The sequence below is a fragment of the Cucumis melo genome, chromosome 7 (assembly GCF_025177605.1).
Source record: "Cucumis melo cultivar AY chromosome 7, USDA_Cmelo_AY_1.0, whole genome shotgun sequence".
Classification (NCBI taxonomy): domain Eukaryota; kingdom Viridiplantae; phylum Streptophyta; class Magnoliopsida; order Cucurbitales; family Cucurbitaceae; genus Cucumis; species Cucumis melo.
In genome coordinates, this window is record NC_066863.1 from 25,810,110 (window position 1) to 25,880,118 (window position 70,009).

The 70,009-nt window shown below is 30.9% G+C and overlaps 8 protein-coding genes across 24 annotated transcripts in view; 4 read left to right on the top strand and 4 right to left on the bottom strand.

Moving 5' to 3' along the window:
- The first annotated feature begins 301 nt into the window (after positions 1-301).
- Positions 302-4,705, top strand: LOC103494393 (somatic embryogenesis receptor kinase 2-like). The gene is made up of 11 exons (XM_008455527.2): positions 302-724; positions 1,308-1,440; positions 1,536-1,607; positions 1,731-1,874; positions 2,083-2,154; positions 2,248-2,319; positions 2,404-2,516; positions 3,023-3,154; positions 3,229-3,570; positions 3,728-4,122; positions 4,228-4,705. Exons 1-11 carry the CDS (start codon positions 637-639, stop codon positions 4,540-4,542), a joined length of 1,878 nt encoding a protein of 625 aa, XP_008453749.1. The 5' UTR covers positions 302-636; the 3' UTR covers positions 4,543-4,705.
- An 847-nt stretch (positions 4,706-5,552) lies between these two features.
- LOC103494394 (transcription termination factor MTERF5, chloroplastic) lies at positions 5,553-8,315 on the top strand. 8 transcript variants are annotated; one of them, XM_051087199.1, is made up of 2 exons: positions 5,553-6,964; positions 7,963-8,315. In XM_051087199.1, exon 1 carries the CDS (start codon positions 5,696-5,698, stop codon positions 6,887-6,889), a length of 1,194 nt encoding a protein of 397 aa, XP_050943156.1. In that variant the 5' UTR covers positions 5,553-5,695; the 3' UTR covers positions 6,890-6,964; positions 7,963-8,315. The 8 variants fall into 8 exon arrangements, with proteins under 8 accessions (XP_050943156.1, XP_050943155.1, XP_050943154.1 ...); XM_051087198.1 differs by having other exon boundaries at positions 5,568-7,075; positions 7,956-8,315; XM_051087197.1 differs by having other exon boundaries at positions 5,572-6,964; positions 7,912-8,315.
- A 2,726-nt stretch (positions 8,316-11,041) lies between these two features.
- LOC103494397 (alanine--glyoxylate aminotransferase 2 homolog 1, mitochondrial) lies at positions 11,042-15,003 on the top strand. The gene is made up of 9 exons (XM_008455537.3): positions 11,042-11,414; positions 12,426-12,656; positions 12,924-13,094; positions 13,390-13,533; positions 13,624-13,803; positions 13,944-14,169; positions 14,345-14,458; positions 14,552-14,638; positions 14,777-15,003. Exons 1-9 carry the CDS (start codon positions 11,145-11,147, stop codon positions 14,818-14,820), a joined length of 1,467 nt encoding a protein of 488 aa, XP_008453759.1. The 5' UTR covers positions 11,042-11,144; the 3' UTR covers positions 14,821-15,003.
- Positions 15,004-16,744: 1,741 nt separating this feature from the next.
- Positions 16,745-22,951, bottom strand: LOC103494398 (transcription factor TGA1). 4 transcript variants are annotated; one of them, XM_008455539.3, is made up of 9 exons: positions 22,420-22,951; positions 21,051-21,233; positions 20,826-20,900; positions 19,914-19,973; positions 19,718-19,795; positions 19,525-19,588; positions 18,182-18,453; positions 17,461-17,688; positions 16,745-17,177 (listed from the first exon to the last, which is right to left on the bottom strand). In XM_008455539.3, the coding sequence occupies exons 2-9, from the start codon at positions 21,207-21,209 to the stop codon at positions 17,025-17,027; spliced, it is 1,089 nt and encodes a 362-aa protein (XP_008453761.1). In that variant the 5' UTR covers positions 21,210-21,233; positions 22,420-22,951; the 3' UTR covers positions 16,745-17,024. The 4 variants fall into 4 exon arrangements, with proteins under 4 accessions (XP_008453761.1, XP_050943158.1, XP_050943157.1 ...); XM_051087201.1 differs by having other exon boundaries at positions 16,745-17,159; positions 22,420-22,778; XM_051087200.1 differs by having other exon boundaries at positions 16,745-17,144; positions 22,420-22,777.
- Positions 22,952-35,810: 12,859 nt separating this feature from the next.
- On the bottom strand, positions 35,811-42,976 carry LOC103494399 (RNA-binding protein P-like). 3 transcript variants are annotated; one of them, XM_008455546.3, is made up of 2 exons: positions 41,629-42,928; positions 35,811-36,047 (listed from the first exon to the last, which is right to left on the bottom strand). In XM_008455546.3, exons 1-2 carry the CDS (start codon positions 42,840-42,842, stop codon positions 35,975-35,977), a joined length of 1,287 nt encoding a protein of 428 aa, XP_008453768.2. In that variant the 5' UTR covers positions 42,843-42,928; the 3' UTR covers positions 35,811-35,974. The 3 variants fall into 3 exon arrangements, with proteins under 3 accessions (XP_008453768.2, XP_008453765.2, XP_008453766.2); XM_008455543.3 differs by lacking the exon at positions 35,811-36,047 and adding an exon at positions 37,722-38,070 and having other exon boundaries at positions 41,629-42,976; XM_008455544.3 differs by lacking the exon at positions 35,811-36,047 and adding an exon at positions 37,722-38,033 and having other exon boundaries at positions 41,629-42,947.
- A 2,566-nt stretch (positions 42,977-45,542) lies between these two features.
- On the top strand, positions 45,543-48,576 carry LOC103494400 (beta-glucosidase 44-like). 3 transcript variants are annotated; one of them, XM_008455547.3, is made up of 11 exons: positions 45,543-45,870; positions 46,048-46,106; positions 46,230-46,305; positions 46,447-46,518; positions 46,769-46,856; positions 46,967-47,219; positions 47,331-47,446; positions 47,550-47,767; positions 47,858-47,889; positions 47,969-48,071; positions 48,230-48,576. In XM_008455547.3, exons 1-11 carry the CDS (start codon positions 45,639-45,641, stop codon positions 48,499-48,501), a joined length of 1,521 nt encoding a protein of 506 aa, XP_008453769.2. In that variant the 5' UTR covers positions 45,543-45,638; the 3' UTR covers positions 48,502-48,576. The 3 variants fall into 3 exon arrangements, with proteins under 3 accessions (XP_008453769.2, XP_050943159.1, XP_050943160.1); XM_051087202.1 differs by having other exon boundaries at positions 45,856-45,870; positions 46,234-46,305; XM_051087203.1 differs by lacking the exons at positions 45,543-45,870; positions 46,048-46,106; positions 46,769-46,856 and having other exon boundaries at positions 46,243-46,305.
- Positions 48,577-59,261: 10,685 nt separating this feature from the next.
- LOC103494401 (uncharacterized) lies at positions 59,262-63,791 on the bottom strand. 3 transcript variants are annotated; one of them, XR_538642.3, is made up of 9 exons: positions 63,219-63,791; positions 62,549-62,796; positions 62,062-62,217; positions 61,724-61,880; positions 61,421-61,563; positions 61,269-61,304; positions 60,257-61,034; positions 59,834-59,932; positions 59,262-59,656 (listed from the first exon to the last, which is right to left on the bottom strand). XR_538642.3 is itself a non-coding variant. In XM_008455548.3 (8 exons), the coding sequence occupies exons 1-7, from the start codon at positions 63,292-63,294 to the stop codon at positions 60,273-60,275; spliced, it is 1,578 nt and encodes a 525-aa protein (XP_008453770.2). In that variant the 5' UTR covers positions 63,295-63,791; the 3' UTR covers positions 59,712-59,932; positions 60,257-60,272. The 3 variants fall into 3 exon arrangements, 1 of the variants encoding a protein (XP_008453770.2); XR_538643.3 differs by having other exon boundaries at positions 59,262-59,706; XM_008455548.3 differs by lacking the exon at positions 59,262-59,656 and having other exon boundaries at positions 59,712-59,932.
- A 2,424-nt stretch (positions 63,792-66,215) lies between these two features.
- The window catches only part of LOC103494402 (uncharacterized), a 5,934-nt gene continuing 2,140 nt past the window's right edge, over positions 66,216-70,009 (bottom strand). The window contains exons 3-5 of the mRNA XM_008455549.3: positions 67,543-67,740; positions 67,213-67,364; positions 66,216-67,078 (exon numbers count right to left, since the gene is read on the bottom strand). Coding sequence (XP_008453771.2) covers positions 66,599-67,078; positions 67,213-67,364; positions 67,543-67,740 — 830 coding nt within the window. The 3' untranslated portion in view covers positions 66,216-66,598. The remainder of the gene's footprint in view (positions 67,079-67,212; positions 67,365-67,542; positions 67,741-70,009) is intronic.

Genomic DNA, 70,009 nt, shown 5'->3' on the forward strand with positions numbered 1-70,009 from the left:
TCATACATTTTAAAAATTGGTTAATTTTAATCTCTATTTAGAATCGATTTTGATTGAATTTAATTTTGAGAGTTTTATAGAAAAAGAAAAAAAAGTATTGGCCTTATATAGAAGTTTTTAACGGAATCCGAGGTGGCAAAGTGGGCTCCACTTGGCGTTCTCTCACCGTTGACTAAGAAACAAAAGTTTTGGTTATGTTTTGCTTTGAGGGTGTGTGGCCTTGGCCACGTGGGTCCCACTAACCTAAATCAAAACCCACACCTGCTAAAAGCAATTCCCTTTTCCACTCCTCACTCTCACTCACTCTTTCACTTTGAACTTCTCAAAAAAGCAGTTCACAAAGAACCGAAAATCATATGAAAAAGAATGGAAGAACAAACAACACCAACCCATTTCCTTTCTGGGTTCTTCTAAATTTACTTCCATCTCAATCACAAAGCCTCAAAACCCCACCTTCTTTCTTCTTCTTCAATGGTGGTCTAATGCTTCGTCTCTGTTTCTCTTTCATCTTCTCTTGACGGTTTCTTTCCATCGCCGGGGACTGGGTCAGATTTGGTACTCTTTTTGTAATGTGGGTGTGGCGGCTCGGCGTCGTGAAGTTTCGTGAAATCGCCTCACGTTTTGGAGGGAGGAGATATGAAGAAACGGCTATATGGGGCTTTGGTTTTGCTCTGGTTCATCTTTGTCGGACAATTTTGTACCAATGTATCTGCAACTGTAGAAGGTGATTCCCATTTCCTTTTCCTACTGATGTTGCTTGTTGTACTTGTCTAGATGAAAAGGGTGTATCAAAGATCATCAATGTTTTGGAACTGAGACCATGGGTTGGCCTCACGGTAAACAAATCATATGAGTTTGATAATGGGGAATTATTATCTTAGGCGTTTTTTTGACGTAGAAATATTGCAGGGTGAAGTGGTTTGTCCTATGAGATCAGTTGAGGTGCCTATAAATTCACCCAACACTCACAGACTACAAACAAAAATGTTTTGGAACAGAATTCTTTTTCATTTAAGTGGTGGTTTTGAGAGCTTAATGGGTTGCCATAGTTTAAAATAGTTTGAGACTTGAAGCATACTTTAAGGTAACACTTTGATATCTTTAGAAATTCAGTGATTGAGCCTTGTGTTCTAACTTTCAAAATACAACTGTCATTTTCATTTTGTATGCTTGAATTTTATTGTTGAATTCGGTGATATTCTGTCTCATTATTGTAATATAGAATTCTAAAAAGCTGTGGATGTGATCTCTTTTCTCTTATTCAGTTTCTGTTGAATTTGACAATGTGTTCTTTCTATTCTAAACAGCTACTGTTCTGCATATATTTCGATTGAATTTGGAAGATCCAAACAATGTTCTGCAGAGTTGGGACCCTACACTTGTTAATCCCTGCACTTGGTTTCATGTCACTTGCAACAATGAAAATAACATTATAAGAGTGTAAGGCACATCATTTATTCATTCATTTGTTCTTGGGCTATGTAAACTTTGGTCAATGTCATACAAAATTTTACAACTTCCGGCACTCTTTACAGTGACCTTGGAAATGCTGGATTGTCTGGTAAATTAGTACCACAGCTTGGTCAACTTAAAAGTCTTCAATACTTGTAAGTCATTGTTTGCTGTAAACTTGTTTGGACTTGAATTCCTATAGCATAAGCAGTTGTATTGGTGACTTTTACATGCATGTATTGTTCTTCTCTAAGTTAAATGATTTTAATTGATTACAGGGAGCTTTATGGTAACAACATAAGTGGAGAGATTCCAGATGATCTCGGGAACCTAGAAAATTTGGTGAGCCTAGACCTTTACTTGAACGGTTTAACTGGCCCAATTCCAGACACGTTTGGCAAGCTCACACAATTGCGTTTCCTGTATGAACATTATTCATCCTTTGTTTTCTCTTCTTTGTGATACGTTAGTTGACATCTTTTGTGCTTTTACTTTTATTGAATGAGAACATGCTTCCCTAGAGGCTTGACTTCATTCATTGTGTGTTTGTGCATTATCTTTGAACCATCCACATTCTTCCCTTTATGTAACTTATGGGTGTTTTCTCTTGGTATATCTTTGAATGGATAGTCGGCTAAACGACAACAAACTATCTGGCTTGATACCGATTTCCTTGACAAATATTTCCACCCTGCAAGTCTTGTAAGTACTTACACTGTATTTTTTGTTGGAAGTGAAAGTGAGAATAGAAGTTGAAATAGAGTGGCTATAACGTAGTTTAAACATCATTCACAGGGATCTATCAAACAACCTTCTATCTGGAAAAGTTCCAAATAATGGCTCATTTTCACTATTTACTCCCATAAGGTATTTTGCTTATAAATACACATGAAGTTTCTTCAGGATTGATGTTAGCCGATCTGGTACTAACTGCTATCATACTGTTTGTAGTTTTGCAAATAACTTGGATCTATGTGGTTTGGTAACTGGGAAGCCCTGTCCTGGGGATCCTCCCTTTTCTCCGCCGCCACCATTTGTTCCACAGTCAACAGTTTCTTCCCATGGTATTATCTGGTTAGAAAGATTATTGAAATAGGCAATTGTTCTAGTACTCTACTGCAACAATTTGTTTTAATGGAATACTTCATCTCACAATTTGGTGCATATCATTGACATAAGTAACTTCACTTGGGTTTAAATATATATTGTGTTTGTTGAACCTAACAAGTGATGTTAATTCATATTTTAGAAATGAGTTTCTATAGTTTGGTTAAACCATTCAAAGGTCTCTGCTACTAATAATTAACAGATCCTTTTAAGTAGAATTTATTTTAGAATAGCAGAGAGATGCATTAAGTTAGCATCTGTGAGAAATTAGCAACATTCAATAACTAAAGAAACATTTTGGAAGATTTAACAAAACTAAAGGAACTAAAGTAAAACTTTTAAGACTAAAACAAACACTCAACCTTTTCATGTTTTCAGTTGAAAAATGAAACTTCTCCATTGTGGCATTAACGTATCTTTGACTTTGAGAAAGCTTAAAAAAATATGTTTGGTTTCTCTCCAGAATTAAACAATCCCAATGGAGCAATTGTTGGAGGAGTTGCTGCAGGTGCTGCTTTACTTTTTGCTACACCGGCTATCATATTTGTCTATTGGCATCGGAGGAGATCACGAGATATATTCTTCGATGTGCCTGGTTTGTGTCTGTTGCAAAAGATTCACTTTTACCTTTTTTTAGCTTGCAAGTCACCATGGCTATTGTTTATGCAGCGGAAGAAGATTCAGAGATCAACTTGGGGCAGCTGAAACGGTTTTCTCTGAGAGACTTACAAGTTGCAACAGATAACTTCTGCAACAAAAATATTCTTGGTCGAGGTGGATTCGGTAAAGTCTATAGGGGACGTTTGGCTGATGGCTCGTTAGTAGCAGTAAAAAGGCTCAAAGAAGAGCGTACGCCAGGTGGAGAGTTACAGTTCCAAACAGAAGTAGAGATGATTAGCATGGCAGTGCATCGAAATCTTCTTCGACTACATGGATTTTGTACAACGTCGAGTGAACGACTCCTTGTTTATCCTTATATGGCCAACGGAAGTGTTGCATCATGTTTAAGAGGTACATTTTCTTGTTTTTCCTTGAAAATGTTAAAAGTTTCAAGCTCAAGTGTTTTCTATAACTTCTCAAGATCAAAACTATTTCTATCCATATCTTTGTTAATGGGCAAAGCCCCTTTTATTACAAACTCATAATGTAGCCAGAATATTTTTCATAGAACGTCCACAATCCGAAGCTCCTCTTGACTGGCCAACTCGAAAGAAAGTTGCATTAGGCTCTGCGAGGGGCCTTTCTTATTTACATGATGGATGTGATCCAAAAATCATCCATCGTGATGTGAAGGCTGCAAATATTCTACTAGATGAGGAATTCGAGGCTGTTGTGGGTGATTTTGGTCTTGCAAAGTTAATGGACTACAAGGATACTCATGTTACAACAGCAGTAAGAGGTACAATTGGGCATATAGCTCCAGAGTATCTCTCAACTGGGAAATCATCTGAAAAGACTGATGTCTTTGGTTATGGCATTATGCTTTTGGAGCTAATAACCGGACAAAGGGCTTTCGATCTTGCTCGACTGGCAAACGATGAAGATGTCATGCTGCTTGATTGGGTATAAACTCAGGATTTTTCTTTTTGCAAAGTCTACTAACTTTAGCTCTCAACAGTTTTTCCCTAACAACTCTCCTTTTGATTACAAACTTGGGGAACTTTTCAGGTCAAAGGCCTTTTGAAAGAGAAAAAGTTGGAGATGTTGGTTGATCCTGATTTGAAGGACAACTATGATGAGATTGAAGTTGAGCAAATAATCCAAGTAGCACTTCTCTGCACACAGAGCTTGCCTATGGAACGACCCAAAATGTCTGATGTGGTCAGAATGCTTGAAGGAGATGGCTTGGCTGAGCGATGGGAGGAATGGCAGCGAGTCGAGGTAGTTTACCATGAAACCGAATTGACATCTTCTCAAACTTCTGAATGGATGGTTGATTCAACTGAAAACGTTCGTGCTTTTGAATTATCTGGTCCTAGATAACTTACAGTTTGATAGAAAGTTTTGAATTATCTGGTCCTAGATGTCATCATTCCTTTTTTCTTCTTCTTCTTTTATTTAGAGTGCTCACTTTTTGCTTCACAAAACCTGTGTATATGAACACCTTGTTAGAGCAATATATGTATACATAGCTGCATTTTCATAATTGTTCTTTCTTATTCACTTTCATTACAGTTATTTATAGGTATTCACTAAGTCTTGAAAGTTTTGAAGCATTAAAAAAAATGATGATTTGTATCAAACTATAGACACAAAATTAAAACTAAGAAACTTACAAAGACATTTTCAAATTTTAGAAGCATATTCAACGCTCATGAATAAAATATATCTAACTTCAGAAACCTTGAATTATTTTGGAGGGTTTTATCTACACATAAAAGATTATTTTTTAAAATTTCACCATAGTAAAAGCTAAATTCTAACTTCTTTTAAGAATTAAATTTATAATTTAATTTTCTTAAATGTTGGTTAAGTTACAAAATTATAATTACAAGATAATGACTGAGTTTTAAGAAAAAAATGGAGTTTGGTTATTTTGATCTTTGCCCTTAGGATTCCGTTATCTCTTAAACAAAATGATGAGGTGAATTATGTATTTGAATGACTGATGATATAGCTTTGATATTTGGTTGATTGATGAGATGACTTCTATATTTGAATGATTAGATTCTAAATTAGTTATTATATTAATTAAATTGATAAATAACTTAGAGATTTTGCTATAAATCTTTTATGACAATATTGAAACATATTCAACACTTGAATAAAATAAATTCAAATTAAAAACTATTTTTGTTTTTCTATCGACTATTTTTAAAAAACTAATTTTTAGCTTTCAAAATTTAGTGACAAAACAAGAAAATTAAAGAAGCTTATTTTTTTTTTCTTAAAAGAACACTTCATTATTATTATTATTTTAAAGAACACTTTATTATTATTTTTTCAAAGAAGGTTAATTATTTTTAAAACTAAAAAAGAAAAAACACCAAAATGGGGCTAAGTTTGTAATTTAAACTTTTAGGAAAGTTGAATCTGTGAAGATGAGAGATGGAAGCGACGGAGAGAAGAAAAACGGGAGCTTTCCAGAAACGCCGCCTTATGAAACCCTAAAATTTCTATGATTTTGATCTCTTAAATGTATGCTATGACTCCACCATTCTCTGTTTCCTCTCGCCTTAATCCTCCTCCCTTCCTCCGAATTCATCCTTTCTTCTCTTCTTTCTTCTCTTCTTCTTCTTCTTCTTCTTCTTCCCACACCCAACCACCCTCTGATTCCAATGGAATCGTTCTCCAATACCTCATCGATACCTTCCAACTCTCCCCCGCCAGCGCGGTGTCGATTATGGCTAACCGTAGAGGCCTTAAATCAACTGAAAAGCCTCGATCCGTTTACAAATATCTTTCAGAGCTCGGATTATCCGACACCCAAATTAAATCAGCGATTCGAAACACACCCCAGTTGGCGTTTACCAGCATTGAGAAAACACTGAAGCCAAAGATAGAGTTCTTCCAGAATCTTGGCTTAGTTGGTTCACATTTGAGTAAGTTCATTTCCAAGAATTCTAAAGTTTTATCTTGCAGTTTGGAAAAGACATTGATGCCCAATATCGAGATTCTTAAGAATGTTTTGGCCAAGGATAAGTGTAATGCCGGTCTCCCGACAGTTTTGCGGCGATGTTCTGGTATACTTATGCGCTCCCCGGATAAAGTGTTGTCTGTAAATATCAGTTACTTACGAAGTTGTGGGGTTGTTGATTATCAACTCCCTATGTTACTGAAGCGACAACCTGCACTTCTTATTACGCGTGAATCTCGATTGAAAGATTTTGTTTCAATGGCTATAAAGGCTGGTTTTTCTATCAACAGTCGAATGTTTATTCATGGACTTCTATCTATCAGTAGCATAAGTAATGCAACCTTTAAGAAGAAAGTGGAGCTGATATGTAGTTTTGGAATAACTGAGAAAGAATGTATGAGAATGTTTAATTCGGCTCCTGTTTTGATGAGGACTTCCATTGATAAACTTGAGGTTGGTCTAGAATTCTTCATGAATGAGGCAAAAGTTAGCAAATCAGAGATTGTTCGTAAGCCTTCTTGTTTGATGCACGCAATGCATGAGAGGGTGCTCCCTCGTTATAGAGTTTTAGAGGTTCTGAAGTCGAAGAGGCTAACGAAGAAGCTCCCGAAATTGATCAATTCATTGTGGAAGTCTGATGAGGATTTCTTGGATATATACGTCCGTAGGTTTCCTGATAATATGGACGATTTGTTTGAGGCCTTTAGAGGTAATTCTGTTGGTGCATTGCAGCCTGAGGAGTTAGCAACATGAAGATGGGGCAAGAACTAGAGCTAATTTGATCTAACATTTGGTCAATACCTTGAGAACAAGTGGTCGGGTTGGAAGGTGTTTGATCATCATAGTGAGCTTGATTCTCCCATTTCATCCCACATTATATGTGCTACTATGGTGAACTTACTTGGTTTAAAACTTCCCATTACAAAATACAGCTATTTTGTTAGTAGTTTTATTTATTTTTTGTTATCGCAATTCTCTTTCAAAATAATGTGAAAAATAACAGTAAAGAACCTAAATAGTTAGTTAAGGAAATTGTATGGATCAGAATGACACTCTTAAAAGTAAAAGAATAAAACTAAACTAAGTCTCCTTTGATCTTAAAACGTAATAAATTAGTGATTTTATAATGTATTACTTTTTGGCGAATTTATTAAACAATTTGTAAATAAATATAGCAAATTTTTTATTTTTTAAAAATATATTCTAATATTGCCTCCTTTTAAAAAGAAAATTGGCAGATTTTCTCCTTCTCCGCCATTCCTCTTCTTCACAGTTTTCTCTTCTCCAATATATTCTCCACAATTTTCTCCTTTTTTTCAATATATTTTTCAGGATTTTCTCCCTTCTCCATCCTTACCATCATTTCTCTGTCCACGATTTTCTCCCTTCTTCATCTTTACCATCATTTCTCTCTTTGTGATTTTCTCTTACGTCCTCTTATTCTCTATGATTTTCTTAAATTTTCGGTAAATGATCGGTTATGTAATCAAATATTTGTTTAAAGATTTTAGATTTGATTTTTCTTTTTAGGTGTTTTCTCTTATTTTAGCTTTTTTGTTTGAATCGTTGTAAACTTTTCTTTTAATTGTTTCATCTAATTTTAATAATATTTTCATTTTGAATCTTTGTAGAGTTTTTTTTGGTTGATTTCATGTTTTTATGTTAAAAGAATTATATATTTCTTTAATTATTATTTTTAAACATTGATGATATGATTTCATCTTCTTGTCTTCTATTAATATTAGGATGATAACTTTTTTTTTTTAATTCTGCAGTAATTTAGAATTATGATTAAGCTTCTGATAGTAGTGTTTCATAGTGGACAGTGGGATGATACTGGATCAGTTCGTCTGGTTGGGAACCATGCTAATTGGAAGTCTGTTGGGATTGACATGAACATACTACCTCCAACCAACTTTCAAGTGTCGAGCAGGACGACCACGAAAACAAACAAAGAATACTATCAGAAGAAAAGTCACTCAAGATGCAGCCATTGTCATCGTGCTGGTCACAATCGTAGAAATTGCAGATTTCCACCATTTTTACAATGACGTGACATTATGTTTTTGATAATAATCTTTTAGCTTGAGCATATAGAACATTTATATTTTGTGTGTATAGTAAATACTTTCTATTTGTTTGACTCAAACCTTTCAATAATAATCTATTTTTTTCTCAAGACTATAAAAGTAAAAGTGATTTTATTGTAAAGTAGTAATACAAAGTAATCCATTATAAAGTTTATCACATATAGTTTCTATCAATAATAGACTTTATTCTGTAGTCATCACCCTATCAGTGATAGAAACCAATATACAATTGAAGGAACTAGAAGGGATAATTGATGGAAGGAATGATTCAAATTTTCTCAAGACTATAAAAGTAAAAGTGAATAGTAATATGAAGTAATCCTCTATAAATCTATCACATATAGTTTTTATCAATGATAGACTTTATTGTGTAGTCATCACCGATAGTTTCTATCAGCGATAGAAACCAATATACAATTGATTAATTTAAGATATTTTCGTCTTTGTTGTTAAAATTTGCCATATTGGCAAATTTTTTAAGCTCTTGCTATATCCTTAATTAATTTAGGGTCAAATGTTATATCCCCACTCAACCCAATAAATTATTGGTTGCTTAAAAGAAGCCTTATTTGAATATGTTTAGTTGTTGTTTACCTTGACATATGGAGCTGCTCCTAAATGTGCAATAATAAAAAGAAAATGTAAATTGATTGATGAGAATAAGGTGATCAATCCAAATGTGTTTTAAAAATTGCAGAGACCTATTGTTACTATTATTATGATAGACGATAACGGTAATAGTAAATACTACAAATTTATAATTCTAAGTGAACGTGATAAATAACAATTCAATTACGCTTGTGAGTGTCTATCGATGAAATTTTATTTCGATCATATCAATTATGATTTCGAATTGATAAACATAATCTAAATGTAAGTGTAAAAGCAGAAGAAACTTTCATAGCATTACTTTTTAGAATATAATTTAAAAATATATTTTTCTTTTTTGAAAGTTCATTAATAGTTTCATTGTATATATTTTGCATAAAGTTAGGGAAAAAGGGGTAAATAGATGGAGATAAGTATTGAAAGTTCACAAACTAAACAATTAAGACCAACAAACATGATTTAATTGACATAAAATATGCATGTTAATGTCCAAAAAAAACTAGTGATCGAATTTCTCAATCTCCATTATTCTTAAAAAACAATATAAACAAAGATAATTTTGGTTTGAAAGATACACGTTCTCCTCAACCTGAGGACTAAGAAGATAAATTTCTTATGTATCATACAACATTAAAAACTTTACAAGAATCTATTACATCAAACTTTTTCTTAGATAAGGAAAAATTAAATACAAATTAACTCAAAATTGAAAGGCTATATTTGCTATTAACTTTAATATTAATGCTTGTGCAATTTTAATTTTCTGTTTAAAGTGATTAAGATAGGAATCTTAGTTTAGCTGCATTTTGCTGTTTTTCAAAGATTCTAATTTGTAGTTATCCTAAAAAAGAATAAACAAATTTTCATAAGGATATGTGTTGCCACTTATTATAATATTTTAAATAAAAATTAAACGTATCAAAATAAATATCTTTTAAAGGTAAACTCGTATGGTAAGTGTAATAAGTAGTAATTTTAGAGATAATAATCATAAATGATCATAATTTGTGGTTATCACAAAAGTAATTGTAATGATTTGTCTATGATAGTCTGCCAATGATATGATCTATTATTATGGACCATGAAGCTATATTAATGATAGAAGTGTATTGTTGATAGAATTTATTATATTTGTATTTTTTTTTAAAAAAAATATTGCAATATATGCTAATACTTTAATTTTCATATTTACGATTGTCCGTTAACAATTCTCAACACATGTCATTTTAACTAAGATTAAAATCTTATTTTGGTCTTGAAACTTTGTATTTGGTTTTATTTTGGTCCATAAACTTTTAAAAGTTTTTTTTTTTGTTCCCAAACTTTTGAAGAAAAGCTTACTTTGGTCCCTAAAGTTAAAATACAACTCTTTAATGATGTGACATTTATATTTGGATGATTAGACTTTAAATTTATCATATTAATTAAATTGATAAGTAATCAAAAAACCTTAATTAACATCTATGACAAGATAAACTAAACTAGAAAAATAAAATAAATGCAATACATATATACACAACGAAACACAAAACCCGATAAAAGAAGAAAAAGTTGAGAGGAATAGAAAAAATGCACCCGAATGAATCACAAAATATGTCAAACTTGATGCACTAAAAAATTTGTACGTGGATGAAATGTATCTATCATCTAGCATATGAGTTGAAAATGATAATGGTGAAGATCAATATTTTGATTACAATAACTTTTTGAATTTTTCGATAAAACATCAATTTACCATTCAACCTTTAATTAAAATATACAATAAAACATCAATTTACCGTCTAACGTTTAATTAGACTTTAAAACCAAACATTATTAAGAACAACTATCTTATTAAGCAATTTAGTTATCAAAATATAGAAGACACCTATTATTATATAGAATCTTAACAATACAAATCAAAATATGCTTTTTATAGAAAATTTAAAGACTAAAATAGACGTTTTTAAAAGCATAAGAAATGACAACGCACAAACGAAAATACAATCAAAATAAAATTTAAATCTTCAACTAAATCATAAAAGTGGGAACCCACAAATTCGAACATTATTATCTTTTCCATTATTGGAACAATCACAATCCCTTTGATTATAGTCCATTAGAAACATCATATGTCAGCATCTAGTCATCAACGTGAATTAAAAAATAAATATCCACGTCAGCAGATTCTTGGAATTTCTCATATACTCACCCTCTTGATTGACTCTTTGCCAAATTCGCAAAATTGATAAAAGTTTTAGCTGACAAAGCCGCCATCTTTGTCGAAACCCAGAAGCTCTCTTTCATTTTGGAGCTTTGAGTGATCGTCCATGGCGTTTCAAACACAAATTTTGAAGAAGGCCCTCCGTGTGGCGAACTCGAAGTCGAAGGCGCTCCATGGCTTTTCCAGGCTACCCTTTTGCGCTTCTTTCTCTTCAATTCCTTCTTCTTCTGCTGCCACGGATGCCGCCGATCCCAAACCTGTTCTTCCCTCGTTTGATTATGAGCCGAAGCCTTACAAAGGACCTCTCGCCGATGAAATTTTTCAGAAGCGGAAGAAGTTTTTAGGTCCTTCGCTTTTCCACTACTACCAGAAGCCAGTAATCTCTCTGATTTCGACTTGATCTCCTTGTTTGATTCAGTTTTCTGCATTGTTGATTTTGCTGTGGTTTTGTGTTGAAGATTGATTGTGAAATTGGGTCGGTTCATTTCTTTGAACAGATTGTGATTTATGGAAGAAGTACTGAAATGATCAGCCCGAACATTTTGTTTGCAATTAAGTAGGATTTTGCTTGGTTTTTCTGCTCTTTTTTTCGTTGCTACTGCAGATTTGTTGATCTTAGTCACTGTGTCATGGGATACGCTTGGCTGTTTGGTTTTTGTTTGAACACACATCATTAAATTGATCTTGGTTTGTGCATGTCGAATTTATTGGGAGCGAAAAATGGTTTATGCATACTGGAGTTCTTCTTCTTGTGTTTGGGGGTCGTTTTTTCATATTTCTACTTTTATCTATATGTTCTCAACTTTACGTAGTACTTTTATATATAGACATGAAAAGAGTCCACGTTTTTTTATGCGCCTTGCGATTAATCAGAAGATTACTTCGCTTTATAGTGCCTTTAAAAAACGCCGGGTATAGCTTAGTAAATGTGATCCACTCTTTGAGACCTTGAATTAAGTCAAGTTTCACTTCAATCATTACTCTATACAGCTTTTCACCCTTGAAAGTTGAAACTATTCTTGCACTAGTAACTTCTATGGTTATTGCTTTCCTATGTTGGTACTTTGATTTAAGTTGTTACATATCCACTGTCAGAAACATTTGATCAAGGTTTGATCTTTTCGGGGCAGTGCAGACCTATATCTTAGATTAGAAAAGTTTATAAAAAGGATGAATTTTAAAGTTTTCTCTCTGTATTTTCGCGCTCATAAGTTTTTCGGATTGAAAGATTATGTGTAACTGGTGAAACTTTTGGTGGACTTTATTAGAAATCTACCCACCCTGGCCTTTTTTCTTTTTTGTTGTATTTGATGGATTCCCTTTTAAATTCATATTTCCACACATTCTTCAGAAACTGATCTGTTTGATTTACTCTCTTAATTTACAGCTCAACATTGTAGAAGGAAAAATGCAGTATTTGTTTGATGAGAATGGAAGGCGCTACCTTGATGCTTTTGCTGGAATAGTTACTGTATCTTGTGGGCATTGCCATCCTGATGTTTTGGCTGCAGTCAATGAGCAAAATAAACTTTTACAGCATGCTACAACCATATACCTACACCATGCGATAGCTGATTTTGCTGAAGCATTGGCAGAAAAAATGCCTGGAAATTTGAAGGTGTTTTTTTTTGAATTATTACACAATATTAATATATTTTAGCAGTTGATGAATGATAATGAAGCAAAGCATGAAGTACATGTTAGGCTACGTGGAAATTGTTGAACTTGTCTGTATTTCGATTCCTAGAACTGGTGGATCTTTTGTTTCTCAACTTTGTGGTTCGATTGCTATTTCATCACTTCTTGATTCTCCTTCTTACCTTTTTAAAGAATATCCTACTTCTGTATTGCTTTAAACTTCTGCGTTTTTGACTTTGTTATGCAGGTTGTATATTTTGTAAACTCTGGGACAGAAGCAAATGAATTAGCCATGCTTATGGCCCGCCTGTACAGTGGTAATCTCGGTATGATTGCACTGAGAAATGCATACCATGGAGGAAGTTCCAACACAATTGGATTGACGGCTTTGAACACATGGAAGTACCCAATACCTCAGGTTTTGTATGTTAGAGATAGAACTTACGTTGCCTTCTTGTTTTCTACTAGTCTTATCTAAGCTTGCAGCATTTTTTAATTTGAATGAAACATTTTAGCAATACTATTAACACATTTCAAGTAGCTACTTGAAGTAGAAATATCCACTCGATGCAACTGCTATTTGTAAAAGCAAGATGGAACTTTCACATGCAATTTACTCTGTGTGAACACATAATCTGTTGCTGGTTTTAGTGGGAAGCTGCACAATTTGATCCAAGCATTTTGATTCATATGCAAAATTCTTGTGCTTGCAGGGCGAAATTCATCACGTTGTGAATCCTGATCCATATCGTGGTGTCTTTGGGTCAGATGCTAGTGGTTATGTCAAAGATGTCCAAGATCATATTGATTATGGTACTTCAGGAAAAGTTGCTGGATTTATAGCTGAAACAATTCAGGTGTGTTTTCCTGACGTCTGAAATCGAACATGGTAGGCACATTCTATGTAAAATTGAAAATATGTATGGTTTTTTCGGTTGTTATCTCAGGGAGTTGGAGGAGCTGTTGAATTAGCACCTGGATATTTGAAACGTGTTTATGATATTGTTCGCAATGCTGGTGGGGTTTGCATTGCTGATGAGGTTCAAACTGGCTTTGGTCGAACAGGAAGCCATTATTGGGGCTTTGAAACACAGGGTGTGATTCCCGATATAGTAACCATGGCAAAGGTAATATTCCTGTCAGGATTCTCGACCTTCAGCAAAATGTGTTTACTCTTGTGCTAGTTGAAAACCACTGCAGCTCATTGTCCTTATTGTTCATACCTTGAAAATTTCCCCCCAGCAGTTTTAATTATTCCACATTTCAGGGTATTGGAAATGGTTTACCATTGGGAGCAGTGGTGACAACGCCTGAAATAGCGAGCACAATGGCTCAAAAAATTCAGTTCAATACTTTTGGAGGGAACCCAGTTTGTTCCGCTGGGGGACTTGCAGTTCTAAGAGTTATTGACAAAGAGAGGCGTCAAGCACATTGTGCTGATGTTGGTTCGCACTTACTGGAGAGATTGAGAGCTCTCCAGGAAAAATATGAAAGTAATTTCTCGTGGACTTAAAGACTTTTACCTTTTTAAGTATTCCACTTCGTTCTAATAATTCCAACGACGACATTTTTCAAACCTTTGGAACAACATTAGAAATAATTAAATTCGTTTCAACCTGCTGCTATTGTGAACCACACCCTGTCATTTGATGAATGTATTTTTTCCAGTCATAGGAGATGTACGAGGAAGGGGATTAATGGTAGGTGTAGAACTCGTAACCGACCGGAAGGAAAAAACCCCAGCAAAGACTGAAACCGCAGTATTGTTCGAGAAACTAAGAGGTACAAGAATTCACTGATTTCCAAAGAAATTAATGTTAAACTGAAAGTAACAAAGGGCTGTTGTAATAACGACTCGTTTCATCTTGATTGAAGAACTGGGCGTTCTCGTCGGGAAAGGGGGTCTGCATGGCAATGTATTTCGAATAAAACCTCCCATGTGTTTCACCAAAGATGATGCAGGTATCTTTTGTAAATTTCTCATTGAAACAAATGAAAGCTACATTATGCTCTATCTGTTTTGAAAATTAAAAATTTTGAACTTTCTGAAAGGAAATATATGTTATTATTATTAATACTCCTTTTTTACCTCATCTGCAGATTTTCTTGTCGATGCTTTGGACTATTCCATTTCAAAGCTGTAAAACTTAAAAGCTTTAATAAGGTAAAGAAGTCAGATTCAGTGTTTTTTCTTTTGTATGTAACTTAAAACAAAATGTAGTTCTTGTGTGTATGAGTTTGTCAATTGTTCTATTGTTCATCAATGTTAGAAGTTTTATTGTACAATGACTTTGAAACTTCTAAGAATAAAATGTAGTTTCGTTGTACATCCAGCCACTAATTTTCCCTTTCTAATTTCTACTTTTGTTATTATTATTTTTTAATCACAGTTTTGGTTTTTGAGTTCAATGTGAAGTTGTAGATTTTGATGTCTCAATAACTGGTCACGTAACTGCTGATTTTGTAGATTTTTAGATGTACCAAATACCCCAATGTAGGGCTGTTGTGTCCTTGCCAGTGATCTAATGCTTGAACATTACACATTTTATAGTGCAATTTAATATCAATGTCTCAACCTAATTGATGATACTAACTATTTTGTTTGGTTTACACCTTCTTTATGTGCTATTCAAAACCAACATTGAGTCGGGTCGATAAACAGTGTTGAACTATATTATTTGTGGATAATTCCTAGAATGCACAAGGAAGAGTGATATGAATTGATCAAGTTATTGTTTATGTTTTATTTAATAATTGATGTAATCTTCATATTTTATGACACATTACGTAGGGGTATTTTTGTCTTTTATTATGATCCAAGATGCATGTCTTGTTAAGTCAATTCTTGCTCTCTCGTTTTAGCTTTGTAAAAAAGAAATCAACTAGTTTTTGTGTATGTGCCTTTAAACTAAATAAACTCACGACTGTAAAAGGGAAATGGATAGTGCGTGTCGTCTCAAGAAGTCTGTGCATGATGCGACTTACTTCGAGCTTTGAAATGTTTATGGTTTTCTAAGTTGGTTGTTCCTTGAATTTTGAAATGTTATGATTTCCTAAGTTGGTTGTTCTTAGAAGAAATCTGGATGTAATCAGAATTATCTGGATTAGAGACAAACTTAGTTTAATTTTCTAGTATATTTTGATGTTTTTTGGGTAATATCTCTTCTATCGTTAAGAAATATTTGTATAATTGTTTCACGTGGAAGATTTTTGGACAAAATCATCCCCTAGCATTGGCTACTTGCACTTTTTGTTGGGAGCTGTTGAACAATATCAACATCTTTATGTTAATATTTTTCTTTTATGCAACCTGAGTTGACTTATGTCTTGCATTTTTTGACTCAATTTAAGCAGACATAGCGACAAGAACATTAAAGTACTCCAAATTATATGATTTCATTTATTATAAAAGTTGTTTGGGTTAAGGAATCCTTCTTTACATCAATTGTAATATCTCATTATCAGACTCAAATTAGTGCGGTTCAGATCAAACAAGTTGTTCTTTAACTCATTGTTATTTTACTAGTTCATTTGCTTTATTTGGTGGTTTCGCTAACTCTTGAAAACAAAGAAAAATCAGTCTCGTTATTCGTCAGCAAAGACCAAGTATCACTCCATAACTTCATTACATTTGAATTCAAGTGGCTTTGGAATGGATCATCCCAGTGTCATGAGTGTACTTTTGATAGTCAGTTAATTACATATTTTGCTTGAAATCTAGTTTTTCATGAATGCACAAAAAGTGATGTTCATAACGACATAATTGCTGCATGTCGTATTTCTAATAATTAAAGATCAATTTGTAGACATCTTTACGAAGGCCTCAGAGAAACATCTTTTGTATCTTCTTTGTCACAAGTTGAACAATTGTGATCCTCATTTACGAACAGCTTGAGGGGCATAGGAATGTATTTTAATTTTAGTTCAAAATTAGGTTGTATTAAGATAAAAAAACAACTTTGTTGATAGGTTCCAATTTGAATCAACAAAAGTAAACTAACTACTCCATTCACTGTTATTTATAAATGTCATTCTTGTAATCAGTTGAGCAGAAGAAAAAATTGCATATCACAAAAATGTTCAACCTGAAGATTGATTATATTAACACTAAATAGATTATATTTAAGACAACTTGGCAATACAACAGATTTCAAAAATCAATCATACTTACAATTTTTTCTCTCGATAAGATTCTCAATATTTACAAATGGGCGTGGTAGGACTTGCAAAATGGTATGGCTTTGCATCCTTGATTATAAATCTTATACCAATACATTCCCACGACGCCTGCATATCCTTTTAGGATAATCATGAAGCAACTTTGAGCTTGACAAATGTTGATAATGAACTATGCAGGCTCACAAGGACGATTACCCCAAAGTGAGCTCAATGCTCGGAGTCGTTGGAAAAACTCCCCCAGTGTAAGAAGGCCTTGAGCAGATTGCCGAGTCGTTAGAATTTTGTACATCTGTTGCAATGTTTCCTGTCGTAGATGGTCAGCCTATTTGGGCATTAGAAAAGAGAGAAAAATAGTAGATGATGTTTCATGAAATGCTCAAGTCTGACTAATTATTCCCAGATGTATAAAATACAACGTAGTGGGGTTTTGAGCTCAGCCTAGCGCCATAACGCTTTTCAAATATTGAAATAATTCTCGCTAAAAACATCTATGTAAAATTATAATCAAGTTCGAACATACATGGTTTGGACTTAGGACATGGAAGGTTAAAGTGACCTAGGAGAAAGTTGATAAAAGAACACATCATAGCCAAGAAATATGTTACCTGATTCACAAAGCTAACGAGCGCTTCTAATCTCTCCATCGCAGCAGTCATCTGTAGGGGATAACTTCCTTCACCTAGCTGACCAGCCACAACGCTCTCAAATAGATTTTGTTGTAGTTTTTCCATACCTTGTCTAAGAGCATCTTCTGCCTGTAGACACGATTTTCTAAGGCTGCCCGTTTCCGAAATTTGTTGTTCGGTTAATGTCTCCAGCTGAGGTATCAAAACCTGCATATGACATAACTTTGTGAATGTCATCAAACTTTCACATAAATCCACTTAGTACTCTCATTCTTGATTATCGAAAGGCTTTCTGAATTTTCTGACTTCAAATATTGTAGGATCAAGGGGAGGTCGAGAACTGTGGACCTAATATATACATAGAAATCAAGTGACTTTCTACAGTATAAAAAAATGTCAAAATGTGGGACTTGACCATGATTGTCAAGAAGCATTCAAAAAATACCTAAAAATTTATGCCTCTAACATAGATTTTCACTGCAATACATGAAAGAAACAAGAATGCTGAGTATATCTAACGCTCTAATCTTCATTTTTCCAAAGGGGGTGGTCCAGCTACGTACAATAGTGAATTAAGGTCTTTTTAAGCCAATGTTTGCAATTCAAACTAGATCTGAAGTCTTGTGTGATTGGAAGATTAACTCTTTTTTTAATGTCAACATTTTACTATGACTCGCCACTCACATTAATAAGAACATACCTTGAGAAGTTCTGAAGGGCGAAATCCTCCTATCCATAAGAAAAGTCTTTCGGCGGATGTCTTCCACATGCCTGACATTATGTAAGAGACATCGGCTTTTGCAGCCTTAGCTTTCATGCGAAAAAATTTAAAGTAATGTCTCATTGCATTTTCCACGAGTATTCGAAGCTCGATATCAGTAATATCAGCATGCACAGCAGTCCTCAGATCACAAATCTGCCTGTTCTGCTCTTCCACCCATTGCTCATACTCTGATTCAAATGCGAAGATGCCTACAAAACAAACAGTGAGGATACATTCAGAAGATAAGAGCGACAAAGATGAAGGTAGATTGCAAGTAAGAAGAAGAAAGTTGGTAAGAAATTTAGGTAAATAGGTCATAACTTTAGTCAATGAGGCTTCTGAAGTGAATTTGCAGATGTATACAAATAGACAAAAAGAGTTGTATGCGAAATAGACAAATTCATAAATATTCTTCTCTTTACAAATTCTCCAGCATTTTTGATATGTTTTTGTTTCCATAACTGGGGTATTTGGATCACACTCCTCGCATTAAAGCTTAACAACTCTTCCCTTTCAACCCTCAACAACTTGTTAAAAAAAATGTTAGGGAAAAATAAGTTGTAGTTTTAGAGCATTTAAAAAGTCATTCCAAACGGACTAAATTTTTTCCAATTTGGAGACTTCAACTTAATACTTTGGAGGACGCATCCAAAAATACTCAAACTCTGACAACCAAGGTATCCTACATCCCTAGCATTTCAAGCTACCAAATCTTTTTCATCATACCATACATCTACAAGAAGGTCTATGTCAAACAAGACATGATGCCGTATAAAACAGGTCATCCTTGAGGAAAATTATCAAAAGTGGTAAGGAAGACCAGTCAATCTTGATCTTAAAAATGAATAGTATAAAGCAAAAAGGAAGCAAAATGCCTTTTGTTAAAGCAGTTGATGAAACATGGAAACCACATTTAATGGGAGAGACTGCCTTTAGCCACACATCTATAAGTTGGATAACTTTACGTCTAGGACTCAAAAAACGTTCGGAGACATCCTAAACTTTACATTTTACGATGACCCACATGTTGGGTTAAGACTTTGGACTCTATATTCCTAGTTGACAATTCAACAAACACTGACCTGCAAAAATTTTAGTCACTAATTACTTCCCCTAAATTGAACCTCTCAAACAAATTTCACATCTCGTAGCTTTCAACTCCCATCTTTCAGTTATCAAACAACCAAAACCAAGCAATAAAAGGATCTACGCTATTGACAAGACATTGAGAAAAAAGAAAAGGGTAAAAACAAAGAACGATTGGCCAGCAGAAAACCAACCTGAATTTGTGGTTCCTGATAAACCCGATTGGTTATTATCAAATCGGGATCCAGCCAAAAGACCCTGAAGAAAAAGACAGGGCGAGAGATTAAATTAGAGGAAAAGAAATGAAACCCATTCATAATGTTCCGTAAAAAGTTGAACGAAGGGTTAAAACAAAATGAATCATTTTGAAGGAATTATCGTTCGTACTTGTTGTCTTGCCTTTTCAAGTTCTTGCTCCAATTGAATGAGCTTTATGCGGCTTGTTTCCAATTGCTTAATATAAGCCTACAATTTTGCAAATGGGGTTTGAATTAGTAGTCTATTAACACTGTTTTTTTTATTTTTTATTATTGCAATTGAAACTTTGCAACTGAATGTTACAATTTTGAATTTTGGTTGGTACCTTTTTCCGTAGGCGACTTTTGCGAGCTGCTTCCCGATTTTGTGCCAGCCTTCTTTGAATCTGCAATTGATGGAGTTTTCAGTATAATTGTTCTTCTTCTTCATGGTGGGAAGAAAAGAAAAACTTCAAAATTCACTTATCAGTTATGTTCGGTATTTTCCCACAAAGTTGAAATGTCCCATTACTTTTCTTTTCTTCAAATAACATTTTATTATTTATGCATTCCTTTTTTGGTAATGATTTTTTTTTGTTAATTTTTTTTTAAAATCTATGCTTCTTTGTTTTCAAAATTTTAAATCGCTCGTTCTTCACAACTAAACCTAAATTTCAAAAAGGAAATTTTGATTTTTGTATTTTTGTTTTCACCTAGTTAAAAATTTAATCATTTTTTTTTATAAGAAATTGAGAGAAAGCAAATACAAATTTTTAAAATAAAGAAAACAAAACAAATCAAATAGTTCTTAAACAAGTTAATTCACCGAAACTTTGTGAGACGAACTTATGAGAATATAAATAAAAGTCGATAATGTAAAGATAGTGTTTCAACCCTTAATTTTGAAAAGTCAAATAATGGTTATCCAACCGGTAATGTTTATCTCATTTTTAATGCTACACTCTCATTTTCTTTTTTTCTACCTATACACTATAATAAATTGAATTAATTCTTTATTAGCACAATTCGGATAATTAGGAAATTTAAACTATATACCTCGTGGTCGGTAACCCATCTATATGTCGGGAGCTATTCTCACTTTGACATGATATATATATTTAATTATTTAAACAATGTTTAGATTGCTCGAGACAAATATATTAGCTATGTAAGGTTTGATTGATCAAAACATTCTATCTTCAACTAAAATATCATATTCTTTTAGTTAAATTATATGAAGTAAAATGTTTTGATCGAACCTTATCGATGCGTTTAGTGTCATCTTGGTCATATACATGAGGATCTCCAAGTGAACCGAGTGAAGCATCATCTGACTAAAGAAAGTTAAAAGACAACAAAGTTTAGTTACATTATAGATTCCAATTTCATTCCATAAAACAAAAACTTTATCAAACAAACTAAACGAGAAAATATCGAACATGTTTTTTTCTTAGACGAAACGAAAACATTATCAAAAGAGTTACCTGATTTTCTAGTTTGGGATCGGTTTCGATGATAAAAGAGGACGGGGGATCTAAATCGGCATTGGTTCTAAAAGTTTCACCCCACATTCCAATATGGTGGATAGGTTCATACAATCCCATCCTTCCTGGATTGTAAAATTTAGTGGATGATGAGTTCATCCTTTCTCTTCTTCACACCTAACCCTGTTTAATTAACAAATATATCAAACATTAATCAACAAAATTTTTATGACAATAATACTAATTATGTTTTTCATCAATTCATATTATATTACAAAGTCAAAACATAGAAATGCTACAATTAATTAACTAACACATATGTATATATATATATATATATATATATAAATGATGGAATTGAAATCTAAATTAGCAGAATTCAATTGTAATTTACATAATTTCTAAAATTAATAATAATAAAAAAGAAATTCCCCATTGTTTATTATTTTTTTCAATTAATAATGCTTTAAAAAACAAATCAAATTCTGGTTTTTGAAAATTAAACAAAGTAGCTTTCAATTATTTCCTTTTGCTATATTTGTTTAAATTTCACTAAAAATTCAACTTTCAATCATTGCATTGTGATAGTCCACAAAGATGATATATTTGTTTTTCTTTTTTCAACTTTTTCAAATTTTTTGGCTTGTAATATTATCTTTTGAAAAATTATGAAATATTTTTCGAATTTGTAAAAAATAAATAGAAATTAAAAGACATATAGCTCAATAATTGCCATGTACTTTGTTTTGAAAGTTACAGACTAAAATAATTACACAAAGTGATAATTTTATAGAAAGACAATTTGAAAATTTTAATTAAAACCTCAATCAAACCATCCATAACTACATAATCAAATAAAAAATCATCAAATCAAAACACAATAACATTTCAAATTGAATTTGCATTTCAAAGTTGAGACTTTGGGAGATAGAAAAAGAAGAAGAGTGGGAGAGACAAATTAATCATATAATATGATGAAATTAATTACAATAAAAACAAAAGAGATATAATTATGATTTATAAGTTATGAAAACGAAGTCCAATAAAATATACCAATAAAAATAAGCTGGCACTAATTATGTTTTCAGAAATTAAAAAAGAAAGAAAAACCTCACATATTCTTGGACAAGTGGGAAAAAGTTAACCATCAAACGCTTCAAAGAACAAAGGAAAAGACTTTCCCAGAAACTTCAAACTCAAAACCATAATCCAAATCTTACAAAAACTATATAACTCAATACATAAAACTATCAAACATAAATTGGATCGAAAAGTAATCAAAACCCAATGGAAAAGTGAAGAAGATGAACTAGTTGATTCAAATTCAGTCATAGTAGATCAACAGAAGAGAAAGAATAGAAGAACAAACCTGGAAGAGAAGAAGAAGAAGAAGAAGAAGTAGAAGAAGAAGAAGAAGAAGAAGAAGAAGAAGAAGAAGAAGATTGGATTGGAAAAAGGAGTGTAATTTGGATATAATAATTAGTTGGCTCAAACATAAACATCCCCTAAGAGAGCAAGAAAAGGAGGCTTCAAAGTCAGTTGGTTTCTTCTTTTTGATCAAATTAAACTTCTATTTTCTTTGCCCCTCTTTCCATTTTTTCTTTTCTTTTCAGCCCTTTTTGTCTTCCTCTCTCCCTCTGTTTATTTCATTTTTTACCCTTCTCTCTCTCTCTCTCTCTCTCTCTCTCTCTCTCTCTCTCTTATTGTTGTTTTTTTTTTTTTTTTTTTTTTTTTTTTTGTCTTCTCTCTCTCTCTCTTAAATGAATATTTATTTATTTCAAAATGGAATGTGGGCTTAGTTTTGAAATGGGTCAAGGCTAAATATGATTGGAATTTCATGGCTGTGGTTTTTTGAAGCATAGGGATCTCTTTGCAAATTATTAGTTTTGGGTTTTAATTTTGTGATGTCATTTTTTCTTTTCATGTTTTTTTTCCTTCCATATATGGTTGTGATTAAAGTCACCAATCTTTCTCTCTTATTATTATTATTATTATTATTTTATTTCATGTTATATAGGATGATGATGATGATGATATAATCAATGTCTCTGATTAGGGAAAAAAATTTAATTATTTTATGAATATAAAAACTTATCCTTATCTGATTGATGTTAATAGATTTGTTTGGTTATTTCAAAGTTTCAAATTAAATAACCAATAGAATGGAAATTCTACATGGATCCCTTCTTCTTTTTTAGAATTTTTTGTGTCTTTTTGTTGTGGTAGTTAAAATGGTGCTTCTTTCTTTGATGACCTATGTAAGCGTTTTTCGAATTGGATTCATGATTTTGTTTTCTTTTTCTTTTTTATTTCTCCTCAAATTACAAGTAAAAAAGTATTTGAAAAATGGTTCAATCAATAATTATTGTAATTATACATTTCAACTTTTATTTTAAAAATTTAATCTAACATCATACATGTATAATTACCGTAAATATGAGAATCTCATTTTTATAATTGAAACGGTTAAAAGCAACTAGGTTTTTTTTTTTTTTGCAATTTTTGCAATTTTTGCTTAAAATTTTAAGTGTAGTTTTAACGACATAACTTTTTTAAAAATTAAATATTAAGGAAACACACCTTAAATTTTTTAAAATAATTTTTCATGAAACTATGAAAAAAATTTCTAAATGTTTACCATTTGTAGTATAACTCATCATCCCAAGGGAAACAACATGCTTAGTTTCAAGAGGAACAGAGACCCCAACTATATATATATATATATATACACATATATATTCAATTATTTTTTTTTGTAAAGTGATGAAAGAATTTGGGGAATGTCTATGTGGTGATTGGGGCCAACCAATTTCCCAAATAGCATCTCCCACTTCCATGGTTGCCATGTAGTGTTTTTATGAAGAGGCATCCCAAGTGCTACCTATATTATTCTTATAAAAACATTGTTAAAATTATTTTTATTTCAACCCACTTTTCTACTTTCTTTTTAGATATACATTAGACATCTAATTAATTCATATTCCCATATCATACATATCTTATATAAAACAAAATGTTCCACAAAATAAAATTTGGTCAATATATATATATATATATATATAGACTATAATATAACTTTTTGAGTGGTACTTTAAAAATAAAAAAAGTTATGTTACACGATAATATATATGTACGTACTATTATTAATCATATGATTCTTAAAAGACTTGAAAATTTAAAAGATTTTAAAAAATAAAGTTTTAAATTGATGGTAGTGTTTTTATTAGTCTTTGATTGATTGCAATTGTTATCTAGAACAACTGAAGTGATTCTTTACACGCAAAAACAAGTAAGAAGCGAAGGGAAGTGGTGGATAATGTATTAAAGAAAAGATGGGATAAGCATAAAATAGAAAAAAAAAATGAATAATTAGGCATGATGGAGGAATTGTATGTGTATATAAAGTAAAGGAAAGAAAGTGGGAGGCAATTGGGATTTATTTAATGTAGGTTTGGTTGGGTGATTGGATTCCATATTGGTTTTTTTTTTTTCTTTTTTTTCTTTTGAATATATATATATATACACATATATATATTATATTATAATTTATTCTATGCTTATTCAAGTTTGTATGGAATGTCACCAATTTCATCTTCTTTGTTATTACTTCTCTAAGTGGGTTTCTAAAGTGCTTTCCCACTTACAATGGCTTCTTTCTCTCTTTCTCTTTCTTAGATTCATTAACATGAATGAGAATTTAGATTCCATGTCACTTCTCAACTTGTCTATGATGCTATTTTCTTTTTCTTTTATTTTCATATATTTTATTTATTTAATTTTCAGTTAGTAATTCTTAAAGATGAACATGAAAATCGAAAAATTAAGCAGGCCGACAACCAAACCAAACTGAAGTTGATTGGTGTCAATTTGAAACTTGTTCCAAATCGAAAATTTTCAAAATATATTTTAATGTGGTAAACCGACCAACATTTATTCATCAATGGTCGATGTCGGTTCTATCATTTATTACCGATCACGGTTAGTTCGGTCGAAAAATCGATCGATCGACGATCATTCCTAGTAATTAGGTATTGTTTTACGATCATTTTATCAATTTTAAGCTTTTTTACTACTAGTATGATTTAATAGATCAAATTATAATAATAACTTAAATGCACTAAATCTTTTTCACGAACAACGTAATATCTTACACAAAATTGAGATTCAAAAGCTTATAATACTCTATTTGATTTCTAGTATTTTCTATTAATTAAAAAATAGAAGAGAAACAAATATGAAAATGTGGAAGTAGTGTGTCTTAAAATAGTCTTTTTTTTTTCATAAATTTCAAAGCTCGAGGAGAATTGCATTCCCATTAGGTCCTTAAATTTTGTTTTATAATTTTTTTTCTAAAAACTTGAATTTTAACTTAAATTCAAAATCTTCATATTTGGTGAGTTGTATTTAATATATTAGTTTAGTAAGATATTTTTGTTTTCCAATATATATCATATTTATTTCAAATAATATATATAATATTTATTTCAAATATATTTAGAATAACTACAAATTTAAAGTTATTATATAATGTATTACTATATTACCATAATTCTTGTCTCCCAATTCTACTAGATATATATTTCACTTTGTGACATGTATACAATATATTTAGTCATTTTGCAAATAATAAAGCATGATAATAGAATTTCAAAATTGAGGATATAAATATCATTTAAGTCAAGGAATAAAATAATATTCATAAAATCACAATGTAAATATCAATTACATCAATTCAATTTTTAATATTTAATAAAAAATTTAATGCAAATAAATATGGTAAAGATTTTAGAACCTTAATAAGGTCAAAACCTAGATAGGAAATATACTACAAATTTAGGATACTAATCAAATATCAAGTTTATTTCTTCTCAAATTCCTACACTATTTTGTATATTTCTTGAACAAAAGCATCGATAAAAAGTTTGGTTATAAATTTTAAAACATCGATAAAAAGTTAGATAACAAATATCTCGTTAGTTAAATATTTCATTTTTTAATTTTTAAAAATTAAATTTATCTTCTCTCTCATTTTCTTATAACAGTTTGCTTATTTTTCAAACATAAGAGTTTAATACTTTATCGAATTCCAAAAACTATTTTTTAAAGTTTTCAAATTTACGGTTAGTTTTTGAGGCGGTGGTAGTCATTAGGAATATACATAAATCTAATTTTAAAAAATTAAAAACAAAAAAAAAAATCAAATGATTATAAAAAATAATACTAAAAATAAAAATTTTAAGTTGAAAGATGTATTTATAAATTTAAATGAAAAATGAAAAAGAAAATAATTACTAAAGATAAAGTTTAGTTTAGTCTTTATATTTATTAGGATAAGAAGTCAGTCATGTTTATTTTAATTCTAACAAAGAATACTAAACGTATACGATTTAACTATTGAGATGAAAGTATTAAATTTTAATAAGAGAAAAAATATATTAATTAAAAGGTAGAAAGATTCTAATTGATTGTATATATGAACTATTTAATTCAGTTCATGAATGATAACTTGATATTTAATTGATAGTCTTTATATTTAAGTTTGTTAATTGTATCTAATTTTACTTATTGTTATTGCATTAATCTTACATTTATTTATTTAAACATATTTTTTTAAAGAAACGAATATATTAATATTTATATCGACAAGATAAATCTCTTTATTATATATATACACTATGATATATACTTGTTCCTATCGAATAATATTCTAAAAGAAATAATATAATTCAGCTCAAACTACACTAATTTAAAATGTAAAAAAGGGAAAAAGGAGAGTGTAAAACACATTTAAAACCGGAACTTATTAAAGTAAGATCGATACAATTATGCCCTTGATGTGAAGAAGAAGCATTGGCTAATGGATATATTCTCATTTCCATGGTGATGTAGTTAAAGTTTTATTTTATTTCGTTCTTAAAAAAAAAATACATATTTTAACTATTTCTTCAATATTAATATAAAAAAATGGTCAAAATGAGCAGTTCAATTGATACTGTATTTATACTATCGACTTTAAAGTCAGAGCTTCGAATTCACCCAATATAATGTAAATAAAAAATAAAAAAACAAAAATGCAATCAAGTTATAGATTCTCCAGAGATTGAATCTATAAAGAGATTATTAAAAAACGTAAAAGAACCCTCTTTTATCCTTATAATTTAATGACTTTGTTCAGGATTTTTTTAAAAAAAAATACAGCTAGAACGATGACTCACACTATAGATCTTATTATATAATAGACCAATGTTCTAAGTTATTAAAATCACTAATTTTTTTTTTAGAAAAGATATAAGAAAATATATATCCTTAGATTTTTTTAAATCACGAAACTAATCCATAATTAATCATATTAAATCGTAATCAATAAAATATTTCCAATAATGTAGGAGAAAAATGTCTTAACTAGGTAATAAAATGATTACAATAAAAAAAATCCATAGTTAGCCACAAATTTTTCAAAAAAGAAAAAAAGAAAACAAAAGAGTTTATTACTTTTTAAACATATTCAAAATTGTAATATAAGAATATATAGATTTAGCAATTTAGGATAGAGTTAGTTATACAATTTAAAAAATAAAAGCCAAAATTCTTACCTTCCAAAATCTCTTTTTCATATTATAGATTCGAATATATCTTCATCCTCTCTGTTAAAAAAGATCGTAACGTTTCCAAAATATATATATATATATATACACATACATATAAAGGGATGGGAATGAGAATAAAAAAGTTAATTTTATTTTTTTCAATTAAAAAAAGAAAAAGGTAGAAAGAAAGCCTTTGGGACAGTAGGAAGCCATATATTATTATATATAAATAAAAGTTAATGAATTAGCTAATTAGAATTGTGTTGCAACCAATAAGGGTTTGACACGTCATAATCGGGAGTTGTAAATTGATAATATTATTGACGTGGTGGTGTGGTTTAATTAAATAATGTTTCATTTGGGGGCAAGATTTGTTTGTCTTAAGACCTCGTTTTGAGACTTCGAAAAGCCACTTGGACGTGACTATTGGAAAATGAAACCCAAACCTTTAAATATTATTATTTATTATTCCCACTTTAATATTTTTAATTTTTCAAATGGATCTGACCTTTTCATACCTTTTTTTCTTTTCTTTAATTATTTAAAAATTACCATTCAATTTTATATTGTTTCATTAATCTTACTGTTGTTATTTCATTCTGTTTATTATTAGATAACCCCATTATGATAATTAATCACAGTTATGTATGTGTTTAATCCTATTCTAAACTTTGAATTATGTTTGCTATTTGGTCTACATCCTTTGTTTTATTTAGAAGATGCTTATATGATATGATTGCTATACAAATTTTGACTGAATTCACATGATGACAAATAGAGATAGCTAGCTTTATATGCTTAATTAATGTTTGTTTTTTATTGTGAGTGATCCTAAAATTTGTCAAAATCAAACTGAAATTTATCTAGAGTAAATGATTGATATCAAACTTTAGAAATGGGTTGAATTTTAAAGGAAGAAAGAATACACATTAAGTTAAAAAGGAACAAATCTTAAGAGAGAAAATATCTTATTTATGGAATATTATAAGAGATTACAAATCTAAATAATAATAATAATAATAATAATAATTTGAGTACTTTTATGAATTATTGTAATTTTATCCATAAATATTTGTTGATGTCAGAGTAATATTATAGAAACTGATAGCTGTATGAGTATGAATAACTAAGTATTTTTTTGTAGACTTTGAGTGAAACGTTGAAAAAGCAAATGAATTAATTATAAACTCACCAATAGAAACATGACATATCAAATAAATCTAATTGATGGATGAAATTAATGCTCTACTATTGTAATACCACTTTGTATAAGTTGTTTTTTTTTTTTTTTCATTTTTTATCAATGATATAATATAGTTTTTTGTTAATATAAAATGATAGATGTGACAATTAATTTAATTGTAGGGTGACATCATTGTTCTTCTTTTTAAAAAAAAGGTTGCAGAGTTAGGATATCAAAATTATGGTCCTATTTATTATTCAAAGATTTTGAATTAATAAATTATTAATAATACACAAATTGAACTGAATTTGGGTAACTAATATTAAATAATAAAAAATCAAAAGAACATTTATTTTTCATATGATATAATTTGGAAGCAAAGTCTTATTTGATCTTTTGCTTTTTACTAAATACTCATAAAATTAGAAATAAAATTGTCACTTCTTTTGCAGAGAAGATTGGATGTCCGATTGAACTCAACCAACCTAAGAGAGAGAGAGAGAGAGAGGTATATATGTGCACCAACTTAGTATTTTGTCATATAAATTTTGAAGTTCATGATTAAGTTAGTTTCATATGATGAATGGTTTTGACAATGTAGCAGTGAGAGCTTCAACGTGTTTCAAACAAATTGTTTTTCCAAATGATTCTTAGTCTTACATAATTGAAATTGACGAAGCTTGTCATTGTCCTCTTTGTAACTTTTGAAGTTGCTGGACTACTACATTGTGGTTGTTTACAATTTGCCACAATTTAAATGTGTAATGGATGTTTAAGTACCCCATGTTAATTAATAATCATGAATGTATAATTATCAAAATTTGTAATTTGCAAATCTTCAACTTTTTTTATTTTTTTATTTATAAATATGTAGTACATAATGTCGAACTAATACAGTAGTGATTGAGTTTGGGAAAAGTACATTTCTGTTATTTTTTTAGAAAAAATGATGAGAGCCATTTAAAAAGGTATATGGATATTTTATTAGAAAAAATTAAAGATCATTATTATGCAAAATTCAAACCTATATAGGTTTTAAGAAATTCAATATTTATAGCACTTCACATAAGAAATCTTTCTTTGAAGATAGTTTTAAACTAATCAATTTTTAGATTATTTTTCTGGTATTAAGTTAAAGAAAAACTTATCGTCTATTCTAGAAATTTTATTGAACACAATTTCATTTCGTTTTTTTTTATTGGAAGTGTTCATACAAAAATGAATTATGTTTTCCAAAACAACAGAAATAAGATTATTACTCTTTATTCTCGTATAGAAATAATTAAGTTTAATTAAAAAGAAGCTATATATATATAAAAATATGTTTGGATCGTTAGACTTTGTTTAGTCCATTCTATTTTTATTTTTGAAAAGTATGTAAACCGAGCTTATGGTTAATTTGGTTTGATCAGATTATCTTTATATAAATCCAAGCATGGAAGGAATGAAACAACTCTTGATAATAAGATTGGAAGAATGATAAGACCATTTTTAGAACAAATATTTATGTCAATGTGTGGTTTAAGGGTTGATATTGCTAAAAGGAATATATTAGAACGAGAAAAATGAGACATGAATAGAAGGTGACACTTGAGGACAATAAAATGTAAATGAATTGAGGAAGAAGTATATGAGAAATTGAGAATGGGGATACAACTTAAGTTGGATGGCACGACATTTGATTGTTGAGATTTCTATTTCAAATCGGTACATATATATATATATATATATATATCAATGATATGCTAATGTTATTTCAAAATGGTAAATAAAAATTGAGTTCATGGGTATTTGAAGTGCAGAGATGAATGATATTTACTTGTATTATTTTGGGTCAAATTTAAATCATTAATGATATTTGTAAGTTTCAGGGTTTTTTATTATTATTTTTTTTCATTTTTGTTTGGTGGAAAAGAATTTTGGACATTGTTAATATATGGGATGAGAGGTGAACTGGTGAAGGGTGAGTTTCTCTAATCTTTTTCAATTTCTTAGGTAACAAAGATCTCTCACCATTACTAGCCCATCAGACATACATAAAAGGACGGAAAGTTTGTAGAATACTCATGAGGGATGTTTTTTTTTGGTCGATTGTTCAATTTTTTCTTTCAATCTTTGCAAAGTTACCTTGATAGTTTTGATGCTAGAATTTGAAGGGATCATAAAGTTGATATTTTAGAATGGAAACTCATGCAAAAAATTTAAGAAAAATTTAATTGTTTATTTCTTTTGATTTATTGTTTTTTTTTTTTGTGTTAATTTAATTTGAACTAACTACCCATTGATAATTGACCATGAAATTATTAAAGTAGAGATCGGAAAAATGATCAGATCAAGTATAACTTATTTGAATAATTAACATTTCAACAAGAAAAATCTAAATTCCTTGACCCTCTTTCATTTTTGTCATCCAACTTTGTTGCTTCTTTATACAAAGATTTATTTATCCTTATGTATCGTTGTGTGCTTTCTTTCATAATTATTTTCAACAACTAGATCAATAAAATTCATTTAATTTTAGTGTTTATTCACATAATTATTTATGTTTTACGTTTATTCTATAATCCTAATGTGTAGAAGAAATTTTGTGAAAATATCATACTATTATTGAAGTAATTGCGAGTTCTTTTGTCACATGTATTGTTTGTTCAATCTTTGGCTTTAGTTTTTGATATATTATTAAAGAGATTAAGTTTATGGTCATTGATATGTTTTATTGCCTTTTTTTAATTACAATTTTGAGATAAGTTTATAATTTTTAATTATATTTCATATTATAAAGAGAAAAAAAGGAAGTTTACTGAGATGATAGAAAAATCATCTTTTAGATGGAAAAAAATAAAGAGAAAATTCGAGACCAAGAGATGGTTGGGAAAATTTGGAAATTGGTGAAGAATATACTTACGAAGAAATTGATAAAAATGAAATGTTATTAGATAAAAATCGATTAACTAGACGAAGATTTATTTGATTACGAAATTTGTATATGTAGGCTTAAGAATTCATGAGGTGTATTTAATTTTGTTATTTCAACACTTAATCATTCTTTTATACATTATCTTAATTAATTTCTTAGATTTTTAGCCATTGAAAAGTTAATATTTTTTTCAATATTATTTATGTGTGTGTTTATGTTTAATTTTGAATTTCTAAATTTCAATAATATAAAATTTATTCGTTTCTTGTATTTGTTTTCTACGACATAAAATTTAGAATACATTTAAATATTTATAAATTTAACTATTTGTTCGAGCAAGTGAAGGTAGTTTAAAAGTATAGTTACATTAATCGACACTTTGATTACAATTAATTCATTTGTGTTAGCTTCAATTTTAATACAACTAAAAATTGTTAACTTAAAATCGTTGTAAATGAAGCTCGAGTGCATATGCAACACTTTGTATTAGAAATCTTCTTCGTATATATAAAAGAAAATAAACTCTATTAAAAAATGTTACGGATAATATTCATATGAATTATATTTCCAAACGTTGTGCAAACTTCGAATTTTGTAGGCTTATACTTAATTCCCAAATCTCTTCTATAGATACTAAAGTGCATTTGCACATCAAAAGATGAGGTCATGTGTATATATATATAGTTGCCTATACTTACCTTTCATTATTATTTGTCCTATATTTTAAGAAAAACGATATAGGGTACGTAGAATCCATGCAACGAGTACCTATTCTTCGTATAAAAAATAATAAACCCATATTAAATTTTGATAAAGATTGGTTGTTGTTCATGTGATTCATGTGTTCTCCAATGATATAAAAGACCAATCAAAAGATGAGAAGAAGAAAAAAAAACTAATAAAATATAAGGTAGGCATTATAAAACTTTTGATTTTTCACTTAGTAAGAGTAGTTTTTACTTAGAAAAAGAAAAAGATATGATATCAGTCAATTACAACTCATGGCTAATCGAAAATCTTTTTAATGAATTAGTTAATTGAAATGATAGAATTAGTTAAAGGTGATGAAATTATAGTTTGATTTGGGGATTAATTATGATGTAAATTATGATGATTAAAAGGGTATAGAATATAATATTGGTTTTGTAGGGGAAATAATTAAAATGGTGAGAGGTGAAGGGGAAGTTTTGTGTAAATGTGTATTTTGTGTTTAAAAGAAAAATTCGTTGCGTTGGTCGGCAAAGTATTCGGATTTGAGAGGAAAATATTGAATTCCATTTAAGGAAAGTAATTGGGTTCCGATTTGGTGCATTGGTCAATTTTCAAAATTCCAATATATAATGGAAAATTAAAAGTTGATTTATATAAATATATATATTGTGAGAAAGACCCATTCCCCATTGGGACACTATTTGGCATCACATCTCATTTCCACCCTTATTTGTTTTTTTTTTTTCCTTTAAAAAAAAATCCTTTTACAATATTTCATTTAATTAAATATGGTTGAAAATACGATCAAAATTCTACCTCAGTTAAGTGTGAGGGAATAATAATTGAGGTATAAGTGAAGACAACTGTCTCTATTAATACGAGATATTTTTGGATGAAACTAAAAGTAAAATTATAAATGTGTATATTTAAAGTAGACAATATCGTATCATTATTATGAACATATGAAGATGGTTTGTTGACCTAGAAAATGTTTTTTTTTTTTTAATTAATTTAGATGAAAGAATGTTTTCACAAAAAGTTGACTTATTTAGATTCATCATGATAGACTCATTTTCCAACAACTTGGATAGGTTATTCGTGCTTGTCTTGAATGTTTCTAACGGTGAAAGGCTTGAGAAACACCAAAGACACTTATTTAGAGTGTTTACAATGTTTGGAGGTTGAGTAAGAATTCTTTGGAGTTCATTTATTATATTTATCCAAGACTTTGAATATCATTAATATAGTTTACAATGTTTGGAGGTTTGGATTATACAATGATATTCTTTTTTCGCCTCTCGAGAGCATGTGTCAATGTTTTCTATTTGTAATAGGGCTTGCAATAAAGTTAAAAATATCCTTTCGTCATCGAAGGCCTAGATTATATATCCCTTCCAACATTCTCTATAGTTTCTTTTCCTTAATTAAGTGAAAGATCAAAAAAGCTTTTCTGAATGAATTATCCAAAAAACGTGCTTTGTATTTCCTACATATATTTATTCTTAGAAAAACATAGCACACTCTAATTCACTCTTAATATATAAGTATTCACAAACGTACTAAAAATAAAACTAATTATAAAAATTAAACAAAACATTCCACTTGCTTAAAGAAATGTCAAGAACACAATGAAATGATAACTAAAAGAAAAGTGTTCATATTAAACGCAAAAGGGTATTGGGAAGTGATCATAACTTAATCTCAAAGCTTCCTCTTGATCCCAATTCATGCATAACACTTTTCATTCCACACCCTACCATTAATTGAGTAATCCTGTTAAGGAAATAAACAATCACAATATGAAAGTTAAAAGCTCAATAATAATGGAGTTGAGACCAAGTTATAAACCCTAATCATGTCATGAGGGCAATTATTATGTCACAGGTTCCAATGACTACGGGTTACAAAAAATTAAGAGACTATGTACAAGAAATGTGGAATGCTTACTTTGAAGCTAAGTTGTCTATCAATGATCAAGAGTTTAATCCATATTCAAGTTTGATACAAAACCTATTAATTAACTTAAACTTTTGAGTCAATTTATGATTAACAAAGTTTCCATTTCTCATTGATAATGAATCATATTTCTAATGTATAATTGTGTTGTTGTATTCTTGTTATTTTAGATATTCTTCTTATTATTGTGGAGGAACCTCTTAAGAGAAATTTACATATTAAGAGAAATTTATATATCTTTGTTTGTTAAACAAGCCAGTGACATTCCACCTTTTACAAACTTTAAGAAATAAGAATATACACATTAGACCAAAAAATAATCTTGTTGTCTTCCAATTTTATTTAGAATATATTTGTGAAAATTAAAAAATGTGGTAAAGTCACAAATCAATTAAATATAAAATAAAAGGGATATTTTAAAAAATATGACAAAACGGCAAAATATTTAGACCGTATAGAACAATTTCGAAAACGAAAAAAAGCCCACAAGCCTACAATGAAAAATACCAAAAATGTCCCATCAATAAGGCATGTAGTATGTTTGGTACACGATCATTTAGATTTTGGCTATTGTTTAGTACACGATCATTTAGATTTGGTTATTGTTTTGTACACGATCGTTTAGATTTGTCTAGACAAATTTTTTCAAAAAAATTTTGGTACACAATTGTTTAGATTTGGCTCAACGATTTTTTTTTATTCTTTTTGTACACGATCATTTATTTTTTTACACAATATATTTGGCTACTTCAATCTAACTGATTTTTTTTCAAGATTATTTATACACGATCTTTTAGATTTTGTTATATTAATCTAAAAAACATAAAAAGAAGAATATGATGGAAAAAATCACCGCGAATAAAAAGAAAAGAAAAAGAAGAAAGACAATGAAAAGAAGTTACAGTAAAAAAACAGAAAAAGAAAAAAATGATAGAAAAAAATCATATTTAGTTACTCAAATCTAAACGACAAAAAGAAGAAAGTTGATGGAAATAAATTGCGACCAAAGAAAAAAAGAAGAGAAAGGAAAGAAAGATTGAAAAAATCGCAAGAAGAAAATATTTTTGTTATATTTATGAAAATTTCTCTTCAATAGAGATGCTAAACATAATTTTTCTTTTTAATAACTTTCGGATACTTTTTGTTAACTTGTAATTTAAGGTTAGAGATTATATTTTCTATTAAATTCCTTTTAGCAAACCAATAAAAATTATTTCCTCAGATTTATACATTTATCTATAGAAAGTAAATTTTATAGATTTTTCTTTTCTATTTTGAGAAGGTAAATTTTATAGAATCTTGATATTCGTGTGATATACTTCATTCATCATCTATTTAGTCAACATCCTTCTTATTATTTATATTCCTAACAAAAAAAAAAAAAAAATCACTATAACCACCACTAATTTGGGAATAGACGTCATCTACATTTCTTTTTTCATAAAAGTAGAAAAATATATTAATATGTAATATTACATCAATTCTATACGAATTCCTTTAGGCACAGAAAAATATATTCTTCTAAAAGAGGATTCTCAAAGAATATGCTTTCCGACACGTCGTTCCATTCTCAGCCACCCTTCTTCTTCGGCACGTTTGCTTGATTCGTTGGGCCTCCCTTAGGGCCCAAATGTGTAGTCCGCCTCGACAGTAAGCCCAGAATGATAGATCAAAATCACAATTTATATAGATATTGAATCCATAAACTTTACTAATTTTAAATCATTAACAATACTTGCAATATAAATTCTGGGATTTAGGAGATATGAATCTATTCTGTTTTTCTTCATGGAAATGAATTAATTTACTCTTGCTTAATACCAAATATTGTGTGGATTTTTATTGGTTTCCCCATTTGAAATAATTGCAAATTCATTCCTTATTTTTTACCCTATAGTTTTTTAAATCATACCTTTACATTTTCTAAATAAGGAGGAAATACCTTTTCTTTTAGTCTCTAAGTTTGATTCACACTTTAGAACCTCAATTTTTCACTGATTTTTGCCTGTTAATTGAGTTTCAGACTTGAATAATAGATGATAAATTTTACTTCATAATTATTTCTAAATAATTAATAGACTCCAATACTAATGATTAAAAGTGAAAAATTAATATTTAAAATAAACAAGGTTTAAAATGTAGTAAAAAATTAAAAAATAAAATAATCGAGGTTAGTCCAGGATCAAATTGAAACAATACTAAAATATCAAGTGTAAATTTGAAATTAATCTCAAAACTTAAAAGTCTAAATGTGTAACATTTTTCTAAATCTAAGGACCAAATTTATCAAAATCAAGGAAGCACTTCTTACTTCTTCCTTTTTCTTTTTTTCTTTCTTTTAGAAAACTGTGTGTGATTAGTTAGTACGAATTTCATTAAAATTATCTGTAAAAAACAAAAAGAATTTGAATATTCAAGAACCATAGGAAACAACAAACATCAGGCATCAACTGAAGCTTAACTTCATCAATGCAAGTATATAAACATCTATATACACACATACTGACATATATATATATATATATATATATATATACGTACGTATGCACACATGTCATAGCTTACCTTGTGTTATATTAGAATGACGCCAATATAATGATATCCAAGTTTCCTCATTCTCCTCTGTCCATCATCAGCCTTCCTTCTGTACAACCTTCAGAGTTACCAACTCAAAGAACTTGGGAAATCATATCTCCAAGCCAATTGAAAGAATCTAATGCTGTGGGTCAGGTCTATACTTTATTTCTAGAGTCAACTCGCGTAAGAATTGATTCAAAGAAAGGTTCTAGAACTGGGTGGTTAAGACCATGACAATGGAGGCAACATGCAGGGAAGAAGATTTGGGGTCGAGGCAAAAATTTTACCAAAACGAAGGACTGATGAGGATGAAGGCGATGAACCGCTACCAAAGAAAAGGAAGAGAAACCTGCATAACAAAACTTCTTCCACTGCAAATTCTGAACTTGGAGCCCAGAAGAATATTATATATTCGCAGGGTAGAAAATTAGCAGAACAATAGTACAAAATAACATCTTATCATCACCCTTCTAAATATTTTAAGCACTGGACTCAGCTGAGAAGTTTGGTTAGTCCTAAATATTCAACCAATGTCTTAAAAGGAACTGAATGATCCTTCGCAGCCTCCAATAAGAGACTTCAATTAACTCTTATCACTTCCAAAGAGGGCCTCTGTTTATTTTTAATTAGTCATGAAGGCTATAACTAACAAGCCAAAGATTAAAATTACCCGACGAAAAAGACATCACAAAAAAAATAGTAATTATAAAAAAATATATATATATATATATATACGAAACTTTAAAAAGATTAAAAATGATAATATTGACAAAAGTGAAGTATAAAACACAAGGCTGGTGCCAATCAGCAGGTCCTTACTACATAAAACTAAAACGAGAGGGGAGGAAAGAAGAAAAGGAAGGGAAAAAAAGAAAAGGAAAAAAGAAAAAGAAAAGGAAACACGGTAAGAGGAAACGAAAAGGGTTTGTTGGAAAAGGTATCAAAGCCAAATTAGCCCAAATGAAGCTCTTAACATAAACTTCCCAAAAGTACAGGATCATTCATCCACAAGTTCAGCAGCACCTCAAACGCAAATATGGATTCCCAAGCATCTAAAAGAAATAAGACAACGCAAACTAATAATCTGGCCTGTCAAATGAATACTCCCATCAAAACGATGAAGTTGAAGATTCAAATAAGAAAAATGAAACAAGAAATCAAAGAAAGAAAAAAAAGAAAAATAAAATAATAAAAATAAAAGTAAAAGACCAAAAACCAAAAGCACATCCGCATTATTATTATTGACTGAAATACAACAAAATCAACTTGTTCCCCAAACCGTTCTAATCAGAAAAAGCATAGCAAAAGAACGATTATAAAAAAAGAAAGTACAAATTCAGTGAAACGTGCCAAAAATCCAAATTAATAATTGAAAAGGATGGGGAAGTGACTAACTCAGCAATAAAAAGACTGAACCAAATTGGCTCAAAATTAAAAGACAAGCACCATCCGATGGGATAAATTCAAGTATTTGTGACCATCCGGAAACATAATAATCCATAAATAAAATTTTGATGAAGTGTTTTCTGGTCAAGTCAAAAGAAAAACACAATTTCAACGTGATATCACTTTTCAAATCATTGGAAGACAAGGCAAATTCTATTGGGAAATAAATGAAATCATCATAAAAATCAAATTAGGCGAGAAGAAGATCTAAGAACACAAGGGAAACAAGGGATAGGTTTCTTTCGAGTTTGCATGGTGGAGCAATTAGGGTAAAGATCCTTTAAGCTTGAGGATAGCTATTGAGTGTTTGGATGTGTTGGGCCCATTTGATAACCATTTTGTTTTTGGTTTTTGAGAATTAAATTTGTAAACACTACTCCCACCCATTGATTTATTTGTTCGGTTACCATTTCAGTTTATGGTTTTTGTTTTTTCCGTTTTTTAAATTTTTGTTTATTAAAAACAAAAACCATATATATTAGGGGACTGATTTAAAAACAAAAGCCTTCTTTTTTTCATTTTCAGTTTTCTTTCCTAATTTAGAAACAAATTTCTTGTTTTAAAAACAAAAAAGTGAATTAGTTATCAAACACACCTATTTTTAAAAACCTAAAAATCAAAAACCAAAAACAGGAAATCAAACAAGGCCGTAGTTTTAAAAAAATTGTTTTTTGTTTTTGAAATCTGCCATAGAATACAAATATATATAAAATATAAGTGATGAATCTAATCTTGGAGAATCTGATTTCAAAGAAATACCTCTGGGTGTATTATTCAAAATTGAGATGGAGGGGAGGAGCTTTAATTTGCAACTTCCCAGGGCTCCAACGGTAGCTTTTTTACAAACCTAAAATTCTAATATTTATTCTAGTTACAAGATACTAACCCTATTGAGATGAAAACAATAGTAAAGACGTAGTGAGAAAACAAACACAATTTTCAAAAACTAAATAGTCATCAAAGCCCTCTGGTGATTTAGATGGCTATAAGTGTTCTTTTTTCCTAAAACTTGCAATATTTGGTGACGAATAAAATTGAAAATAAGTTGATTTTAATTTTTGACAAACACTTCAAAGTTTATTATCAAAAATCCCATTTTAAAAGGATTAATAAGGAATCGGTTGGCATTTGGAGGTTTGCTTCTAGCTGTGAGTGTGTACAATTAGGGTAAAAAAAGAAGGAAAGGACAAATAAGGTCAATCCAACTGAAAAAGAGCAATCAAAAGACTCAAAACAACACTTCGAAAAAGAGCTCCAATTGTTTCTTAAAAAGAGTGAGGGAGGAACAAGACTGAAAAATTTATTAGAAGAAAATAAAGAAATACAAGGGAGAGGCATTAAGGTGAGTCCCCTTTGAACATCCTTCCAATACATTTTCCTATCTTGAATTTTCTTTTGTTCCTGTCCCAATAATCATCTCCTCCTAAGGATGACAGATATATCCATCCCTAACAGACCCAGCTCAAAAACCCATTATATCCCTGTATCAGAACACCTGACAGACCCCGCTCAAAGACCCATTAGATCAAAACTGAGATAATGGACGGAAACAAATAAAACGCAATCACTAATTTACGAGATCAATAGACACAGTGTATGCTCTACAGTGAAGTGTCCAGAATCACCATAGCTATAGAAGTCTCAAATTCAACCATGCACATTGCAGCCATACCTACCCTCCACTACCTTGAGATCCACTTTGGTAGTTGTCCCTGACCATGCCTTGAGCCAACTTAAGCAATGACACCTTCTTAGGCGTTCTAAATCCCTTACTACCCAACAATGGCACCAAAAGACCTATCTCTCAGCTTGACGTAGGTTGTTACAGAATTATATTGTTATTATCTTATATTTATTTTATTACAATTAGCCGTTAAGTTTTGCCTAGGTAATCTTTTTTTTTTTTTTTACTTTGGTGGAAAGGAAACTAATATAATTATTGCCTATTTCCCTAAGACAGGGGACTCCCTTGTGCACACAATAGACAATAGACATTGTTGGGCAATCAACAAAATAAAGGCAAGCCGAGCTATTTCTCAAAATTCCGGCAACTGTTGATGGTATTCTTTTCAATAATATTGGAGGTGCTTGATGCACATAAAAAGGTATTCATACTACATCAAACATCTCCCTCGTATATCTTATAGGAGGATGTATCTCCCAAACCACCGGACTGCCTATAGTAATGGGAAGCCCAATGAGCATTCAAGGTCCTATTAAGAGCGGTATTTACTACTTAACATCCCAAATCCTGGCTCCCATGTTCGTTAAAAATAACTTTGGGCTACTAAGAATTGTTCTCCCTCAAGATAGGGGTACATGCATTGACACAGATCTCAAGAACAAGGTAACTCATTAGAAGACCTTATTGGCAGATACAATTTAATAACCAAAATTTGTTACGTATAAGTATAACAAATTAGGTTTATTTGGTCAATTTGATTCCGTTCTTGTAAGCTTGGCAATCCATTTGGATGGGTTTTAGTCAATCAAGCAGAAATTTTGGTCTTCCAATAAATCAGTTACAATGTCTTTTTTCTCAAATTGATAGGCTTGCTAGCTGTTAAGCCTAAGCTTTTACTATAGCGGGAGCCGCATCTACCAGCACCCTGTAAACATTCTCTCTCCTAAAACCTCTTGCATCCAGAGCAACAAGCCATCCTCCTCTAGTTCACTAAACAAAATTCATAAAACTCCTTTACCCAACTCTTTTCAAAGAAGTCCCTACCAATTCCTTTCCAAGTATTTTGAAAACTCCACCCGACATCATAAACATAAACATAGATAATATGTGCGAAGTATTAAATAAAGCTGCCTTGGCCAGAGGTCATGACTACCTTTTAAGAAGAGCACTTTTAACCATTTCTAAAGTAGTTTGATTACCACATTAGTTATTTATTTATTTTGAACGGATTTGATTACCACTTCATGAATAAGAGGATCGCAATAATCTACAAATTCTCAGAATTACCACCTAATGGCCATTGGCCACCCTACGTATTTCAGATACCAATCATCTAAATAAAAAATTATACACGCAGGCTTTTGTTGATGGAAGTCTTAAGTTCTTAACAGTATCCATCAATAATCTACATACTACCTATCACTGTAATAAATGCTATGCACTGAATGAAAAGTTGAAATATATAAATGGTACGCTTTAAAGTGCAGTAAATAAAAAGAATATGAAACATCTCATACCACAAGTGTGACGTGTATCCACCGAGAGACCCACCAGCAGCCGCCTGACCCGATTCAGAAACCGTCTTACCAAGCATTGTGCTCGAGTAAAGGTGCGGCAACCCCTTCAACGATGACGAACCAGACCCATAAGTGCCTAGCAATGACGAACCACCAGCACTTAATTGACTTAAGCCATACGACCCCCCACTGTAACCACTCAAGCCAATCCCAGCCCCAACTGAACTACCAACCAGACCCACTTGACTCATGGGAACTACTCCCTGGTTCAACATACCACCTCCCAAAGCTGGACTCACATATCCACCATACACCGGATTAAGGCCCGGATGTTGAGCAAACAATTGCAAATTTGGAGCTGCGGCCATTGCTGCCATAACCGGCGTCTGATTCTGCCCTAAGCTTTGCGCGGCCTGTGTTGAATTTTGATTCTTGTTCTTCCCCTCAGACGCCCTCTGGCAGTGCAATTTATTCCCTTCAAACACTTTGTGTGGTTCCTCAAGAGCCTTCCTCGCACCTTCATTCGTTCTATAAATAAAAATGGCATAACCCCTCGATTTCCCTGTCTCGGGATCGAACCCAATCGGACCCATCTCTAACTCTCCAAACTTCGCAAAGAACGCCCTAAGCCTCTCAGCATCGACATTATGGTGCACATTAGCCACATAAATCTTCCGCGGCCCAACCTCCTGGCTTTGCGGGGGCGGCACTGAACCCACAGAAGCCAATTGACACGAAGTCATACGGTTATTGATCTTCTTCCTAGGTTCCTTCAACGCCTTAATCGCACCTTGCCGGGATTTGAACAAAACAAACCCATATCCCTTAGCCTTCCCTGTGTTTCTGTCCATAACCACATTGCAATCTTCAATTTCACCAAAAGATTCAAAAACCGAAGTTAGGGTTTCTCGGGTGGTGTCCCAACCGAGGCCATGGACGAATATCTTGCGGTGAGTAACATCGCGGTCTGCAGCAGCTCGAATTTGGGCTTGAAGATTTGGGTCTTTGAGAGCGGTGGTGCAAATGAGCTCAATTAATTGGGTCTTGGAGAAGGGTTCGAGGAGTTTGGGGAGATCGTCGAAATCGGAGTCGGAGACGTCGTCGAATGGTTGAGACTGAACGTTATCTTCAAGCTCTTTCTTGAGTTTCTTATCGACCTTGTTTTCAGATTTCTTGACCAGCTTTCTTTTGGCGGTTTTGTTGGTTCCCTCCATTGGAGAGCTACTGAGCCGGCGGCTTCAAAAGAAGAGGGGAAGAAGAAGAAGAAGAAGAAACAAAGGATTCGGCGGACTCCCCCGAGTCTAAAGCAAATTAGAATATTAATATTTTTTTTCTTTCTTTTGACAAAATGAATGAATATAATAAAATAGAGAAATTGTTATCAGATATAGAATGTATATAATTTCCTTTAGTATACATTAATTTAAGGTTATTTTTTGTTTTTGTTATATCATTCTGGTAAATTAAAAATTTGGTAAGCCTCTATATATCTATATTTTAGTAGTTTTCTTTTGGAGAAATATTAATAGGTGTTGATACTCGAAATTTGGTATATATCAATTCTAAATTTGTAATGTTTCCAATATAATCATTTTTACGACCTAGAGAATAGAAAAACTCGCATTGGTGTGGTGCTTAGCCAAGACACTCCAACGATCCATAGAGTAGAGGGGGAATATCTATGAATTTTGTTGAGGTAGAAGAGGTTGGAAGACAACTTTACCATTGGACGACTAGCTAATGTTATCGTTATTATATATAAAAAGCATAAAGTTAAGCGATGGCTCAAACGCCCTTACAGTATTAGTCTCCATACTTAGTCAAATAAGTCTATAACTAGATGTGAATCCAAATAAGTATCCACTTTTCTCCCACGACACTAAGTTTTTTGTTTTGCTACTATTCAATCAATTTGCTTACGATCTATAACATCGATTAAAAAAAAAAAAAAGTCTGTTAGAGGTAGAAGTTAGTTTTTCTCTCTTCCATCGTCATGAAAGGGGTAAAGAGCAGAGAGAAAATATGAAGGGATGAAAAAAAAAGAATGCATCTCCATCTCTCTTACTACTTCTCGGATTGTTATTTTATTACAATTTTGATATATATGTTTGAGCCTTTGATTCTTACTTACCTCTAGGATCTAATTTGTAGATATTAAGAAAGTAGGGCTCTTCCTAAGTATGTTTTGCTTTGGGTGCTATTATGTTTTGCTTTGGGTGCTATTACCTTGTTGGTACAATAATGATAGCTTGAACACATCGAAAAACTTACACAATATTGGAGAAATAATACTTTTTGATAGTTATATGTTCAAGTTTGTCTCACCTAAAATATTCTTTAAATTGGTTTTAAAATTATTATATTTCGAGAATTCCTTTTATTTTTAAAATATTGAATTAATTTTTTCATAAAAATACCTAATTTGAGCTTATTTTTTAATACTCCAATTACATGACGGATGATTCAACCTTTCATTTAGGATAAATGATCGTGTCATCGATGCTGAGATCACTTCACGTCAGTTTTGGTTTTTTTAACTTTTAAGAGCATAATCAACAAATAATTTTAAAGGTTTTACTCCAATTTTTACCCACTAAAAATTAATATGACTTAGCACCATACTATTAGAGATAACCTCATGAATTCTTGAGTCTCTTGAACACATTTATTACTTGTATAAGTATCGTTAAATTTTAATAAATTCGTCTTTACATTATTATCAATAGTTTGATCTTAGATATTCAGAATTTAATAAAGTTTTTTTTTTCAATATAACACATGTGGAGCTAAAGGTTAGAATCTCAAACCTTGAGGAAGAGATCTTTTTTTTTTGACAATTAAACTAAGTTTAGTAATATATAAGTTGTAATAGTTTTCATTTGATAAACAACATCATGTCACCTACATAGTTTTTAGTGCTTATCAAGGCGTGTCATTAGCTTTAGGTTTTTTTAAGAGCATAATCAACAAAAATAGATTTAAGTATAATCGAATTTTGTAAAATATTAAAGTGATTTTGATATATTAAGATATTGATTTTCAATTATATATTATGTTTAATTTCAAAAGGTAATTTAGAATTATCTAATAAGTGATTTTCTATTTAAGCGGAATAATTATTTAAAGTAAAAATTTATTTTTATTTATCTTATTGTTAAATTCAAAATTTTATTTTTATTTATTTTATTGTTAAGTTCTTATATGCACGGTTTATATATGTTTATATATATTGTTTCTTTTATTAAACCATTTAAGGATGGACAACGTGTGCCATCTTTATTACAATATTTTAGAATTAGAAAATTTTTTCATAAATGACTAACCAACAATATTTTACACAAAAATCTATGACCATTTTGAAATTCGTAGATCAATAACTAAACAAAAATTATCTATCACATAATTCCTCCAAAATCAATTTGAGATTATCTTATATCTTTCTCAAATCAATGTTAATGTCAAACACACTCTAAATACCTCACAATTTCATCGTTCAATTTTCAATTAATTACGTTTTTCTTTACTAAAATGAATCATATTTAAAACTCAATTTAAACTCTGGCTATAAAAATATCACAATGTGACATTAAAAAGAAGATCTATATCCCAAAATGTTTAGTTCTTTCTTTTATTTTATTTTTTTTTTAATAAAACGTGACTCAAAAGATCAAAAGTTTAGAAATATCTTAAATTATATCGTTATTCAAATTAAATTCAACCATACTCGTTTTGAGTAGTATATATATACAAACAAAGTGTACGTACGGATAAAAATATATAAACAAACCCGTGAATTTACTTTGGATAAGATCCATTTGTTTTCTTCTACACTTTGAATATATTCGGTTATATCTACCAATTACCATCCAAATTCTCCTTTCTCTACGATTAAAATAACCTTTCACTTTCTCTAAATCAAATTTTCCCAACCAATCATTCATATAAACTTTCAAACTGATCCTTTACTCTTTCTCTTATCTTCTATCCTTTTGCAAAAAAAAATTAAAGCAATGAAAATCTGCTTCTTTTTCCTTCTACTCAGTCTCATCATTGCTTCAACCTTCGCATCGAAACCAACTTATGACTTCTCCGGTATCATCTTGGACACAGGAGGCCTCAGTCGAGCTGCATTTCCAGAAGGTTTCGTCTTCGGAACTGCAACTTCTGCATATCAAGTAGAAGGAATGGCTGACAAGGATGGCCGAGGACAAAGCATTTGGGACCCTTTCGTTAAACTCCCCGGTACTCATCTCTTTTCGTTATCTTTCCATATTACTTAAGTTCTAATTTAGTCTATATGATAATGTAGTTAAAAATGGAAGAAATTTTCGAAATTGAATAGTATATTTGTTTAAATATCATCAAACCTTAATCATCTTTCTTGATTTTTTTTCCTTCCCTTTTGAAATGGTTGAGTAGGAAAAATTGCTGGCAATGCTACTGGAGATGTAGCTGTGGATCAATATCATCGATACAAGGTATGTATATAAATCTAGTCGGCATGATATCAAGAACTTAGAAGTTTGAATCTATAGTTAAAGTATATATCTAATAACCCTTCTTTTAATTTTAACAAAATTTCTTTGTACATGGTGGAATAGGAAGACATCGATAACATGAAAAAGTTGAACTTTGATGCTTATCGATTCTCGATTTCTTGGCCGAGGATATTTCCAAGTATTAAAATTTTCTCTCATACAATACTTTTATCTTTTGAATGGCAAAAATCATTACCAGCTGCTACATAATTATAATTAATGATAATCTGTTTTTTTTTTTTTTTTTTTTTTTTTTTGCTTCTCTTTTTTTTTTCAATAGATGGAACAGGAGAAGTAAATTGGAAAGGGGTTGCTTACTATAATAGATTGATTGACTACATGATTCAACAAGGTAGAATCTATATATCTTACACCAATTCATTCAATTATATCATAATTGTAATTGTTCTTTTAGTAATCATTACATCGATTTAATTATTTTTTAAAATCAAACTTATTTTCTCTTTTGTATTGCATTACATATATTTTTTAAGGTAAAAAAGTTGAATTTTTCCGCTAAATTCCAAATTTCAAAAACTCAATATAATAAAAATTAAATGATTACAATTCTGTGTGTGTTTCTTTTTCATTGTAACTTGAAGGAATCACACCCTATGCAAATCTTTACCACTATGATCTTCCCTTGGCATTACAAGAAAGATATGGAGGTTTACTAGACAAGCAAATTGTGTAAGTTTGATGATCAAACTTGTGTGTATCACTTATATTTTCTTACCTACATTAGGGCTATTATTGTTACGATTGCAATTTTCAACGTATGCGTAACACTATGCATGCAGGGCCGATTTTACAAATTATGCAGAATTTTGTTTCGAAGAATTTGGAGATAGAGTGAAGAATTGGATGACATTTAACGAACCGAGAGTTATAGCTGATGTCGGGTTCAATAGTGGAATAATGCCTCCTTCAAGATGTTCAAAAGAGTATGGAAATTGTACAAATGGGAATTCAGGAACTGAACCTTACATTGTGGCTCATAACATAATTCTTTCCCATGCTAATGTGGTTGATACATATAGGAGGAAATTTCAAGTAATTAAAGATGTTTTCTTTTTTAATTATTTATTAAGTAAGTTTTGTTTTTATGTTTTAATATTATTCATATTTTGATTAATATATATTGAATTGTAATTATTTCTATAGGAAAAACAAGGAGGAAGAGTTGGGATTTTGTTGGATTTTACATATTATGAACCTCTCACTAATGGAAAAGAAGACAGAGATGCAGCTCAAAGAGCAAGAGATTTTACCATTGGCTGGTAAAAATTAAATTGGATCAAATTGAAATATATATCAATTTTCACCATAAGTATTATTATTTACCTATATGTGTGTGTGTGTGTGTGTGTTGAAATTAATTAGGTTCTTGCATCCATTTACATATGGTGAATATCCAAGAAGAATGCAAGAAATAGTAAAGGAAAGGCTACCAAAATTCAGTGAAGAAGAGGTAACAATGGTGAAAGGGTCAGTAGATTTTGTGGGTATCAATCAATACACAACTTTCTATATGTTCAACCCTACTTGGCCAAAACCAACCACTCCTGGGTATCAATCTGATTGGCATGTTGGCTATGCTTGTAAGACCACTACACCATTGTTATTATTGTTATTTAATCATCTTCTTCACTTCAATTATGCTTACTTTTGCTTATAATCTTGTTCTACAGATGAAAAGAATGGAAAACCAATTGGTAAACGGGTACGTAATCAATCGTCATTTCAGTTGAGCTATATACTTTACTTTTGACAATTAATTATAATTTTTTAATATTGGTCAGGCTCATACTGGATGGTTGTATGAAGTCCCATGGGGAATGCATAAAGCTTTGATGTATGTGAAGGAGCACTACGGAAATCCAAACGTAATTGTTTCAGAAAATGGTAATTCACTTTTAATTTCTAACTTTTAAAGTTAAATTAACAAGTTTAATATTTTAAGTAGCTTTATCATTTACCATCATTTTCGGCAAATCATTTTCTTTTATATCTATCATATATAAATGGTTAAAACGTCTAATTCTGTTTAAATGGAATGATAGGTATGGACACTTCTGATATACCACTTCCTGAAGGGTTAAATGATAGAGAAAGAATAAATTACTACAAGACATATTTGCAAAACATGAAGAAAGCCATTGATGATGGAGCTAATGTGAGTGGGTATTTTGCATGGTCTTTGCTTGATAACTTTGAATGGCTATCAGGTTATACTTCAAGGTTTGGTATCATATATGTTGATTACAAACACAATCTCAACAGAATTCCTAAAATGTCAGCCTATTGGTTCAAACAAATGATTCATAAGACTTAGACAATAATTAACCCATGCATGTAATATTTTAAATAATGTCATTGGTAACTATATGTATTATTCTCTTTTCTATAATACGATAAATCAGTTACGAACAAAACATATTAGCTTGTCTCTTACGAAAAATTCTAAAATGGAATGCTTATATTATATTCTCGAGACTTTTTAATTCTCTTATCTTAATTTCATTAAGATAAATACTTTTATCTAATATATGTGAATTCCTTTTATAATAGTAATTACTATAATTGTTTGGTTTAGTTCAATTCTTATGAAGTTTAATTAGGTCCAAAAGTATGCAATTGTTATTGCACACCTATAACCTAGTACAAAATATGGAAGAAAGATCAATAACGTAACTTTAGATCAATTGACATATACCCAAACCATTACAACTCCAAGAAACAAAAAGGAAATTAATCATTTACAATTCTCAAAAACTCATACTATACCTACATCTTAAAATCTTTAACGAACTTAAATACAAATATTCGATCCGTTCACTAATGCTCGTCAAGTAATAAATTACATCAAACTCAAAAGAAATAATGTGTAATTTAATCGATAACGCTTTTGATAAAAAAAAATAATAATGATGACTAGCTAAGCAAACCGCTCTATTGTATATCTTAGTCGCAATGAAATTAATTAAAGGAGAATAATATTATCAATTGGTCAATAAAGGGGACTAATCCAACTTGGATCCCAACAACAACAACGTGGCTGAGAGTTAAGGAGATAAGACCCTTCTATTATTATGATCATGGGGCCGTAGAGTGTGTTCTTAATTAATAATTAATTAAATCCTTAATTAGAAAAATTTTAAACAGTTACAATGTCCAGCTAGGCAGCTTCCATTTCAATAAACCACATTTGACGTGGCATCATTTGTGGTTACTAATTAATAGTTATGCCACTTAGAAAAAGCCTAAGCCACTTAGATTGTTAATTATAGTTGTTAATTTTATTTTCATGGAGTCTGTCTATGTGTGGTTGTTCCACTTTAATGACCTGAAAAATGCCTTTTTCTCCTAAGCACCATTATTCATTCTCATTCGTGGTTTCATTAATAAAAATCATCTCTAATACAATCCTTAACATTAAATAATAATAATAATAATAATAATATATAATATACCAAAAACATGGGCTTTCATCTTTCACCAACTCTCTTAAGAGTGTGGCATGCTTAGTGTTGTACTTTGGGTTTTATATATTTTAATTCAATTTGTTGGTGAATTGTTGGAATTAGTCGGTTTCCTATGAAATCATCACCAAGAGGATATGATGTTTGGCTCATAGTTTTGATGCATATACATATCTATCTTTTTGGTCAACTTTTGGGTTTTTTTCTTTTTGACAATGTGGGTAAAAAAAAAAATCCAACGTGTGATATCGAGATTAATAGTACAAATTTTATGTTGGGTTGAGTGATGTTCATTTTGGTATAAATAATAAAATAATATAGAGGTATCTAAATTTAGGGTTGAGAAGTTGGAGCTTGTTAATTATCATTGTTTGAAGGGTTAGTAGAGATAGTTTTAAAGTAATCGTTTTATGAGGAAAAGAAATTCATATAGTGACTTAATCAAGCTTAGAATAAACAAAATAGCATTCGAAAATGGTAAGAAATCAATAATCAAAGATTAAAAAAAGACATAAACAATAGAGAATCAACATAGAGATTTATGTGTGGTTCACTAGCAGTGTGTTAAGCTCTACATCTACATGTGAAAGGAGGGTGCAACTTTATTAGCAAGAAAATATTATATTATAGAAAAGCGACAATAGAGTTAGAGAGTTTAATATTGTGCGCTGCTCAAAGCCCTATACATAGAGCCAAAATAGTAAATAACATAAATACAAATACAACTTAGTAGACTTGTTGAATCGCCCCTGTAGTACTCTGGCTCATACTCACGTATTGGGTGACAAGACCACTATGCTTTGGTCATGCATTTAGAACGTCAAATAATAAATTCAAAGCATTTCAACACAAAACATTAATATAGGCTCGGGTTTCTAATTTTGGGTTTTATAAACCTCACTTCATGTTAAAAAAAACATATTATTAAAATCCAAACTAAAATAACTTATATTTCAAATAAAAACTATTATAACTCAACTATAATAACATAGAACTATATAATAACCCAACTCACTACCCTAAACGCTTTTTATAGAGTATGAAAAAAAAATTGTTTAATTTCCTCACCAATATAAGAGAGAAATAAATCGCTTGTAGCATGAAAATTAATTTGACTTACCATTTTTTTTACAAAACACCAAACTACTTACGACTCGTATAACAAAGTTCATAAAATTAGTCATTTTTTAAATATTCCAGGTTTGTCTTTCCATCTTTCTTTTGCAATTCGTCTTCCTCTTGCTAGTTCTTTGTCTTCCTTCGATTTCGTCTTTCTTTTTTCCTATTTTTTATGCAATTTCTTTCCATCCTTCCATCGTTTTTCTTTTTTTTTCTCTTTTTTTTCTCGCTTTTTCATCGTCTTTCTACTTTTTTTCTTCTTTATTTTTTCGTTTCGATTTCTTTCCATCGTCTTTCTTCTTCTTCTTTTTTACGTTGGGTACAAAAAAATAGCAAAATCTAAAAGATCCAAAAAAAAAAAATGAACGATCGTGTAAAAAAAAGTAAACGATCGAGTAAAAAATGTAAACAATCGTGTAAAGAAATTTAAATGATCGTGTACCAAAAGAATTAAAAAAATCGTCTACCAAATTTTGAAAAAAAAAATCATCGTGTAACCAAATTTAAACGTAATCAAATTAAACGATAGTGTAACAAAATTAAATGATCGTGTATAAAAAATCTTGAGAAAAATTATTTAGATTGGAGTAGCCAAATGTAAATAAAAAAAAGTAAAGGATCGTGTAAAAAAAATAAATCATCGTGTAGATAAATCTAAATGATCGTGTACCAAATTTTGAGTCAAATATAAACGATCGTATAACCAAATTTAAACGTAACCAAATATAAACGATCGCGTATAAATTGTAGTCATATCTAAACGATCACGTATAAATTGGAGTCATATTTAAACGATCGCATGTTGAACAATAACCAAATCTAAACAATCGCAAATATATTACGCGCGTGTTATTAACGGCGTGGTTGACGGAACATTTTTTTGTATTTTACACAGTGGGTCTTTGGGCTTTTTCCATTTTTTGAATTGTTTTATAGAGTGTAAATATTTTGTCGCTTTTTTATATTTTTTTAAAAGACCCCTATATATATATACATACATACATATATATATATATACATACATACATATATATATATATACATACATACATATATATATATACATACATACATATATATATATATACATACATACATATATATATATATATATATATATATATATATATATATATATATATATATATGAATATGCCTCTAATTAATTAGGAGAGTTAGAATCATGCACCATTGCAAATACATCGTGACTTTTTGGCTGATGTCTCAGACCTTGATCTAAAAGTAGAGAATGATCCACAAAAGGATGTGTGTTCATACCATAATACATCAAATCCCATCAAACCTTTACAGTTGAGCGTGTTAGGACAAGGTAGTATTAAGTGATGTGAGATCACTTGGAAAATCTTCGTCGTTTGGACCTATTAAAAAAAAGTAGTGTTCAAGAAAGTCACTTAGCCAACACAATAAAAGAAGCCTAATATCTTTAATTATTTCAAATATATATCATTCTATAATTTGAAGCATTTTGAGTTTGGTATATATTAGCTATAACCGATATAATGAGTTCTTATACTTGGAGTTGCAGAGAGATTTATACGTGATTGTAATAATTTTTTACGTTAAGAATATTTTTTATTCGTTCGAATTTTTTTCTTCACGTTAATTTGTACTGTGTAATGGTGTGATAGTATAGTAAGTGGTTTTATTCCAACATAAAGTGAGTATAAAATTAGCATTAGTTTGATTGGGAAGAAACCCTTAGCTTCAACTTAATTTCTAATGTAATTTAGTTATATTATTGGTTGATAGAAAAATTTTATATTAATTATAAAAAGTAGCTCCTTCTTTTATGACGATGACAGTTGAATTTGATTAATTAATTAAGAAAAAGCATATTGGGTTTGGAGCATATAAGATTTAATTAATTTATTTAAAGCTGCAGCCCTAACCAAAGCCATGCATGGCCTATAAATACTACCAATTTCAAAGCTTCTAAATATACCAAAACAAAAACTAACTTCCAACACAAGAAAAACCCAAAATATATAATAATTCTAATATCTTCTTCTTCTTCTTCTTCTTCTTCTTCCTCGATTTTTTTTTTTGTATCTTCTTTTTCTTTAACTTTAATTCCTCTATATTCTCAAAATCATGTCATCCCTTGGAGCTTCCTATGCCAAAATTCACCTCCTACAGAAGCAACAAAAGGAGAAGCTTGAGAGAATGGAACCAGATCGACTCTCCCGAGGAGAGACCGCCACCGCCACGGGCTCCTCCAGTGGTGGTTCTAATTTGCTTGCAAGGAAGAACAAAGTTCACCCTGGAAACATTGCTCCGACGACCGCGGTCGACAGCTACAAAAATAGAACATGAGCAAGTTATACATATGACTTTGGCTTAATTCCCCAGTTTCTTGATCATGACCTGTTTTTCTTCTTTTAGTGTCTATAAAATTGAAAAGCTTTTTCTTCCTTTGGTTTGTGTAAATGTGTTTAAAAATGTCTGTCCAAAGGCCAAAAGCAAAAAGAGAGAAAAAATCGTAAGTGTGTCTTTTGGTCTGATCTACTCTTTTCATGTTCTCTAGTTTGTACACTTCCCAATGTTTTATGTGTGCTGTTAATTAATTAAGGATGTAATTGAGTCTTAATGCTTTATAAGGTAAAGTATAACACTTTAGTTTTTATTTATATATATATACATATATAGTAATTTGTTCCTTTGTCATCATGATAGCTATAGATCAAAAGAATTCGAGTATGCATCTCAAAACTACATTTGAGTAAATGAAATATTTAATTTCAAATTTTAAAACATCTCAAATTCCATTCAAAGTCCTACTAACTTAAAATAATTCACTTAGAATAGTTCAAAATAACCAAAATTGAAAAATAATTTCAAAACAAAATATTTTATGTAAAGATGAAGAAATAAAATATGTTATTTTTAACCTTTCATATATTAATATTATAAAAACATTCAAAAAAGTAAATATTTCTAAACGAAGATAAAGTAATTAAACTATCTAATAGATTAATTAAAACACGTATGTAAATAAGACAATGTGTGAGGAGTTTCGACATATCATTTTCAATCTTGACTTCACAATAAAGAAGATTCACATATATCATCCTCATTAGAGAGAGGTGTGTGATAGAGATATGAGCTAACAAATTATTTTGGCTTATCTTTTTTATTTGAAGGAATTGAGAAGCCAACCATGTGAAATGTTCTCAAGTTTTAATGATGGCTTCCAATAATAATAATAATAATAATAATAATAATAATAATAATAACAATAATAATAATAATAATAATGCAATTGCAAAGTTCATTTGATTGGGAAAAAACTTTCTTCATAAGTTGACTTTTAAAAGTGGACTACTATCCATAGTGCCACCCACTAAAACCAATTTATTTGTAATTCTTCAAACAAAGTCAAATTAATTATCCAATTTGGATCTACTTTATTTCTTCTTTTTTTTATTGACTGAGATTAATTAAATTTTGATTTAAAAGCCAACCTTTACAGCAATTTGGTTTCATTGTAATACTAGAGATAATATAGTTAGAGGTATACTTTTCTATTGGTAGACTTTAGGTTAAATGAATTAATTTAATCAATAATGAATTCAAGACCAAGAAAATGATCCACACAACGATTCAAGGGTGGGAAGTTGGACCTTTGACCTTAACTCTCCCATGTGCATCGGCCTAAGCTCCGAGGTTAGGGAGCCTAGTTAAGTTGGCTCAATTATCCTTTGAGTTGGGTCAAAAAGTTCAACGTACTTCCACCTAGCTCCTAGACCCTCAACAAATTTCCAACAACTTTGATACACGATGTGTCCTATCCCAATATACCCCCAAACTTGAGAATCTCATATAGGATTATTCGATATGGTTAACGGATAACCGAATTTTGAAAAGGAATAGACAGGAGAAGATCGTCTAGGTCAACCTCTCTTCTATAAATATATCATTATATAGCTTGATTCCTACTCTTAAACTATTCAACTTTCGCATTCTTTTATTCTCGGACTTAAGTATATTGAAGTATGTGTGACAAACATCAAAATTGGTGTATAAATTTTTCTCTTCTGCAGATCATGTTCAACTCCCCTTCAAACAAATTCACTATTGTTACCAAGGAAAACACATTCGTTGTTCAAGTTTTGACATTGACATCGACATCTTTGAATTAATTTTTATAGTGATATATAATTTGTTCGACTTGCAATCTATTTTTAAGTGAAAATGGTTATGAAATCTCCGCTAAATTTAACGGATAAACATTAATAATTATTTTGGGTTGGGAGTGTTGGGTTTTAAATATTCTTTAAAATTAATGTGTTTTGCCTTTGCTTACACACCTTTCTTTTCTTCATTTTTAAAATACTTTTAAAACCTTAACCAAACAGAAATCAAAAAGAAATTTGAATTTAATTTTCAAAAAGTGGATTGTTATCAATAAATCTACACTTTTACTAATGATATTTAATTAATTCATTTGGTTTGTGGTGAGGATCATTGTTATTGGTGCCCTAAGGTTTTATAATAAATCATCTTAATCTCTATTGATAAGTTAAGCAATTTATCACACTATTTATAACCAAACATATAATTAAGTTTTTGCTACCTTTATTACTCATTTTATGATAATTTATAAGTACACCTAAATGTCCATTCTAAATCTATATACTAATTCAGTTCTTAAGTTATATAATGTTACAAAATTTTACGTTTGAAGATTGTGTTTCAAAATTGATTCCTAAGTTTTAAAATTTATATTTTAAACCTTAATCATATCTTTTTTGGTATTAATTAGTGTTAATATCTAGATATCTAGTTAATTAAGTTTCCCAATTTTTTTACCACTATATTAAAACTAATCATTGCCAGTAATTTAACAATGTTACTCCCTTTTTGTCACGCATGAGACATTTCATAATAGGAGAACACATGTGCTAATGCTTTATAGCAACTTTCGCATCCGCTTTAGGATGTTTTTTTTTTTTTATTTGGAAAGATATTTTTTCATATAATATTCTCCGAAGGAGCACACATTAAAAAATATTCCTTCTACATATAATTCAACCAATGGAGGCTAGCTAAGTCAAAGAACATTTTCACTCATCCACTAGGGTAATGTATAGTAATTTTAAAACTAACAATTAAGTATATCAAAACATTTTTTAAAAAAATTGGTAAATATAGCAAGATTCGTCTACGAAAGATTTCTATGAGTGACTTCTATTAGGTGGTAAATTCGAAAGTTAAATTAGGATAGTGACTTATGCATGTTAATACTTTAAAGTTGATTGTTATATTTGTGACGATTGTGTCGTATATATTAATTAATTGTGATTGATTATCGTAGTGAAGCAACTGAGAAATGGTGTTATGTTATGTCTTGTTATAAGGAGAAAAAAACATAGCAGCAAGACCCCACCATGTCTTAATATATGAATGAAAAATAAAGTTAAACTTTCGGCAGCATAACAGAGTGTGACACATAATTCCCCAATTCCCCAATTGTTAAATGATATTCATATTTCAAATAATAATATATCCTTTCTATTTGACACATTGCTCCATAATAACCCTACAACTTGTCTCAAATTAAAGATTTGTGGTTGACAGATGAGTTTCATAACCCATTATTTTTTTATCAACACCCACCAAGACCAATAAGATCAGAAGCTAGCTAAAATAATATTTACATTATTGTTCTTATTATCATTATGATCATATTGTATAGTTTAATTTAGAATAATTTCGAGGGCATGCACTCACCAAATCGGATAAAGCTAGCAGCGTGGGCCTTTTTGTTTTTGAATTGTGTTGTGTGAGGCCCCTCCACCCCCAATTCATCTTATAAATAATAACACATCTCAATCCCTAGGATTCTAATTTTAAAAAATAAAAATCGAGTTCATTCGATCGTTTTCTTATCGATGTTTGTTCGATAAAGTTGATTATGTCAAACTTTGAACAAGAAAAATGTACTTAATTTTCATTCAAAACTAACAATGAATTTATTTAAAGGAGAGAAAAAAGTGATCTATAAAAGAGAAAATCTACGAATCGTTCGTTGTGGTGTCCTTGTGATCACACACACTTACACTTCAATGCTTTGAGTCGGAAAAGAATGTGGAGATGAAGAAGGTTGAGAGTATGATTCAAATTACTTGAACTATATGAAGCTAGATAATAATGTATAATTGGAGAGCATATTTACCTTTGGCAATTACTTACCTTACCCGCTCAAGAGGTATGTCATGTTTCACATTTGGCTAAGACGATTGAGAAAATTTGGACTTTATCTCGAACTAACCCTCTCTCCTAGGTCTATTGTCTGTGCTTGAGTATCTTTGACCCAAACCTAGTTATTTTCTCGATATTGTTGTTTTACTCCTATTTAATGCTTTATATTTATGACGATTATACTCTTTGATCCAAAATCACTTGTAACGTATAAAAATAGCTTTGTGGTTTTTAATTATTGATTTGTTTAATTTTTTTGTTGCTATAGATGCCCTTCTTGTTCAATAAATAAAAATAAAAGATGAGTCTTCGAAAATCAAATTTCTAATCTTGAAGGGTAGTATGTTTGAAAGATTTTTTCTTCTAAACTAATATTTAAAATTATAGACGAGCTTTTTTTTAACGTGGAAATTAGGCAGGAATTTGATTAACAACAAGAAAAAAGAAATGCAAAAATTAGGAACAGTATTTAGTTATAATTATCTCCTTGATGTATCCAAAATTAATTATTGTTCATCAATAATGTTTGTTTTCTAAGTCTATATAAAATATGAAAGGTGTGCACATTAATAGTAGTGGGGATCTATTTTACTATAATGACAAAGATATACTTAAAAAAACTAATCCTTACTTATAATGGTTATTGAAGTCATTAAGGATTAGTATTTAAACATCTATTGCCTTTTGAAATGTCCGATTACTTTGTCTTGCATAAAGTTTTAGAAGATCAAGAGTCTTCAATTATTTGTACGTTTAAGTGATTTACTTTATTTGTTCAAATACATTTATCAAATAGTCGTTAATAATAAACTAACGAATCCTAAAACTTTTGGCTTTCAATAATTATAAAGGTGAATAGATCTAAAAAGAAATATTAACCTTTTAAAATAATAATCAATGTCTTTTTTATTTGAGTTATATTCAAATGGTCACTGAGCAGTTATTTAAATTAAGGAAATGGTTGGTTTCTATTAAATGAGTATTTGTATCAAAATGTAATGTAAATTTATAAAATTGAGAATAAACTAATTCATACCTCAAACTCTGTAGGTTAAATAAATTAAAAATTTTGACAAATTACAAGAGGTATTTAAATAAATTACAAAGTTTTGTTGATGTTTTCATTGAAAATAACGTAGTAGTTTCGTTCCTATTTGTAAAATGCAACAAAATATCGTGGTTTCGCTTATCATGTTGACTGTACCTTAGGATTATTCAAATTCCTTAAGTTTATATTTCGTTCGGTTTGGTTTTGATTATTTAAACTAAAACAAATTAGAAATTATGTCATTCAAAACTCTAATTTTTTTATTAATTTAGTCATTTTAAATCCCTCTATTATTGGTTACACCTAAAACATTAAATTAATCTCACATGGGTATAAAACTTCCTTGAATGTTAAAAATTTTCCAGTACTAAGTGGATCACTGGCTCGAGAGGAGGATGGAACTTCTTCTATGCAAAAGAAAAGTAACCTAAAGCTAGCATCTCGACCTACCGTTGCCCTGGCTTTAAATCAATCGTTCTGTTCTCGTAACTTTGACCGTGGGATGGTATAATTATCTCTCAAATGAGATTTGAATTACATACTTCGGGGTCATTAATATATCCATATGTAAATTAAGTTACGCTTGATTTGACTTGAATATAAAAGTTTCTTTCTAGTGTGATTTTTAGAGAAATTTTTTTTTTGAATTGACTAAAATAAAAAAAGTGTATATAAATAAACTAAAAATCTGAGTGCATTTATGTTTTATAATTAGTTGGTAAATATAATAAAATTTTAAATTCTATCTACGCTAATAGACAATGATAAAAAGTATATCTATCCCTATCAACATCTTTCGTTGATAAAGTTCAAAATATTTTGCTATATTATAGAACTATTTTTATTCGATTGTGCTACATTTGAAAATACCCCTACATACAATTCGTATAATAACTTGAAAATTGGAGGCGTTTTTAACAACCAAATGATAACATAAATTTCATCCAAAGCTATTCTCTTCAATTTTTAAAACATAGTTTTCCAATGAGTTTACCATAACAAAAATTTAGAGCAAAAGTTAAGGACAGTATTTTAATTATTAAAAAGATAGAAAATAATAAGTGAACATTTTCTTACAAAATATTAAACATGGAAACTTAATGAGTACTAATCCATTTTTTTTTCCCTTAAAAAATTGAATATAATGATTGAAATTTTATTTTTTTTTTAGCAAAAATTTAAGCTATTGCTTGTGATTAATTAAACTACTTCGATAACTATAGGTTAAAATCAACTATGTTCTATGTTTATCATTTTCCTTTATCGTTTTCAAGCCGCTTGGCACCATTTTCACCATAGCTTCACGAAGCTAAGCTCTCAAGGTCTATGTTTTGAGCCTTTGAATTTTCATTCCCAAGCTGTCCCAGTAAGCATATTCGTATCTTATTGATTGCTAAAGAAACTCTCCCCTTATAAAACTTCCACGAAGCATGCCACTAACTATTGTAATTTCCCCCACTATAGCCATTGCTAGCACTTTCACAGCTTCAACAATGAAGAACATGACTCGTGTGGGATGGCTTGTCGTCGTCCATCTGTCTGTCGTCTGGTCTTTCTTTTATCGGTACAATGGTCGTCGTCACTTTGAACTCATAAAATTGAATTGAACCATATGGAACCTATTTAAGAAATCATAGGGCTGAGTGATCTCTCCCAAAAGTGTAGAGCCCTATATATACCAGTTACATCATTTCCATATTTTATATATCTTCCCCCACAAAGTAGGGCAGAGGGAGAAAGACAATGATATAAATTTAATTATCTCAAAATATGCACTAAAAATCACAAGTCCTTACCACCACAGCTCGATAGGATTTAGCCCTTGCTTCGTTCGCAGGCTCATTCGTTTAGAGATCAACATGACACGACGAAAGTGGCACTGTCTAAAATTTGACCTGACATTCAAAGGATGAAGTAATGTACAATAAGTCAATGCTTGGGATAATAAATCTACACAGAGCTTCCTCAAATCAAACTGAAAATTAAAAGACTAAAATATGTCTAACATCACAAATGTTCTAATGGTCTGTCCCCTTGAAGTAAATAATGATTATGAAGGTCCCTAATGGTTCAGAACCAAAAAGCTTGGTTCAATAGGGTTTAGGGTAGAAGCCCATTAACACTATCTGTCTTCAAATCAAATTCCATAATCCCAAGGTACATGAACAAAATTTAATGACGATGACTAATCAATAGGTTCGGTCCAAAAGAAAAGATACCTTTAGCATAAAACATTCACTGAGAAGGGGGAGGATGACCATAATACACCATCCCCGGCGGCTGAAGCGGTCTAAAACTAGGTGCTAGAGGTTGCTGCGTGAAAGGTACCGGTTGTGTTTGTATCATAGGTGATGGTTGTTGAGCCAAAGGTATTGTCTGTTGCAGCATCTGCTGGGTCAAGGGCACCACTGGACTAACCATGTGGGGCATCGGTGGTGGTGGTACCGGAGTTGAGTTTGGAAGACTACCATAACCATATGGGGTTAAGACTCCATTTGAGAGCTGCAAATATTGCTGAGAAGGTGCACTTGGAAGCATCTGATACTGAGTCTGTGAATTTGAGGCTTGGCTCTGCATTGTTGGTTGGGGCACCATAACTGATTGATATGAATGGTTAGCGGGAGCAGGAAGGGGCTGCATGGACATGAAAACATTAGGATCTGAACCAACGGCTGAAGCTTCAGGTTTTGTAATAGAATTAGCAGAGGAACGCATGGGCTTCGATGCAAATGCATTCAATCCATTATTGTTCTTTGTTAGACCAGTATGCTTTGCCTCCTCAGCCGCAAATGTGGAGAGAACCGATGTCATGATCATTTGAGAGGAGCTAGAAGCTGCAAGCTTGTCAGCAACCTCTGCTGCAATGGCTGCAGCCGACTTCTTAGGAGTCTGTCCCATTTTTGCATTTGAATCAGTGATGGAAGTTTTCGATAGATAACCTTCATCATTTAGCCGGTTTTGCATATTTTTAGCCTCTTCTGCTTGAGCCTGAGCTACCTGTAGTTTTTGAAGTTCAAAACAAAATGAGTAATGGTAACAAAAAAACTCAATCATCAGCACCCATCAAATTCACATGAACTAAATTATAGGTGTCCACGGTAAAGCTTCATATTTCCTCCATATAACTAGCCAGTCACTCACTTTCATATTATAAAACCATTCATGTTGAAGTTCTAATAAATGTGAAGTACAAGCACAAGCAAAACAAGTCTATTACACTCAAGAAAATACCTGCATCTGGGTTCGAATATTCTCCAGCTCCGATTCCTACAGTTAATTGTCCAGTTTCCCAAATTTGTCAATTGTCAGTACTTCATAATGTAATACAGAAATCAAAATTGATCAAACTTCTAAGGAAACTGAGAAATGATTGATCAAGATACCTGAACATGCAAAGCTTCTTTTAACTGAGAGATAAGTGCCAGCCGACTGGCTTCAACCGATTGCAATTTCTCAATACACTGTTTCAGAACACTTTCTTCCTCTTCCAGTTCTTTGGCTAACTTTTTACGCTGGGGATTTTTTGCTGGTGGATAATGATAGAAACTCAGAGACTGTATAATTTGACAAATGAAAGATGGGATACTAATAAATCTCAACTAAGAGTACAAATCTTTCAAAACAAATTAGATGCATATGGAGAACATTTAGACAATGCAGACAACATTAAAACATTGTTGTCATACCCATGGAACAAGCAAAATCAACGTCATTTTCCATCTTCCTTACGCGTTGAACTGCAGAATTACAGTTGGTCATCTCAGTTTCTTCATTAGAATATTCACTAAGGACCAGGTGGAATGCTGATACTATTTTTTCAGCTGCACTTCCAATAGACAATTTCTGCGTACCAAATTAAGGAATAATGTCAACTCGGCAATGAAATCATTGGGAGGTTATATATATTGATAATAAGAAAACTAAATGGAAACAGTCATGGAAAATCAAGACAAAGTCTTGCATAACCTTCTGGTACCACCAAAAGATAATTGGAAGAAAAGCTGAAGATAAAATAGTCACTCACTGTTCTAATTGACCGTGAATCTCTTTTGACAATTCTGACTGATCGAGTGCGTTTTTTGCTAAACTCTAGAGGTGGAGGTGCCTCTTCCCCAAGTATTACATCTTTGAGGCTTCGAGTCCGGGATCCAAATACCTTCCTTTGTTCCCATATATCTACCTAAGAAGGTGCAAGAAAAATTTGATTGACAAGTTCAAAGGAAGGAAAAAAGGCAATAAAGGCCGTAGAATAAGATCCTGGAACAGGAAGTACTTTCTGAAAAAATTTCATGCTCAAGGAATCCGCAATTTCTTCATTTTTAGTAGACATAAGTACATGACAACAATCTCCAATACTCAATAAAATGGAGTAGCTATCCTGATAAATTCCATTAATTGCATCTTCAATTTTTATCAGTATTCACCAACACATTTAGTAGGAAAATCTTAAGATATGCAAGAGAGTTAGACCACTCATCCGAGAAGAGGAAAATAAAATAACTCAAACTTACCAATCTAGAAATTACATTCTTTCCATGGCTGTCACCATTCTCAAGGACATCCTTAAGCGCTGATGGAAGAACCTTCCAGAACTCAGTAACAAATTCATTTCCCTTACGCTTACTGTTTTGTAAGATATCATTAGCAAGATACAAAAGAGGAACTTTCTGAACCATTTCAGAATTGTGGAACTGCTTATCCCATGTTGCAACAACCAATTCAGCCTTGCCTCTATGAAATATACACCAATGTGACAAAGCTACAGGAAAATAGTTAAGTATGACAGAAACATCTCTTGTAACAAATTCAACATTGATGACATAAGCTAACACCAAAGATAACAGAATTAACAACACTTAAATTAACAACACTTTCTAATAAGCAACAATACCAAAGAGATCATATTACAAAAACCCTTAAGAAAAAAAACAACATTTGAAGTGTAATACCCAAATTCTATAAAATCCCAATCCAAGTTTTGAAGGGTATAAAGTAATCAATCAACCTCTAGGCCCTAGAGAGTTAAAACAACAGAAGATAAAGTGGGCAGGCTCAAACAAAAACGAACTAAGCAAAAAATTATCGATTGGAAGCTTTCGAACACTAACTAACTAAAGACAAGAAGAAAAAAGAAAACCAGAAACCCAAATGGGGTAACAAAAACGAAATAAAAAAGGATACTTTCAATACACTGCTGCGTGCTATTGAGCTTCGACAGCTTATCAGCAAGTATTTGCTCACTGAACACACTATTCATTCCAGTACAGCAGCAAACTAGAGCGAGAACCCAATAACAAAACGAACAGTAGAAATCCCTAGAAGCGCAACAAGAAAAAGAAGAAAGATCTGAAAGGTGGAATCAAGCATAGGCAGCTTGAGACGGCAAAGAAAACCCAGAATCGAAGGAAGAAAAAGGGATTGAACCCAGAAAAGAGGAAGCGGGAAGAAATCAAGAGGTGATGAAAGTAGAGGGTTGGGAGAAAATGCAGAGGAAAAAGGAAAAGGAAAAGAAGAATTGGAATGAAATGGAAAATTGGGTATTTGGGTATCTGTTGAAAGGGAATGAGAAACGGAATCGGAGAAGGAATCAGGTGAAATTGAATGAAACAGAGTTCTAGAGGAAGAAGAAGAAGAAAGAAAAGAGAAAAAAAGAAAAAGTGGTTTTAGAAAATTGGAAGAAATTTTGGGGAACGTTTTGGCGCAAACAAATGAAAAAAGAAATAAACGCTTCTCCGATTCTTGCAAACTCGCTTCATACCGCTTCCCTTAAGTTTTTCTTTTCCTCCTTTTTCTTTTTTATATATACTTTTTATATTCACATGGTAATGAATAGAAAATAAATTTATTCAGTAAAATTAATTGTGTTATTTTTTGAATTTATCTTTGAATTTGATTTGTTTGCATAATTTAAATTTTATTTCTTAACATCTTAAGTTTATAGGTTGCAAACTTAACCATTAAATCTATATATATATCCAAATAAAGTGAAAGTTAAAAGGTTGTTAAGCTGTATAATAACATTATGTAATATCAGTTATGGACGATGAAAAAATTACATTATGACCCTAATAACATCAGCATTAACTAATATTGATCATGGAATCAATTTATTTTTTTTAATAAGAATATGAAAAGTTAATGAAGTGTGTTACTCCTATCTTGTTAAATGTGAAAATGATCACAAACAATATTAAATCTATGTGAATGATAAAGTTACCACTAAAGCAAGACTAAAAAAAATTTATAATAAAATGGCAAAACATCCACCAAAATCATATTTCTTTTGAAATTATGAAATTGTAAATCTGAAATCATAGCTTTTTTTTAATGATTTTTGCAGGTAAAAAGATTAAAATGAAAGACTTTAATATTTTTTGTTTTACACACTTTATTTATCTTTATGTATACTTAATAAATTCCAATAATATCTACATTTTTTTAACAAAATCAAAGTATAAGTCACTCAACCATTTCATTAATAAAATGAGTTTAATAAAAAAAATCAAATGAAGAAAAAAACATGAGCAAGATTCTCATGGTTACATTAGAAAAAATTCTCAATATTACATTATTTAAACATAAAGAACATAGACATATGTACATATCAACCTCGAAGTTGGTGGTTCAAGTTTTCTAATTTATGTTGTATACTAAAAAAATTTACAAATGAAAGATTATATACAAGCTTATATACTTATATATATAAAAAATAGACAATAAAATTAAAAAAAAATAGAAGAGAATAGAAAAACATGATTTGATTTATTCTTCACCCATAACATTTTGTTGTGACTATTGAATGAATGAGAAAAAAAGAATGATATATTTACACCCAAAAATTTGAAAATAAAGAATTTGAAAGATTGAAATAGATAAAATAGTTAATACGAAAAATGAATGTAAATAGTTGAGAAATGATACCGTAGTTACAATAATTAATTTTAAATTAAAAAATAAAGTTACAAGGCAAAGGAGAAGAATTTGAAAGATTGAAAAAGGTATAAAAAAATAATATGAAAAGAAAATGTGAATAGTTCAAAAAAAATGAGACAATAATTAATTTAAAATTGAAAATAAAATTAAAAGATTCAATTACAATAAAACTATAAGAAAAGATAAATTTGGAAACAAAAAGTATTTCAGAATATAAATAACTCTTTAACTTCTCGTTGGAGCAAACTTAAATTAATATTAATTCACATATACTTTTCTTGGAATTAGAGGTTTTAATTTTCCATCTAAATTCAACTACGTGGCGTAGTTTCTACTTTTTGTTAAATTTTTGGTAATTTGCTCACTAATTTATTTTACAAAAAAAAAACAATATAAAAATATATGCAAGCTCACTATTATAACATCATCAAGTTTTGGATAGATTTAATTGTTGACTGATACTCAACCTCTTGACCATAAAAAATAAGTTTTGAAGTCATAGAAAGCATGTATACAAAAAAAAATTTACGAACTTTCAAATGAAAACTTTGTCCCACATAAAAATTTTAACATTTTTTGAACTTAAGATTGTAGACATTTTAATTAGTTTAAATTAAAAACCAATAAAATTTATCTAAATTTATAGTGAAATTCGATTAAATCAAAAGTTTGAAGTAACCATGGGTTATTTATTCTTTTATTCTTCCCTGAAAAAAAGTCTAAATCAAGTTTCTCTAAGAACTTTTAGATATAACTTGAACGTTGAAATTATTCATATCAGTTTCCTAATATTTTTGTGTTTGTTTCATTGTAGCCCCATATTGCTTGAAAATTGAAATAGCTCATACATGTTAGATAACAAAACTAAACAAATTCAAAAATTCAAAAATCAAAATTAAAATATACTCTAAAGTTAAAATATACTCTTTCTTTTACGAGGAACATTTAAGTCACACCATTTTGCTTCACTTTTTAAGTAGTAGCGTTTTCAATTAGATCCATCATAATTTCAACGGTAGACAAAATGAACATACTCCAACTCGTATAAAACTTGAACTCGATCATGATCAATTTCTCCACCTCACATATAAACTGTACCATGTTGAGGGACTTATATTATGTTATACAATATATATATATATATATATATATATATATATATATACATACACAGCTTTTAGAGGTAAAGAAAATGATAAGCAGGAAGAAATGTGTCCATTTATACCAAAGTCAAAAGCACAGTGGTGAATCAGATCCAAAGTTAGTGTCATGAAATTTGAAGAAGGCTTCATATGAATGATACTACAAATCTAACTCATTATAGGTTCTTTTGTACCACAGGAAAACATGATTACATAACCAAATACAAAGTAATCCTTTTTTTAGAAGTCAATCTCAATATCCTAATTAATATGCAAGAAAAAACCTACCCATCGGATTCTATTCCAAAACCCGTCCATCATTTTCAGCTCAACAGAGATAAATTCCTCCCTGCAAGCACTCAAGACATTCAAACATGCCACTCTATGCATTTTTAACTTTCCATAATCTAAACTCACTAAGGAATTCCACAGGGCACATCAAGCAGCAGGCACGACACAACACTTGATCACGGGCATCGTCTTAACTTACTGCTTAATGTCTTTTCCCCTTGCTGCTGCTGTATGTTTTACCTGCACCTGTTCGTCTGATAAAGGTAAATAGTAGATGCGAGGAGTAGCTTTTGTTTTCCTGAAAAGGTCATCCAAGGTGACAATAGGAGCGTCAACTTTATCGGGAAGTGCAGGTGGAGGTGGGAGTGGTAGCTGCTCCCTTGCTTGAGCAAGGTTGTTTGTGGGTGTGGGTGCAGGTGGGGGTGGTGGAAGAGAAGGCGGCGGAGCATGTTGCTGCCTTGGTTGACGAGGCGATGGCTCGGGTTGCACGGGTGGGGGCACGTTAGAGACTGGTGGAGCAACCACCGCAGGTGTAGGAGTCTGTGGAGCTTCTACTCGAGTTTTTACTTCTTGAGGATCAACAAACTCAGCTATAAGAAGACGCCCACCATTTGGTGGCCATTGAAGGTTGTAAACAGCATCTCTAGTCTTCATGGCTTCTTCCACAGATGAGTACTGCATTAACGACAGTAGTTTCCAAGCAATAATTAGAGAACTCAATGTTATGTCCAAGAATCAAATTCCACATGGTGCAACACTTGTAAGCAGAAAATAATTAGAAAACTCAATGTTATGTCCAAGAGTCTTACAGTTACATAGCAATGCGTCTTGATGTGATCCATCCAGAAACTAGTAACATTGCCAGTCTTACCCAGAAGTTCTTGCACAGCTTTGAGGGTAAATGGACGCAGAAAACGATCAATTCTTAGTGAGTTTGTGGGAGGTTTTGGAGATGGTGGAACTGCAGAAGGCAAAAGAGAGCCGAGTGAATCAGATGTGGCCAAGAGCTTATAGTATAATCAGCTCATCAAATTTAATCAGATGTGGCCAAGAGCTGATAATATAGTCAGGTCATCAAATTTAATCAGACACGGCCAAGAGCTTATTATAGTATAGTCAGCTCCTCAAATTTAACTCACCAAGACGTTCCTTTGATGGATCTTCACTAGCTGTGGAGTCAGATCTGGAGAAGTTGCGTTTAGGAGCAGTGGATTGATGAATGTCCTTTGAATTACTAGTCGATGTATGAGCAGCGTTTTGGGGCTCTGGAATTTTGAGGTTCTCAGAATTCCACCTACGCTGTCTCTTCACGGACTCATTTCCAACCACTGCTTGATCTGCAAAAATAACCTCATCAGACAAAACAAAACAAAGAGAATTGATTTTAAATTTGAAGGAAATCCAATGCAGAAAACTGTTCTTCAATTGAATCAAAAATCAACATGACTGTCACATCCCCCAATCACAGCACGCCAGCCAAATTATAAAACCACATTCTCTTTTAAACTCCACTTAAGGAAAAGACGACATTACTATGGAGAGAGATGTAACTATTTGCAACAAGACGGCCAAATTAAGGTGAATTCTCTTACATTCATTGCAGAAGGAAGCAGGGCAGGACCAAATTTTACTGTTAACACAGAAAATACGGAAGGTACTCAACGTGATACAGCCAGACTTTGTACCAGGAAGCGTATGTTTAAAGGTTTAACTCATCTCAACTGGTCACCTCACATGAAATACAAATTAAAAAAAGTAGTAACTTGATGAATAGAGTGATATATGACTTCGTGAAATTCAGTCACTCCCTTGCTCCCTCTCTACTTGCCTGGGGATTACCTTTTATCCTTCTATTATCACTATCCTACTTCCTAAAGGTGCAAATGAAAGTCAACCCTTTACTTTAGCTCCTTTGTAAATTACATTTATTTTTCAAGAAAAGAAGACTTCTATCAAGTGAAATATACAAAAGTGAAAGCTCAAGACAACAAAACAAGGGGGAAAACAAAAGAGAAAGCAACTACAAATTGGCTATATGATATTAACGTTCCACTTTCCTATGATTTTACTAGTGAGAAAAATCTCCCAATACATTCCATCAAAACAAAAGAATGCACTCGATACTAACTAAAAGTGCTATTGACTGAATCATCCACAATAATTCAGCACAGAACTTGGAGTTTGAAGAAGAGAGACTAAAATAAAACGTTAAGGTAGCATTTAACAAGGAGAGAAATAGAGCATGGGGTTTTGCGGAAATGGGGACAATCCATCCCAAAAATTGTCTAGATTGATGCTTCATGGTATGACCAGAAAAAGGCGCTAAGAAAGAGATATCTGTAGATGGACAGATATGGAGATAGAACCTATCCATTTAGCTGGAAATGAAAGTAAACCCCTGATGGCCAGAGAAAATATTAGTTTAACTGAAAGCAAGATTTCTCAGAACCATGAACCATCCATTATATTTGAAGGTCATTTTACATCTAAAGAAACCTTACCAGAAAACACCCATCATGAATAAAAGAGGTACAAATAATTCAAAAAAGAAAAAGGAAAAGGAAAATAAAAAACATTGATCAAAAACATGAAAAAGTAAAACACAATTTATCCAAAAAGCAACTTTTGTTTAAAACCAGAATAACAATGTTTCATACACTCGATTCATCACTACTAAGCACAACATAACACAGTACGGACACTGCACCAAAACACTTAACCAATTACCAAACAAGCACTGGGAGGCAACAACAAAATCCTCCATTGTCGTCAAGCATCATTTAGCTACCTACTTCTTCCAGAAAAGCCAATGCAGATACTGCAGAAACTAAATATCAACTGAACTTCCAAAAACTAAAAAACAAAATCATCCGTTGAAAGAAAGCTAGCAATACTCAGAGCTGCAATTCAAGAAACTCAAGCAACATATAGAGATGCACCTTTCTTTCAACTCTTTATACGATAGTGGGGTGTACTCTAAAACTCCATATATATATTCCTGGGAATCAAAATAATGACAATCCCTATCCAACATACAACTAACAAAAAGAAGAAGAAACCAATTCCAACAATTGATATAATAATATTCGTAGGAAAACAAAAAAAGGTATGTATGACAATATTCATTATCCCTAACTAAAGTGACTCCATTACATTGCATATACATAAGTTGAAAATATTATATAACAAGAAAAACTTTAAATCAAAATTCCTAAGCATAAAATTATCAGGTCAAAATTTTAGCACGACAGGAAAACCATAATGAAAATTTCAAAACAGAAAATCATATATGTTATAGGGGCTTTTTAAATATAGAAAAATGGGCAAAACTAATTAGAAGTTAAAGCAAAAAATTTTACATTCCTTACATCCCAGATAGAAGTTGGATAGTGGCCTCTGATACAAGTCTATTGCTAATGGACACTAATAGAAGTCTAACATCAATACTATCGGTGATAGAAACTGATAGAAGTTTATCATTGATGTATATGTGATAGACTTCTATCCATGTCTATCAATGTTGTCTTTTTTTGCTATTTTTGTAAATAGTTTGGTATTTTTTTCTATTGGTTAAAATTGCTCTATGTTATATGCAGAAATATTTAA

Coding starts and splice junctions, on each gene's coding strand:
- LOC103494393 (XM_008455527.2), top strand. CDS start 637: ATGAAGAAACGGCTATATGGGGCTTTGGTTTTGCTCTGGTTCATCTTT. Junction 3,155..3,228: donor TATATTCTTCGATGTGCCTG/GTTTGTGTCTGT, acceptor TTGTTTATGCAG/CGGAAGAAGATTCAGAGATC. Junction 4,123..4,227: donor ATGTCATGCTGCTTGATTGG/GTATAAACTCAG, acceptor GGAACTTTTCAG/GTCAAAGGCCTTTTGAAAGA.
- LOC103494394 (XM_051087199.1), top strand. CDS start 5,696: ATGTATGCTATGACTCCACCATTCTCTGTTTCCTCTCGCCTTAATCCT.
- LOC103494397 (XM_008455537.3), top strand. CDS start 11,145: ATGGCGTTTCAAACACAAATTTTGAAGAAGGCCCTCCGTGTGGCGAAC. Junction 11,415..12,425: donor TCCACTACTACCAGAAGCCA/GTAATCTCTCTG, acceptor CTTAATTTACAG/CTCAACATTGTAGAAGGAAA. Junction 13,804..13,943: donor ATATAGTAACCATGGCAAAG/GTAATATTCCTG, acceptor TCCACATTTCAG/GGTATTGGAAATGGTTTACC.
- LOC103494398 (XM_008455539.3), bottom strand. CDS start 21,209: ATGAACTCATCATCCACTAAATTTTACAATCCAGGAAGGATGGGATTG. Junction 19,974..20,825: donor ACACTAAACGCATCGATAAG/GTTCGATCAAAA, acceptor CATCAATTGCAG/ATTCAAAGAAGGCTGGCACA. Junction 19,796..19,913: donor AAAGTCGCCTACGGAAAAAG/GTACCAACCAAA, acceptor GCAAAATTGTAG/GCTTATATTAAGCAATTGGA.
- LOC103494399 (XM_008455546.3), bottom strand. CDS start 42,842: ATGGAGGGAACCAACAAAACCGCCAAAAGAAAGCTGGTCAAGAAATCT. Junction 36,048..41,628: donor GGATACACGTCACACTTGTG/GTATGAGATGTT, acceptor CTTACTGTCGAG/GCGGACTACACATTTGGGCC.
- LOC103494400 (XM_008455547.3), top strand. CDS start 45,639: ATGAAAATCTGCTTCTTTTTCCTTCTACTCAGTCTCATCATTGCTTCA. Junction 46,519..46,768: donor TGACTACATGATTCAACAAG/GTAGAATCTATA, acceptor TGTAACTTGAAG/GAATCACACCCTATGCAAAT. Junction 47,447..47,549: donor AGAGATTTTACCATTGGCTG/GTAAAAATTAAA, acceptor GAAATTAATTAG/GTTCTTGCATCCATTTACAT.
- LOC103494401 (XM_008455548.3), bottom strand. CDS start 63,294: ATGAATAGTGTGTTCAGTGAGCAAATACTTGCTGATAAGCTGTCGAAG. Junction 61,881..62,061: donor ATTCACGGTCAATTAGAACA/GTGAGTGACTAT, acceptor TTTGGTACGCAG/AAATTGTCTATTGGAAGTGC. Junction 61,564..61,723: donor TGATTTTGCTTGTTCCATGG/GTATGACAACAA, acceptor ATTATCCACCAG/CAAAAAATCCCCAGCGTAAA.